Source organism: Camelus dromedarius, chromosome 12 (genome assembly GCF_036321535.1).
Source record: "Camelus dromedarius isolate mCamDro1 chromosome 12, mCamDro1.pat, whole genome shotgun sequence".
In the NCBI taxonomy this organism is placed as follows: domain Eukaryota; kingdom Metazoa; phylum Chordata; class Mammalia; order Artiodactyla; family Camelidae; genus Camelus; species Camelus dromedarius.
In genome coordinates, this window is record NC_087447.1 from 50,403,521 (window position 1) to 50,458,520 (window position 55,000).

At 50.5% G+C, this 55,000-nt stretch overlaps 1 protein-coding gene and 1 long non-coding RNA gene across 2 annotated transcripts in view; both read right to left on the reverse strand.

The window, feature by feature from the left end:
• Positions 1 to 8,041: 8,041 nt before the first annotated feature.
• On the reverse strand, positions 8,042 to 22,586 carry LOC135322676 (uncharacterized). The gene is made up of 4 exons (XR_010383428.1): positions 22,488 to 22,586; positions 20,619 to 20,703; positions 18,624 to 18,856; positions 8,042 to 11,801 (listed from the first exon to the last, which is right to left on the reverse strand). It is a non-coding gene; the product is annotated as an uncharacterized LOC135322676 (long non-coding RNA).
• A 21,055-nt stretch (positions 22,587 to 43,641) lies between these two features.
• LRRC32 (leucine rich repeat containing 32) overlaps positions 43,642 to 55,000 on the reverse strand; it is a 14,366-nt gene continuing 3,007 nt past the window's right edge. The window contains exons 2-3 of the mRNA XM_031460401.2: positions 53,143 to 53,233; positions 43,642 to 48,518 (exon numbers count right to left, since the gene is read on the reverse strand). Coding sequence (XP_031316261.1) covers positions 46,614 to 48,518; positions 53,143 to 53,229 — 1,992 coding nt within the window. The 5' untranslated portion in view covers positions 53,230 to 53,233 and the 3' untranslated portion in view covers positions 43,642 to 46,613. The remainder of the gene's footprint in view (positions 48,519 to 53,142; positions 53,234 to 55,000) is intronic.

Here is a 55,000-nt window from a genome sequence, read left to right on the forward strand (position 1 = left end):
ATGTGACTGGAGGTCCTGCAAGCCCCTTCTTCCCGACACCTCAGTTTTCTCATTTATGAAATGGGCACAATCATTGTACCTGCTTCTTGGTGTTGTTGGGGATTAAAGGACATTATCAATGTATGGCGCCCAGCATAGCACCAGGGTAGTGCTAGTTGTTCAAGGACAGGAAAGAATTAGGGATGTGGGTTTTGGCCATAGCCTCACTCAGCCAGCCTCAAAGGGGAGGCAGGTCCCAAGGGGGCAGGGCCATGGGGGGAAGGAGGCAGTACAGGAGTTCCCTGCAGACCTTGGGCTACAGGTAGCCTGACCTACAGCCCTGCTGACCCATTTTCAGATGAGATGACGGAGATTCATAGAGGTGAAGTGATTCACCCAAGTGTGGCACCAGGGGTTGTCACTGGGGCTGCCTGGCTCCAAAGCCCCCGCTCTTTCTCTCATGGTGCATCGTGAAGTCTAAGTGAGAGCCGTGTATGGGGGATGTGGACTCAAGATAGTTTGAGAAGAAATTTGAGCTAATATGGCCCCTTTCCCACTGGTGGTGTTGAGTATTTGAGATAACATGTCCACAACTGTCCTAAACTGGGTTCCCCAAAGCAGACCCTGAACGAAGGGCTTGGGTCTAGGTAGATTCTTCAGGAGGTGATGCCAGGAAACAGTGTAAGGGACAGAGAAATGAGTCAAGGAAGGGAGAGTGCCTGGGAAATTGCGTCTGATGAACAGGTCTCCGCTGTGGGCACCTGAGCTCTGTCCTGCTGGGCACCCTTTGAGCGGGTGTATACAACACACACCAGAATTTTCAAACAGGGAGCCAAAGGCTGGGGTGTTGGTCTAGCTTCCACCCCTCATGATTGAGGGGTGCCCCAGGAAAGTGGAATCTCTGGCACTTCCCTGTGCAGGCTGAACAAGGCCCCTTGGCACTGGAGGAAGCCCTCGGGTAGAGAAAGAGGAGAGGCTGATGCTGGGCTGATGTGGCAGGGAGTCCACGCAGCCAGCAGGAGGCGCAAGCCTGGAAATTCCCCTTGAGGAAAGCGTTAAAACTCTACAACAACGTTCATGACAGTTTAAAAAAAATACACACACACACACACACACACACACACACACGCAGAAAGAGAAGTAACCTAAATATCCAGCAAAAGGGGACTGGCTTAGTAAATTATGGTGCATTCGCAAGATAGAATATTCTGTAGCCAAAGATGAAGACTGTTGCAACACAGAAAAATATTTGAGAAACAATGTTACCTGAAAAATGGTGCATCGATCAGGGCTCCACCAGAGAAGCAGAAGCAGCAGGAGATACACATATGAGATTTCTTGGTAAGAATTGGCTTGGAAAGCTTGGGGGCTGGTTATGCAAGTTCAAAGGACTCAGAGTCTACGCATACAGTGGCTTTAAGCTGATTCCACTCCAGCCTGAGGCTAGATCCTTCCACAGTCCCTCCTCTTTCACCCCACCTCCCCTATCGGCAGATGTAAGGTGGCTGAGTGGGGGCCACTTTCTCTGCTGTTTTTCTGCCTTGGCCTCAGCATTCATCACCTCTGGGCTCAGCGCCTGACTGACACACAGCAGCCCCCTCCCCCTTACCTCCCGGGGCTGGGTGGGGAGGGCTGTGGTGGGCAACAGGGCCTGAACACATGGATCCCATCAGTGACTTCATTCTGACTGGCCATTGCTAGACTTTCCCTGGCCTAGCAAAGGTCTGGCTGAGGCTGCCCTCACTCCATGTGTGGGGTTTGTATAGCCTCCAGCCCCCTGGGTTGGACCAAAGCAAAGTAGAAAGTGAGTCACACTATGATGAGCTGTGTTACCTTGGGTGAGTCCCTGCCCTCCTGGGCTCTCTGGCCACCCCTAACTCTAACGTGAGAAATGTTTGATTATGCCAGTGTTAACCTCTGTGCATCTTGGGGTCAGTGTCCAGAGCTGAGCTGTCCAAAGCAGGGCTGTGTAGACATGAGGGCTGAGCCAAGTGGCAGGACGAGCCAGGGGCCAGCTTCTCTGGGGTAGGGGCATCAATGCCTGGAGTCTCATCTGCCCCTACTGGCCCCACACCTTATGCCTCAGTCCTGGGCTGAGCCCACCAGACCCAGAGACCCTGCAGGGTCCACCTCTGAGGCATCAGTGCCCAGCCCAGGGTTGGCTCAAAGGGGCTGCTCAGAGAAAAGAGAGAGAAAGCGAGGGAGAGAGGAGGGAGAAGGTAGGGGGTAAAGGAGAGGGACTAGCCGAAAGGATGAGTGAATGAGTGACCCAGTTGGTGGGAGGCGAGGCCTTGTGGTGAGCCATCCACTGCCCATGGAGCCCAGTTCTGCTGCCGGCTCAGAACACAGAGCTGGACAAGCAGGCCCAGCTCTTCCTATAGATGTAGAAACTGAGGTACAGGGAGGGGAGGGAGGATGCATGAGGTTGTATGGAGAACAGAGGCAGGGGCAGGACCCAGGCTCCTGGTCTGGGGCTCTTCCCACCTCCCAAGACTGCCCGCGGAAAAGTGGTTTCCTAGAGCCAAGTGGGAAGGTGACTTCAGTTGCAGGCCCTGAGGTGGGGGAGTGGGGGCTCCGAGGCCCCTGGACCCAAGAGGGAAGCAGAGGGAGGGCAACCTTGGGTGGGTTGTTCAGGGCAGGGACTAGGCTCTGGGAGGCCAGCGGGCAAGGCCAGGGCTGCCCTAGGACCTTGGGCCATGGGCGCCACCTGGACTTGGAGGCTCTGGCCGCTCAGAAATGGCCCTCTTGCCGCCAGTCTCGCCAGCTCTGCAGTCTCTGCCTTGTTCTTTTGCCCCTTGCTGCTCTCTCTCTCTCTCCTCCCCGCTCAACCCTCTTTTCTCCCTTTCAGTCTCTCCTTCCCCTCTGTTGGGTGTCTCCTTGGATTTGGGGCTCTCCTCTGTCTCTGCCCCTGTTTGAGGTCCGTCTCTCCATGCCTTTGTCTCCTCTCCTGCTCTCTGGCCTGTCACTCCATCTGACTCTGCCTCCTGCTGTCCCGGCCACCTCTGTCCCCATCTGCTTTAACTCACTCCATATCTTGCCCTGCTCTGTTTTGGTATCTCCCTCTGTCTCTCTCTGTCACCTCCTGTCTCTGATTTTCTGTCTCTGTATCATGCTCCCTCATTTCAAGCCACCAAAGGCCCCTCTGGCTGCTCTGGGAAGCGCTCCCTCCCCACCCCCCACCGGTCTTGCCCCCCTCTGGTAACGATTACCCTGGCTGGAATGGAATCCCCCGGTGCCCCAGAAAGACCCACAGGCATCACATGGGGACCAGATGGCAACAGATTCTTCAAGAAACTAACTACTTTGGGCAAACTCTCAGGGGCCCCAGGGGAGGCCATGCCAGCCAAAGAGCAAAGACCCATAGGCCTGCAGCTGCCAAACCGTACCGAGATCCTCTTGGGCTGTTCTGCCCACCAGGCCAGGAGGCATAGGGGGTGGTGCCAGGCACCCAAGGCACAGACACCGGAGCAGCCAAAGGCAGAGGAGCAGGGCCCAGCACAAGAAAGGGTGTATTTTACTGAATGTAAATTATGTGTTCGTTAAAAAGTGGACCAAAAAGGCAAATCAGGTCACATCACTCCTCTGCACAAACCTGTCCAGTGGCTCCCAGCTAACTCTTTTCAGTGGTCTGTAAGACCCAATGTCAGTATTTTTCAAACTGTGGGCCATGACCTTTCAGTAGGTTGGGAAGTCAATTTAAGGATTATGACCTGCATTATTTTCTTAGATGAAATAGAATAAAATAAAATGTATAAGAGTGCATACATATAGTAAACGTATGTTTCATGAAGTATTTACTTCAGTGTTATTTTGGGATATGTCTGTTTATATTGGATTGCAATAGAAAATTTATTTCTTACTGTGGATTATAATCAACAAAACAATAAAAGATTCCTCAGAGTAGTCTGCTCCCCAGCCCCATTATCTACTTACTTTATCTCTTCTCTCTCCCCCTTGCTCATTCTTCTGCAGCTTCACTGACTTTCCTGCACCGGTCCTGGCATACTCCTGCCTCAGGGCCTTTGCACTGGCTGTTCTGTTTAGAACATTCCTCCTCTAGATTTCCCACGGTTCCCTCTCTCACTTCTTCCAGATCTTGACTCAAGTGTCAACTTCCAGAGAGAGGCCTTCTCGACCAGGCTGCCGTCCCCTTGCCTCACTTTATTTTCCTCCATTGCACGTATTTCCACCCACTGGAATATTACATATTTATTAGTCTACTTCGTTCCACAAGAATGTCAGTTGGATGAGGACAGGGACTGTGTCTGTTTTACTCACTGTTATACACCCGTGCCTGGAACAGTGCTTGGGACACAGCGGACATTTACTGGATAAATTACCATTGAATAGTTACCGTCCTTGCTCTGATGGACATACAATCTGGTTTAGACGGCCTCTTACAGTTCTCTTTAAGTGGTGAAGCTCCCGGAAGCTGCCTTTATCCCCTCCTGAAAGGCAAGGGGGCATACCTGAAAATTCCTTGAGGCTCATTGATCCGGTGAAACCCAAGCATCCTCTGGAATCTTGATTGCCTCACCAGAATCCCAGCGGGAACTGGCTCCCATGCCAAGTTCCAGAGCGGCTCTGCTGGGATTTCCTATGGTCCTGCTGAGATCCTGGTGGTCTGTGCAGAACCCCTGGGCCCTGCTGAAGTAAACAACGTGGATATTCTGTGGTTGGGATGTTTCATTCCAGTTGACAAGACTTGTGGGCTGAGTGCTCAAGCTAAGACAAAGCAGAGAAACCTGAACCAGATGGATGAGGAGAGGGAAGCCTTCTCGTATGGGAGGCTGACTCCCCACTGCGCCCCATCCCACTGGCAGCAGCCAGAGAAGCCCCCTCAGGAGTCCACACCTGCCCCAGGGCTGACCGGCTTTGTGGGCAAGGGCGGGTGGGTGTGGAGGCCCACACCTCCAGTAGCTCAGGGGTCAGAGCAAGTTCTCCCTACCAGATTGATCTTACTCCCCTGGATGGTGCGTCGTAGGCTGAGAGGGCCCTAGAGATCGAGTCATAGAGCCTCAACGTCTCACAAGCAGAGAAACTGAGGGCCAGACAGGGGAGCAACCCCCTAAAATCACACAGCAAGCTGAGACTAGAACGTGCATCTTCCAACCATCAGTCAGGGGTTTTGAACCAGGCAGAAGTCACAGGGCAGGCAGGCCTGGGGGAGCAGGGGCGGAGAGCACTAAGGCAGAACCACTTCCCCTGAGCCCATCGGAGGGCATCGGAGGACCTCCACCACCATCAAATGCAGGTGGTATTTGAACTCTTAGTAGACTGACTGGATTTCAACTGACAAGGAAGATATTCCTGGGGGAGGGGACGGCGGGAGGCTGGGTTAAGACAGTTTCCGACATGGGGACCTATGAGGAACCTCATGGCTAGTGTCCAGGTTGGGTGTGCAGGGGTGAGGGGTGAGTGGTGGGTCTCAAGGCCTTGTCTTGGCCATCAGCACTTAGCCTTATGCCCAGTGGGAGAATTAGGGATCAAGGACTTAATGCTCGGAAGGGATCAGGGAACACAGGAGGGGGCGACCTGGAAGCCCCTCAGCCCCACCCTACCCTGGTTCTCAGTTCTCTCTTGGCCCTTGCTCCCCTCCCCGACCCAAGGCAGCACTGTCCCTACAGGTGGCCGCCTCTCCGTGCCAAGTGCTAGTGCTATTTTGGGATGCAGAACCTGCCAGTTGAGTGAGGCCTGGGCTCGGGGCCCCACCTCCCGCAGGGATGCTGAAGGTCTGGGAAGCAGGAGCAGGGCCTGGGAAAACAGGCCATCAAAGCTGCCTGGGCAATTCCCTCCGGCCGTGGAGAGGAGAGGGCTGCAGGGTCACAGCGGACAGCTAAATATAGGGACACTCGGAGGTGGAAGTGGTTCCTGCCGGCTGCAGGGGGCCATCCAGTTCCTTCTCCCAGGAGTGGGGAGGCGGCTCTCGGGAACAGGGTTTATGAGACAGCTCTGTGAGCCAGGCCCAGCCTGTGGTGGACTCGGGGGCTTGGAGGACCACAGTCTGGATCTCAGTTAGATCTTCATCTATGTGGGGGTTGTGGCATTGGTTATCCACCACCCCGCAGTCTTATTGGTTTATTCCAACCTTATCTAATGGGATCCTGATCTGGGCTAGGACTTGTGTTTGGACCTCAGGCTCAGAAGTCCCCGCTTAGGAACAGATACTTTCCTGGGGAGCTAAATTTATAAATGGCCAACAATCTGTGGGTAAATAGAATGAGGACTGACGCTAGAACATCATCATCTTCCCCACTAGAATGCGAGCTCCCAGAGGGAGGGATTTTTGTCTGTTTGGTCTGCTGCTATATACCCAGCAGCCCCTAGATCAGTGCCTGGTATACAGTAGGTGCTCAATAAATTGAATAGCTGAATGAATGATTCTGCCCAGTGAATCAAAACAAGCTTTATGGTGGACGGTGGGGGGTGGTGGGGGGCGGAGCTGTGGCTCTTGAAGAAAGGACAGAACTTAAAAAAAATTTTTTTTGACGTGTAGTTGATTTACAATGTTAGTTTCAGGTGTACAGCAAAGTGATTCAGTCATACATATAAATACATATACTTTTTTTCTTTTCAGACTCGTTTACATTTTATGTTATTACAAGAAATTGAACATAGTTCCCTGTGCTATTCAGTAGGTAAGGATAGACTTTTGAGCCAGTCCATCCGGGGTGGGTATAACAGGCAAAAAGATGTGCACTGGGAAGACAAAAATGTGTGATGTACTCAGGATTTTTTTTATGTGGGAGCCAAGGTGGGAAGGAAACTGAAACAGGTCCTGTGGGGCTGTGAACATGGTCAAGGATCCTGTTGTGCAACCAGCAGTGTCCAACATGGTGTGTACAAGGTGACCCATTCAAGTAGACAGAACATTCTAGAACTTTTATTTGCTTTTATTTTTACCTTGAAAAAAAAGGAAGAAAAATCTAAGTGCTACTATATGAAACAAATAGACTGGCATCGGTGCCTTCACGTTGTCCACACCATGGTAGGTAACACATCCCATTGCCCAGGTCTCCTGAGGAAAGTTGTGTGGGGTCCCTGGTGTGGCTTTGGCTGACAATGGTGCCCCCACCTCCCGTGATACCTTCAGTTAACCTGCTACAGGATTCATCCAGACATTCAATTTTATAAAAACAAAGACTTTAAGTCATAGTATCTTTACAAAATATATTATTAACAGAGACCAACAAAGACCAAGGCCACAAAAATCTTTTGTACCATACAGAAATTTGCTGGTTGCCTCATAGCAAAAATAGTTAAAAGAGTTACCACCTTAAAGATGAGTTTTGCCTTTTTCTTTTACAAAAAGACAGATGATCCAAATGTGCTGGCTCTTTCTGTGACAACAAGGGTACGCTCTCCAACAGATGCTAAAATAAATAAATAGATGATAACAGAGGCAAAGATGCTGTTTTAAGATTAAGAAAGTAACCACTTTTGGAAAGAAACTCATACTACAGAGAGAGAACTTTGCAGGATATTTTGGGATGATTTTGTTGCCATAGTGTTTCTCAGAGCATTGTCTGTTGCATCTATGCATTTAAAAGCAGAGAAATAAATTTTTATAACCTATTTTAAAATCTTCTAAGAGTCTCAGTGGGCTTTGAACTCCTTTGTCAAAAATATTTTTAAAATAACACCTTCTGATTAATTTCCAACAACAACTGATTGACATCAGTTAAACTAAATTGCAACAAAAATCTCTGCACAGAATTAAAAAAGACACCATGTGATTCAGTAAGCCCAGCCAGGAACACTCTTCTTCCATGTTGCAGGAACACTCTTCTTCCATAACTCACTCTTTGTGAGTTATGTATAGTTTTCAACTACAAACAGGCATTAAATATAAATGGAGTTTAGTACCAGGTTCTCAAATGAGTGCACCACTTTATTCAACAAAGATTTTATTAAAAAGGAAACACACAATCACAATTTTTAGTAATAATACATTTAGTCAGAGAAAGAAGCTTTTTGAATTCCATTAAATAAATTCCATTAAATAAAAAGAAATAAAGAAATAAAATAAAAAGAAAACAAAACATAAAATAATATGGTTGATTTACTCTCTTATTCTTTTTTCAGTTTCTATTTTTTGGTATGTATTTTATAATTCATTCAATTTGTTTGTACAGTGATTATATATATAATTTACAAATAAATGCACATTTTGGTTAGATCACATGAACTTTGCTTTCACTGATGGGACGGTGAGGTTCATCTGTGGCCAAGAGTGATGGGGAAGCTAGGGAGGGATCCTGGAGGAAAGGGCTGGATGCATTGAGGCCACTTTGGGAACATGAAGCCCAGAGTCTAGCCAGGAGGCTGGGCTGTGATCCAGACTGGGCTCAAGAGAGAGCCTGAGTTGAGTCTGGGGCTGAAGACAGGGTGCAGTAGGGAGGGGAGAATGCCTGTGGTGATGGATGGGATACAGGGGTGAGAAAGCTCCAGAGGCACCCATGCTGCTGCCTGGGACCCTGGTCCAGGTGATGAAGTGACCATGTGGGGTCCCTGCTAGAGAAATCAGAAGACCAAGGCCCTGGGAAAAAGAGAGAGAAGCCAAGGACTCCATTTCCTCTCTGCTCTCCCTGCAGGCTGAGCCAGCCCCAAAGGCCCAGACAGGGCCTCCTCCTGCCTAATTGTCCTGCATAGCCCAGCTAAGCCGGGGGGTGCTGCACCATAAGTGCTATGCCAGCAACCCCAGGTCCCAGGCCACCAGGTCTGGAGGTCGCCCTGGCAACAGGCTCTGTTGTGATGCTACACAGAACCAGGGCGCTGTTAGTCAGAGCCTGCAGGAAGGTCCCCTCTGGCTCTGGAAGGCCTGGCAGGCCAAATCTGGACAGGCCTGGGAGTGTTCCAACAACTAACCATTGTCTGGTCTGGTGCTGGCTGCCCGGCCAGGGAAAGAACAGCTGGCCATAGGGGAGAGCTCGGTCCAGCAGGGATTGGAATTCAAAAATCAGTCTGTCCACTCACACACTGTGCCCAGATAGCAGGAGAATCAGGCCTTACCTTTAATGTGGGGGAGGAGGGGCCCTGTCTATCAAGGGAGATGGGGTATCAGAGGTGTCACCAGCACAGCTAGGAAGCATCCATCCGAATACGCCTCACCCCTGAAGCAGGCCCCTTGGGAGGCTGCTGCACTTATGACGGCGGTGCGGCTGGGATGCTCACACTTCAGGACGCCTGGTGGGGACTGCTTCAGAGCCGCAGGGGAACGGGACTCAGTTCAGACCTGGGCTGGTCTATTCTTTTTTTTTTTCTTTAATTTTATTTTTAATTGAAATATAGTCAGTTTACAATGTTACATCAATTTCCTGTGTGCAGCGTAATATTTCAGTCATACATATACATTCATATATTTGTTTTCATATTCTTTTTCATAATAGGTTACCACAAGATATTGAATATAGTTCCCTGTGCTATACAGTAGAAACTTGTTTATCTTTTTTATACACAGTAGTTAGTATCTGTAAATCTCGAACTCCCAATTTATCCCTTCCCACTGGGCTGGTCTAGTCTAATCCAGCCTGGGCGACACAAGCCGTTTTTTCCTGGACCTCAGTCTCCCCATGGTACGCCGGCAGATTGCCCAGGAGACCTGCCCCCATCTCTCTGCTCAGAGTCCACCTCCCTTATCTGGCCCCTGCAAGACCCCCTCCATCCACACCAAGCTTTGTCCACCCCATTGGGGTCTCACTGCCACCTTACTGTGCCCGCCTAAGGCACGCTGTTCCAGGGCTTTCCAGTTTGCTGCTCCTGCTGCAGGGCCTGTGAGGAAAGCAATGAGAGACCCTGGGCCCAGCGATACCCCCTTAACCCCTCCCAAGACTGGGGGAACCCACTGCATTACTGTCCCCAGGCAGAGCTCTCTTCCCCACTGTGCCCAGTCTCCCTGCCCCCACAACACACACAGACACCCTGGGGGCACAATCACCTAATGACTGGCCTCAGTGGAGCCACTTCCCTCCCCAGTCTCAGTTTCCTTGGCTGTGGAAAGAGGGTAGTGAGAGTGACCTCACAGGGAGGCCAGCCTCAGCTAAGAGAGCGCCCATGCTTCTGATCACATTTAAGGAATTGTTATTTTTATTATTAGCGTGGGCGTCTCTTGTTGGCTTTCTGGGCTGTTTGATGAATAACTCAGGCATGGGTCGAACCTCACTTCCCTTGACCCTCCTGTGGGTCGAGAGGCTGCAGGGGTGGCGGGTGGGAAGCCACGCCCTCCAGGAACCTGCCTGTCAACATGCATGTCAGGAAGCTGTGTCAACAGCACAGCAAACCTGAATCACTCAGCCCTCCCTGTCCCTTGGGAGCTCTGAGAATAGATCCAGGAACTCTTCCCAGAAGCAGCCCAGAGCCCCAGTTGGAACCCGCCTCTGCAGGTGACTCGGAGCCTGTCACCCGAGCTCCCGAAGCATTCTCATCCCCACCGTCCTCGGCATCTTCCCTCTCTGAGTCTCACATCCCAGTTGTAACCATTTTTGTGGGCCCTGTGGTTTCCTGCTGCCCTGCTCTTCTTACTCACAAGCTATTCCCTCTACCTCGACTGCCTTCTTCTTTCTTCAGAGCCACCACCTCCAGGAAGTGTACCCAGGTTTCTCCCCACCCCCAAGGGATCTTTTCCTCAGCACCTTGTAGGTGCCACTTTAAAGGACCCCTGTGGAGCTACAACTCAGCAGGTGCAGCAGGAGCAGGGGCTGGACCCTTCACACACAGTATCTCATCTTCCTCTATTTTACAAATGAGGAAACTGAGGCTTAGCAGGTTGAATAACTTGCACTGGATAACGTGCAGAGCTAGGCTCCAAAGCCAGGTGACCAGCAGTGGGCTGTCAACGCACATTCCTATTTCCTGACCCTGCTTGTCTTCACCAGACAAATGAACGAAATGTCCTGAAGGAAATCTGAGTTTTAAAAAACTAAAATTTAACCCAAAGTGACTCTCCAATCAACCAGTGACTCTCCCAGATGCATTCCTCGAAACTACTAGAATTATAAACCTCTTTTTTACAGTAGAGATTTGATTCCTAAAACAAAACATTCTCAGCAAATTCAAAGGTCTGGAGGGTGGGGATCCGGGAGTCAGTTGTCTCCTCCTTATAAGCCTGGGTCTGCCTCCTCACAGGGACTCCAGGCAACTCCTGTGCGGCCCAGCAGCCCAGCTTCCCTGGCACCACGGACAGTAATGTCGATGTTCATGCCAGGCTAAGGGGTCTTTGCCTCATTTTATGCTCACAACGACCCAGCTGTGTGGCTACCGCGGTCCTCATGTCACGGGTTGGGGGGAGGCTGAAGCACAGAGAGGTTGGCTGTAACCTTGACAGATCGGCCTAGCCCTTACATTCATGTCCATACCTGACCAAGTGGGGGCCTCCCCTCCCTGTATTTCCCAGCCCAGTGCCTCCCACTGTGGCCACGGGACCTCTGCCTAGGGGCAGCATTAGGTCTCTTGCCTGAGGATGTGCTTTGAGAGCCTCTCTGGCAGACACAGAGCTTGGCTGACCCCCAATACCTCCTGGTGTGGTCCTGCCCCTGCAGTAATGTGGACAGTGATGCCCCTTTGGGTACTGGAGGCAGCTAGTGAAGAAAGAGTCCAGACTTGGAGTCAAGAGCCTGGGGTTCGAATCTTTGCTCAGCTGCTTATTTGCTGTGCCATCACTCACCTCCCTAAAGCCTTCGAGGGATTGTCTCCCAGGTGAAATGAGGGTGTGGAGGTGACTTGAGCAGAAGCATAGTGGGCTTCTCTGCAGGTGAGCTGGTTCTGAGATGGGGTGGAGGGACAGGTAGGAAGAAGCTGGGCCAAGAGACCAGGCCATCACGGATCTGCGTTGGGAAGCCAAGTGGGGAGGGAAGGAGAGTAAGAGAGTGGTACGTGCTTGTCTGTGCTCCCGCAACTTCGGGGCACATTGCTCCCCTCCGCGGGTAGAATGAAGGAAGAGCTTTCTCCTTTGGAATGTACCCCTCCACCTCCTCCATGCCGCAGCACACAGACCTCCAGCATTTGGGCTGAATTAAGAGCGTCAGACATCAGCTGCCTCTGAATCACAGGCTGCTCGAGCCTGGGGAGAACACAGGATCACATCCCGGAGGAGGATTTTCACACTGTGTCCGGCAGACTCTGGGGGGTCTCGGGGGGTGCCTAAGAGGAGAGGGGCTCTGGGCCCCACTCTGGCCCCTCAAACAGCAGCTCCCTTTATCTGAGTTACGTATTGGCTTCCTCATATTTCAAGTGAAGAGACAGTTCTGCATCCAAATAGAGAAAGGGAGTAAACCACTAATGTATCCAAGGGTCTGATCTTGGAGTTCTGAAGTCACACAGCCAGACAGCACGAGGGTGGGATTAGAATTCTGTCTCCCAGGCTCATTCACTCATGCACGCAGCCTTTCATTCACTAATTAATTCAACAAGAGGGTATTGAGTGCCCTTCTCTCTGCCCTCCCAGTGCTGACCATGAGATTTCATGGAAGCCAAAATAGACAGGATTCTTATCCTCAAGGAGTTTAAAGTCTAAGGAGATGACACTGATTAATAAGAGCTCATACATTCAACCTTATCACCAGTTGCCCCGTAACTTTACACATATCAACTCTCATGACAACTCTATGAGGTAAGCAAATCTCCTTTTTACAGATGAGGAAACTGAAGTATGGAGAGGTGAAACAATATACCAGGTAGCTAGGAAGTGGCAGATTTGAGATCTGAACCTCAGCTGCCTGACTACAGAGTGTGTGCTCATGACCACTATATTATACAGATAAATATAATGTATAAACTACAGTGATCTCTCTGTGTTTTGTATATATACAGGGAAACTGGCTAAGCTGAGGTTGGGTGGGAAGGGGTGTCGGCAAAGGCTTCTCTCAGGAAGGGATATTTAAGATGAAGGATTACATTAACAGGCAATTGATTTTTGACAATGGTGCCAAGACCACTGCATGAGAGAAAGAATTGTCTTCTTAACAAATGGTGCTGGGACAACTGGATATCCTCATGCAAATGAATTTGGTCCCCTACCTCACACCACACACAAAAATGAACTCAAAATGGATCAAAGACCTAAATGTAAAAACTAAAGCTATAAAACTCGTAGAAGAAAAGATAGTTGTAAATTTTTGTGACCTTGGATTAGGCAGGGATTTCTTGGACACCAAAAGCATAAGCAACTAAAAAAATAATGAGAAACATTGGATATCATCAAAATTAAAAACTTTTATGCTTCAAAGAACATTGTCAAGAATAGGAAAAAATTTTGCAAATCCTATATCTGATAAGGGACTTGTATCTAGAATATGTAAAGAATTCTAACAACTCAATTATAAAAAGACAAATAATCCAACTAAAAATGGGCAAAGGATCTGGATAGACATTTCTCCAAGGAAGATACACAAATGGCCAATAAGCACATCAGAGAAAAGCCACGTCAGATACCACATCACATCCATTACAATGGCTTTACATATAAAATTTACATTTTATATATAATATATACGACAAAAAGACAATAAAAAGCACTGATGAGGATATAGAGGAATGGGAAATTGATGCAGCTTCTGTGGAAAATAGTCTGGCAGTTCCTCAAAAGTTTAAATATAAAGTTACTATGTGATTCAGCATTCTACTCCTAGGAATATATGCAAAAGAAATGAAAACATATGTCCACACAAAAATTAGGACGTGAATGGTCATAGCAGTATTATTCATAACAGCAAAAAAGTGAAACAACCCAAATGTCCGTGAACTGATGAATATATAAGTAAAATGTGGTATCCTCCATGTGGTGCAATATTGTTCAGCAATAAAAGGAATGAAGTATTAATATATGCTACAACAGGGAAGAATCTTGAAAACATTATGCTAAGTGAAAGAAGCCAGTCTCAAAAGACCACATGCTGTATGATTCCACTTATGTAAAATGTCCAGAAGAGGCAAATCCATAGATACAGAAATCAGATTAGTGGTTGCCAATTTTGGGGGAAGGGGGACTAATGACTAATGAGTACAGGGTTTTTGAGGTGGTGGTGGTGGTGGTGGGGTGATGCAAATGTTCCAAATTGGTTGTGGTGATGGTTATCTACATCTGTGGATATACTAAAAACCATTGAATTATATACTTTAAATAGGTGAACTGTATGACACATGAATTATATCTCAATAAAGCTGCTATTTAAAAAGGATGGAAGGATGAAGAGTTATTAACTATGGACATGGAAGTGACTGGGGCTTGGACTATGCCTTCTAGGCTAAGAGAACTGCATGTGCAAAGGCCCTATGGCTGGGAGCCTGGTATGTTAAAGAAAGCAAAGAAAACCGTGTGGCGGGAGCTCATAGGACAGAGGAGGGAGAGAGGAGAGAAGAGGCTGGAGGTCCAGGCAGCCCAGTGCCTTGAGGGCCATGTCAAGGTCTCAGGTTCACATGGAGGCAGAGCTAGGAGGGCGAGGCCCTCACATGCTGCTCCGCAGGCTGCCTTGCCCTTCCCCTCTTCCTGACCTCTCTAGTTACCCTAACCCTAGGATAGGATGTGTGTTCTGGAGAAACTTTGGGAATCATCAGAATCAGAAGTCTCTTAGGAAGCCAGGCTTTGTGGCGGAGCCAAGGTTTAATTCCCAGCTCTGCTGCTTGCTGGGTGACTCTGGGCAGGTTACTTTCTCTCTCCCAGAGCCCCAGTTTCTGCCTTTGAACAGTAACGGCTCGCCAGGCCCTACCTTCACAGGGGCCACTGCGGTGGCAGCTGCGGCGGCGGTGGGGAGGCAGGAGGGGGGCAGGCGTGTGATGACGTCCAGCACTTATAAAGAAAGTTGAAAAACCCAGACGAAGGTCATTATCTATCTGCCGCCAGCTGCCGCCTTTCTGAATTCCAGGGCCCGCTGAGGGCCGCAGCGCTGCCGCACCCCCACCCTGGAATCGATGGGGTTTTATTGAGGAGCTGGCTCTAATCCTGAGATTGGATGGAAAGCCTTCCGGCCTGCAGGCGGCTCCTCCCCAGCTCCAGGGCGCTCAGGGGGGTGAGAGAGTGGGAGAGCTGGGAGCAGACAGGCTGTGTCCGTGTCCTAGGAGCTGACTAACAGAGGGCAGGGGGGCAGGCTGCATGGCCGGTGAAGCAGGGCTGAGCGTGGACTCCTCCGAGAGGAGCAACGTCTGGGGCCTTGGCAGCTGGAATCTGTTTGCCTGCTCTTTGAACAAACACTGAGGCCTTCTGTGCAACGTTAGAGATCATTTCAGCTTAGCCCAGGCTCTGGATTAGAGGAGGCAGCTGAGGCCCAGAGTTGGGGCAGCCTTACATAAAGCCGCACAGTCAATAAGGGGCAGAGGAAAACAAAGACGCTGGGAAAAGTCAGAAAGGCAAGGGGCTTGGAGGTATTCTGGTCCAACCCTCGCACTATACACACAGAGCAGCAGCCCATACAGCTCGGGTCATCTACAGTCATAGGCACAGGCCAGCTGCAGGCAGAGAGATGGGCTGAGGGACCCTCGCTGCCCCTGAGGATTCTGTTGTCCTGACCCCCGAGACTTCCTCTCCGGACCCTCAAGAGGAAGATGCTTTGGGCATCTTCTCAACATCCCACTCCTTGTTCTAGTCACCCCATCCTACATTCCTTTGTAGTGGCTTTTCCCTCCCCCCTCTCCACCCTCTGCCTCCGATTCTGATGCCTGACCTGGAGCCTACATTCCCAGGGTCGGGGCTCAGCCCAGGATCCAGCCACCATACAACTGTGTTTAGGCATCCCAGACAGAACCTTTCACAGGCCCTGGTTCTAATCCCCACCCTCTTGTCTCTGTCAGTGATGGACACCACCGTCCACACAAGTGCCCAAGCCACCCAGAACCCTCAGGTCTCCTGCCTCCCCCTCCTTCCCCTGACAAGCTCTCGTGTTCCAGGGCCATCCCTTCACCTCTGAAATAGACCCTCCCTACCCGCTGCCTTTGCCTGGGGTCAGGCCTCATCTTTACCTGCACCCCCTGTCTTGCATCCTGGTGGCCTCCTGGCTCCCACCCTCTCCCCACTCCAGTCTAATCTCCCCATGGGAGCCAGAGACACCTTTTGGATATGCAGGTCACACCCCTCCCCTCCTCTTTTCCAAACCCTCCCGAGGCTCCCCAGCACCCTCAGGAATAAAACCAAACCAACCTCCTCAGTCTGCGGTTCAGGCCCTTCCTCATGCTCCCCTGGCGAGCCCCCTGCGCTCTGGCCCACCCATGCACGTGACAGCCTCCTGGGCTCCCCATTTCAGGCTTTGGTCCCAGCTCTGCCTGCCCAAGGCTCTTTCCTCCTTCCCCCTCTGGTTTGCCCGGCAAACACCACCCATTCTTCAAGGACCATGACATCTCTCAAAGATTTCCCCACAAGGTGGTCCAGGCCCCTCCCTCACTCTATGCCCCCTCCCCCACTATACTCTGTACAGACCTTGATCTAAGCCCCGCTGACACCCAGCGTACAGCCGCCTGCCCAGCCCAGGAACCCCTCTGCCAGATCATGCTGGGCTCAGGGAAAAGCATGGAAGGCAGGCAGGGAAGGAGGAAAAAGAAGGAATTTATTTAATCCCCAGTACCTTCTCTAAAAATAAGTAAGTAAACCTAATTACCTCCCCCAAATAAAAAAAAATTTTTAAAAGGAAACGAATATTTCAGGTGCCTGCTCAGTGCCTTCCCCCCTAGGAAGGCCTGCATCCCACTGTCACGGCCACACAGGTCCCGTGCTTGCACCTCTGCTGGTGCAGTCACAGTTACTCGCCTTCACACAGAGTCTGGAATGTCAGTGGAGCCCAAGGCCCTGGAAGGGCATTTAGGCCACACTTCATTTGACAGATAGCAAAAATGAGACCCAAGGATGCTGGGTGTCCCTCCACCAGAATGGAGCAGAACCAGGATGTAAACTCTATCCCACCCCAAACCCAGTGCTCTTTCCCTGCTCCCGCTCCCTGATGTTGACACCTCTGGGTGCCATTCACTACACGCAGTTGTGAAGGGGCCTCAATGGGACTGGGAGCTCCCAGCCACAGGCCCCAGCACCACGGGGCTGCAGGCAGCGTAGGAGGGGGGATGGGGTGTGAGGAGGAGGATTGGGACTGACCCTTGTGGGTACCCAGTCTGCATTGACCCTTCCCGTCTCTCCTTGGTTCACCAGCTCAGCCAGGAGGAACTATGATTGGAGCCACACAGCCCTTACCACACTGTCCACGGAGCCAGGCTTCAGCTCAAATCCCCGCATTTGGGCAAACGCTGCCACCTCCCTGTGCCCCAGCTTCCTTGGAAATATTCACCATGTTACACTTTTGGGCTCTGTGTGAATTAAATGATTTCATACATGTACATCACACAAGCTTGTTACTATTGTTATTATGAGTTGTCCATCTTGTCCACTGAAATGGGAGGGCTGCATTTCTGGGTCCCCCTTTACCCCAGCACGCACTCCTGTGCCTGGCCCAGCAGGAATTCAGTGCCCGTCAGTGTGAGCAGGAGAGCCTGGGCAGGCGGCATGTGAAGGCATGTCAGCCTGTGTGCCCTGCTTCTCCTGGTATCTCGGTCACCATGCTGTGCCATTGGCTAGCATGACCTTAACAGAAAGGGCTTCTTGAGTCCCCTCCAAATCCAAGTATGACTTGAAGGGAAAAGAACACACCAAGGGTGTTGGAGCAGAGGCTACCTCAAGCCCAGTATGAGGCTAGTGCTCCTGCCCTGCCCACTGCAGCGTTGCAGGAGGAAATGGGGGATGGGAGAGGGACCCGTCCCCCTTCGCATCTGCTTTTTGTCTTCCAGGGGCTGGTGCAGCAGGCGAGTTTACATTCCCAAGTACCCCAGACGACATAGGCTGATAAGGATGTCTCTGGTTGGGAGCCCCCACAGTAACTTTATCTCTAAATGGGGCCGGGCAAGTCCTGGCTGGGGGAGGGAGGGTGTCCCAGGGCGTCTGAGAAGCTTCAGAGCCTGAGGACGCTCAGCTGTGGCTGAGCCCACCTGGTTATGGTGCAGGCGACCCACACCAGCCTCCCACCCCTGCTCCTGCCTGCTGTGCCCCCAACTCCCTGACCCCATTCACCCACTTCAGGATCCTGCCTGGGCCTGCCCAGCCCCACTCCTGCTCCTCCCTTATCAATCTGGGAGCAACTAGAGGGCAGCACCTCCTGGGACCACCGGGCCTGCGCAGAGCTGGGTTTCTTGAAATTAACGTCCACCAGCTCTCCTGGAGTTCCAAGCTCCCTGGACCCACTTCTCCTCTCTTGACTAAGTCAGAGGTTGAGACCACATCTTTGACGGCTTCCTTTCTCCCCATCCTCACAGCCCAGCACCTACCTAAGAAGCATTCACTACATGCGGGGAACTTTATGTAATTAATCCTCAGACTCTTGAGAGGCATTATCATAATTCCCATTGACACAGAGAGAACTGAGCATCCTAGAGGGTTGGTGACCCACCTGAGGGCACACAACTGGAAGGGACACAGCTGGGCTTTGAGCCAGGGCTGCCCAGCTTGGTTTGGTGGGCTCAGCAGTGGGCAAAGGACTGACTCCAGGTTCTGCCTGCGGAGTGGGAGTGGGACACAGCTTCCCTGTGCCCGGCTGGGGTGAGACAGAGGGCTGCAGGGGAAGGAAGAGGGCTGTTCCTGTTACCTAATGCCATGTGCCCAAAACTTAGTGCTTGAAGCATACCATTTATTTTGTCCTCCTATCTGCATCTGAGCAGGGCTCTGAGGTTCATCTCTGTTCCGCCTGGCATTACCTCGGATGGTTCGCAGTCTGGGGGCAGGAATCACTTGAAGAGTCATCCATGCATATGTCTAGTGGTTGAAGCTGGCCATTGGCCGAGACCTCAGCTGGGGCTGTTGGCCAGAACACCTGTAGTGGCCTCTCTGTGTGGCTTGGGCTTCCTCACAATAGGGTTGCTGGATTCCAGAAAGAGAGAGACAGAGCGACAAACAGACAGGCGGAAGCTGAGTCACCTTTATAGATTTAGCCTGGGAACTTATGTAATGTCACATCTGCCACACTCAGTGGGGCAGTCACCAAGTTCTGCTTAATGTCAAGGGGAGGGGCAAGAGACTCCACTCTGGACGGACAATGGCAAGTTTTCAGTATGTGGACCTGAAAATACCCCTGACGCCACTTTTGGAAAACACACCCTGTCACAGGGACCTCCTCTCCTGCCTCCTTACCACTAGTCTCACTTCCCCAACCTGGCAGGACACTTCCAGAGGCTTAGCTGACACTGCCTCTCTCACCTCGACTTTGGAAGCATGGTTCTCAGTGGGGGGAGCAGGAGAGAGGGCAAATGGCTGTTTACCGAGCACTTACCTGTCCTGGGCACTTCCATGCCTTGTTTAGTTCCATCCCCACCATGACCCTACATAACAGGCAGTGAAGTCCCTGTTCTGTAGGTTAGGAGACTGAGGCTGAGAGAGGTGAAGACTTAGGCCAGAAGGAATCACCAGCGAGGCTGGGATCTGAAGCCAGGTCTGTGTGGCTCCAAAGGGCCTGCTCTTGTCCCTGCATCAGCTGTCCCTGCACCAGGCTCAAGAAAAGGAAGGGGTGATAGGGTGGGTCTTGGCTCAGAACGGCCTGGGTTCTCACTGAAGCTCCTTGACCTTGGGTGGATCAAGGATGACCCTCTGAGCCTCAAATTCCATATCTGTCCAATGGGACATCACAGACTTTACAAAACAAACCAATGAAGTAAAATAATCTCTGTTACCAGCTTGGCACAGCCACTAGCACATCATGGCTGGTACCCAGACCACTCAGCCCTCCCTAGACTGAACCTGCTCATCTATGGGCAGAGCTAGGCTGTCTGGGGAATAAGCTTTTTTGCCACTCACCAAGGGGGAGCCCCGGGCTCCTGTTGGCTATTTTTAAGCTTGTGTGGGCAACCACAGAACCACACGTGGGGGTTACCACCATTTGACCAAGCCTGGAAGAACAGGAAAACACTTCTGATGACAGAGGGTGAGCATCTGAGGTCAGGATGGACGTCAGTTCTTCCCAGCATTGCCAGGCTGACTTCAGACAAAGTCAGAGTCTATTCAAGGTCTCAGCTCCCTAATCTGTAAAATGAGGATACTCGTACGCACAGCAGCCTGCATTCTGGTGCTGCTTACGCGATCTCACGTGATTCTCACTGTGAGGGAGGCTGGGGATGCAGAAGTGGCTCAGATAGAAGAGGGGCAGGAGTGGAACCAGGGCTGGTCCTTTTCACTGCTCTCTGCTTCCAGTCTCCCCCAGCAGCTGGAAACCGTTCACAAGGATTAGCTGAGATTATGGATGTGGGTATGTTTTTTAAACTAGATTCTAAACTGTAAACCAACAGGCTCAGGGACAGCTTAGGCTCAATTCCATGGAGACAGCTCCTCACCTCTCCCCAGCCACAGCCCCAGCCTTTAGCCACAGCCCCAGCCTTTAGCCACAGCCATCTGTTTTCCCTGGATGAGGATCCTTGTAAGATTCTATTTTGCCTCTGTTACCAAATAAAAGACTTTGAAAGCCACTGAGGGGTGGACTGCAGACAGGAGGTGGCAGGGACACTTCCTAGGGCACAGAGCCCCAGGTGTCCTCATCCCTATCAGCAGCCTGGTCCACAGCAATGACCCTGGGGTCTGCCACCCAGTTCTCACAGGAGCCCAAGCCTCAGGCCCATGCCCTTTCCTTACTCACATGGGGCCTCTGACGTTCTTACTTTTCAGGTCCAGGAAACCATGTTCCTGGAAGAGTCACCAGCCATGGTTAGGGCACAGAAGGTCTGTAATTTCCCAGGAGGAAAAGAAAGAAAGCAATAAGGCTGTGTTAGTGAGCGCACGTACCTGCAACCATACATATGCAGACCACACACTGCATACGTACGTGCACAAGTCGGCTTCACACACAAATTCACCTCATTTACACACACGTGCTCACACAGGCACACACAAAACACCTACTCCCACCGGCATCCATACGTACACGTCACGTCTATCCATATTCCCACATTAAGATGAACCTACAGAGTACACACACACCTTACACAAACATGCACACACAGCTCCTACACTCAGATGGATTAACATAAATGCACAAACCTGTATGTATGCGAAAAGCACAAACATGCACAAACAGATGCATACTTACACACATCCAATTGTCATACACTCCCATGGATAAACAGGTACCTAGACTCAACATAATTGCATTGTGAAAGCTTGTAGACAGGTGGATGTTCACACAGACACACCCAGGCCCATACAAACCTGGGTATGCACATCCATTTCATTTACACATATTCATACACAATAACACTAAACACAGATATATGAGCATCTGTATAGACATAACAAAACCACACATCACAGCTGTCCACACGTGCACGTGCAAACACACACACGCACACACACCTTGCATGCACACACACAATCTCATCAGCGCTGCACAGCAGTGTACATGTTGCCTTTTCTGGCACCCTTGTTACTGAGCCATCCTGCAAAGACGCAGAGACGCAAGTACCTAGTTCCACTCCAGCTGAAAACCCCCAACCCCTGGGTGTGTGGGAGGGCGAACCAGACGCCCTCCCTGCAGGGGGTACAGTGGAAAGTATGACCCAAGCTGACTTTTGCAAAGAGCAAAAGTGAGGGTTTTTTCCACCCTGTTACCTCACTCTGCCGTCGGTGACCAGGGCCTCCATTGCTAATCCACCTCCCAGCAGCCCCCTCAACCCTCGAGGACATTCAGATGCAACATCAGAACTCCACATCTTTAGTTAACTCAGCAATTAACTCACCGACATCAGACCCCACTGTGTGCCAGGCGCTGGGCTGGGGGTTAGGGGCAAAGGGAGCAGCTGGAACTGGGCCCTGCCAGCGGGGCTCACAGTCGGGAGGTAGGGTGATGGGTGAGATCAGAGGGAGGCTCGAGATCAAGCCCCTTAAAATGTGTTCACAGGATGACCAGTTTGCCAAGGGAGCAATCTTTCAAATGACTGATACGCTGAATATACCAATTCATCAATTTACTATTAATTGCAGGGTTTTTTTTTTTTTCAGTTCAAAAGTAAACAGCAATTTTATTGGATACATTAGAATTTGTTTTTATCTTGTCTTCACAACAGCATTTTAAAGAATGTTCAGATGGCCAAAGCTCAGGGTCTGGGGTGGTTTAGTTTAATTTTTCAAAACTACTTAATATTTGTAACTGGAGAAGGACTTTCTGGGGACATCCACCAGGAGCAGGGCATTCTGGGAGCTCTGTGGTCTTTGACAGTCTTTCTGGGACCACTTGATCCCCCAGGAGCTGTGTGACCAGTTCCTGGGTTCTTCTCTGGTTTGCCCCGTGATCTTGGCCATGTCCCTTCTCCTCTCCGGGCCTCAGCCTCCTCCTGTACACAGAGCTCATCATCCGGGCTCTGTTGACACTGAATGAGACCCCCGAGCCTCCTGTGAGCTCCGTCTCCCAGCGTGGCCAGGGTTCGGCCCACAGGCACCCGAGAGGATGCTGACTCTGCTGGCGGTGGCCCAGCCCTGCTTGGAAGTCAAAGTTGTAACAGTCAACACTCACCCGTGTTGTGTTGATGCCTCTGTCTGAACCATGACATTTCTGGGTCCTGTTCCCCCCAGCTCTAGGCAGAGGGGCCTAGCGTGCTCTGGGTAGGGGGTGAGCGTGGGGCGGCAGAGGGTGTGGCCCGACTAACTTTCCTTTCCTGGTAACACGCTCGCTAACCTCATTTCCTTTTTTCTGAAGGGAAATGCCATTGACATCACACAACTGGATTTTCAGCGAGACCAGATGAGAGAACTCATGGTCTCCTAGCAGGCAAGAAGGATGCACACATGGGCTGGGTGCAAGTCTGTCCATGGGTGGTTTTGGAGAACCCTTGATCTGAGGCTTCAGAGATGGGGACCCCTGAGCCAAAAAGGGGCAGAGATACACTCTGGGGTTCACACCCAGACAGCAGAGCTGGGGCCAAAACCCAGGCCCCTGCCTCCCAACCAGGGCTTTACATGAAGGGGCCTAACCTGCTCCCCCCACCACCTCACTTTAATAATGGCACCAACATCCACTAACCCAGCCAAGCCGGAAACTGCTCACCAGCAGCTCCTCACTGCAGCTACGCAGCTCCTCCAGTTTGTCCCTAGACCACACCCCAGCTCAGGCCTCCGAGGCTCTCTAGGACTCCTGCCCAGCCTCAGCTCTGGTCTCCCACACACCTATCCAGGCCTCTTCGTGTTACTTGGGGGACACTGATAAAACAGAGCCCACGACGTTACTCCCCAGCCTAATACCTTCTGGGGCTTCCTGGCTAGGCGTTCAAGACCCTCCTTGGTTTTCCCCATCTTCCTCTTAGTCACTCCCCTGATATGCCCCTTCGCCCTCAGTGCAGAGATGACCTGCCATCCCCAAGTTGTGGAACCTTCTTGCACTCACTCATGCTGTTCCCTCTCAGGGAGCTCCTCTCTCTGCATGCATACTTCTGCTTGTCCACTCCTGACGGAGGACAGCGCTCGGGAGGTGCTCTGCCCCCACTGCCACCTTAGAGGGAACTGATCTCCTTAGCTGATGTGTCCAAGTCCTCCTCTCTGCCTCCTTGAGAGCAGCAAAGACATTTCATTGTGGAAAATTTCAAGCATACACAAAAATAGAATAGTACAAAGAACCCCGTGTATCCTCACCAGCTTCAACCCTCCCCCACTCAAAGCCACTCCTGTTTCATTTCTGTCTCTCAGCTCCTCCCCCACTGGATTATTTGGAGCAAATCCAATATATCAAATTATTTTATTGTACATATTGCAGTGTATATTTCTAAAAAAAAAAAGGCATGACCTTCTATCCAAAAAAGGCATATACATCTACCAAACTTCATCAAATTGTGCATCTGAAATATGTGTAGTTTACTGTATAGAAATTATACTACAATAAAGTTGTTTTTTTTAAAAGTTAAAAAAAAAGGCATGACCAGAATACCATGATCATACTTACATTTTCATAATATTTTTATTACTATCAAATATCCAGTAGTGTTTAAATTTCCCCAATTTTCTCATTGATGATCTTTTAAAGTTAGTTTGTTCAAAATCAGGACCAGCAAAGTCCATACCTTTCACCTGTTTGTCGGTGTCTTGCATCTCTTTCAATCTGTAGGCTTCTCTCTCATCTCTGATTTTTTTCTCCCGTTTGTGGACTAAACCAGGTTGTTCAGTGGCAGTTTTCCACATTCTGGGCTTTTCCTACTGTATCCCTGATAGTGTTACTTAACGTATTCTTCAGTCCCCTGCCTTTTCTATAAATTGGTAGTTAGCACTAAAGACTTGATTAACTTCAGAGTCACAGTTTTGTCAAGCATAGTTCATAGGACACGTGTGTATAGTAGTCCCTCGTTATCTGCGGGGCGTCCGTTCCAAGGCCCCCAGTGGATGCCTGACACCTCGGATAGTACCGAGCCCTGTGTATACCATGTTTTCTCCCACATATACACACCTATGATAAGGTTTAATTTATAAATTAGGCCCAGAAAGAGAATACCCGAGGTGCCAGCGTCACTCCTCTTGCACTTTGGGGCCCTTATTAAGCAAACTAAGATTAACTTGAACACAATCACCAGGATACACGCGACAGTCAGTCCGATTACGCAGACGGCTACTGAGTGACAAATGGGCTGGGTGATCCACATCCCAGACAGGATGGAGAGGGATGGTGTGCAATTTCATCATGCTACTTGGAACAGTGCACAATTTAAAGCTCATTAATTGTTTTATTTCTGGAATTTTCCATTTAATATTTTTGGGTCACTGTTGATAGCAAGTAACTGAAACTGGAAAGTGAAACCATGATCGGGGGGCGGGGGGGTGGGGGGGGCTACTGTGCTTTCCTCAAAAGGTATCTAATGTTTCATTGTCTGTGTGTTTGTGCTTTTAAAAGACTTTGATGATTGTTACTTACATCCACTATTTCATTAGAGATCTGCAAAACAAATGATATTTTAATTTTACTTTCCTCTTCATTTATTGGCTGGAATACTTCTATAGAGAGAAACTTCCCTGAGGTACCATCTATTTAGGAAAGGCAGGGTAAATGCTTGATGCTTTCTTCTTGTTTATCAGTTTTCAGAATAATGAGTTGATTCCCTAATATTCTCTAAAGGTGACCAACAAAGGTTTTGTTTGTCTGCTTTGATTTTAGGTTTTTTGTGTCATTGTTATCTCATACTTTTAAAAATCTATTTGATGTGTTTCAGTCTCTTTCAGTTATTATGCTTGTTATCACTCAAATTGTCCCATCTTTGGCCAGTGGGGATCTCTTTAATTGGCTTCTGAGTCCTTCTGACCTGACCCTAAGCAGTGTTTAATAGCTTCCTGATTGTCTAATATGACAAGATGTCCACGTTTTTCCTGTACATTTTCTGCTATTTATCCAACAAGTCCTGGTTCTTTTAGTGAGAAATAGTATTTAGAGATCACAAATCTGAATGCTAGGGGTGCTCAGTGCTATTTGGCTGGTCATTATGTCTAGCCTATTTCTGTATACAGAGCAGGGAAATACTTTTTTCCTTAAGAAAATTCACATCAAGAGTTCATACTGATATTTTAAAATAAAACCTAAGACAATAGGACTTTTACTTAAATCCTTTGATTTTGTATTTAGTGTCTCTTTTCATTAATGCTGAAAATCTTGCTTCCTAAGAACATTAACATGATTACTGAGTCATTTTCCCCTACTTTCTCTCTATATTATAAAAATGTCAGATTAGCAATGCCAGTAGCGTTACAACAATATGATTTGTTTGCAGTTCCTTGCCCTTGGACTACATACCCTACTAGTGATGGGCAGTCAAGTCACCACATTTCTAAAGCACTTGCAATATTTCAACACTGCATGGTGAAGCCATCAACTCAAAACAGAGATTCATTTATTTCATCTTGCTTTTGATTTGGGGGAATTGCTTTTGACTTTTGTTTTGATTTAATTTAATTTTTATGTAAAGCATTTACCTGGTTCCAAACCATTACCTGGTTTAATCTACAAAATGATGTGTATTCAGGAAGTCTACCTTCTACTTCCATTCCCTTTACCTTATTTTCTCCCTCCTCCAATAGATAAAAATTCAAAAAAATTGTATATTTTAACTGATTTTCTTTAAGAAAATATGCATATATATTTTCCCCTGCATTTTTTTTTGATAAGTGACAATGTACTATATACAATTTATTCCATTTCACTTTTTTACTTACCATTGTGCCCTGGAGATTATGTCATCACAGCACCTGGAGAGCCTCCTCCTGCCCTTTTCTAGTTGTAGAGCCATGCACTGTGTGGTCACCTCATCTCTATTGATAAGACATTTGGGTGGTTTCTAGTTTTGGGGTTTTTTTTGTTTGTTTGTTTGTTTACCATTACATATGGTATTTATTCCATCAATAGCTTTATGCATACATCTTGTCTTATTTTTGCCAGTTTATCTTTGGGATAGATTCCTAGAAGTGGGATTTCTAGGTCAAAGGATAAACACACATGTAATTTTTCTAGAAATTGCCAAATCCCCTCCACATAGGGGCCTACACCATTTTGTATTCCCACCACACATTGTAGGAGAGAGCCTGTTTTCCCACAGTCTTGCCAACGGAGTACATTGTCAAACTTTGGGGTTTTGGCCAATCTGATAAATGAGATATGGCATCTTGGCTTAGTTTTAATTGGTATTTCTCTGATTATGAACAAGGTTAACTATCTTCTTATGTCTAGGTTCTGATGGACTTTGGGGACCCTAGTCCCCAGCTGGCACAGATGAGGTCTTTTGGAGAGATTCTTGGAATGAAAGAAGGAAGGAACAGATGAACCAACAAATGAAGAAGTCAAGTTTTGAAGAGGATGGTTGGCATGTCCAATTATTACCAGAGCTGGAACTAGAATTGATCTCCTTTTTTCCCTTTTTCATGTTAGAAATTTTCGGACTATAAAATAAATATGTTTATAGCAGAAAGTTTGTAAAGCACAGGAAAGTATAAGCCAAGGAAAATTTTTAATCTATTTTTTAGCATTTCAATCTATTCCCCCCAATCTTTATGCATTTTTTCCAGTTATGATCACCCTACATACATGGTTTTGTATTCTGTTCTTTTTCACTTAACACTTTTCCATGTTAATAACAACTCTTTGCAAACATAATGTTAATGGCTGTACAGTATTTCACTCTCTGAATACACATTAATATGTTTCAGTTTTCTATCATTGCTAGACTTCTAGATTGTTTCCAGATTTTTGCTATTACAAGTAAATTCTTCCATGTTCATCTTTTTTCACATTCTGAATTTTTCCCTCTTAGGATTAATTCCTGGAAGTGGAGCTCCAAGAATCCCAGCATTGAGTTCCAACTCCGGGGCTTTTTCTTGGCTGTGCTCAGAAGAAATTGTTTGCTAAGCTTTGCCCCTGTGACATCCCATAGCCGCAGGCTAGTGTCTAGTGTCTGTGCTCTGGAGCAGAGACACAGTCACACTCAAGTTAGATCAGAGAATGGGCCAAGCTGGGCGGGACAGAGCCCACTCAGGATGAGGACTCAGAATCTCCTGCCATTCGCCCTTGAGCTCCTTGCCTTCCAAGGACTATCGACAGATAACTTGAACCAACAAGAGGCAACTGCACAGGGACATGGTCAAGCCTGCTAGAGGGTGCAAGATCAAATCTGGTAGACAGCGCAGGCAGGCAGGGAGGCTGAGCAGACGTGGTCTCTGCTTTGGAAGCACTCACCATCCATGGACCAGACAGCTGGGGTCAGACCCTCCCACCCTGAGAAGGGCTCCGTGACAGACTCTAATACAGTACTGCTCACCTACAGAGGGCTCTGGGAAAGCTGCCTGGAAGAGGCATCAATAAAATTTAGCAGTGGGGAATATTGGTTTTACCTGACAGATGAGGTTGGGCTGTGACCAATCCTGAGGGGCCCTGTAAGCCCAGATATGGATCCTGGATCACATCCTATGCAGTGAAGCAGGGGGATGAGGATCAGGTCTGAGATGAGGCCAGTCCCTCTGGCTGCTGTGCAGGGGGCAGGATCACAGATGGGAACTGGACAGATTGTTAAAATGAGACCAACCCCCAGGCAACAGCCCATGAAGCCCAAATCAGAGCAGTGGTCATAGAGATGGAATAGAAGGATAGAGATAAGAAAAAACAGGTATACAGTTAATACTCAAAAAAGAAAAAGTTTTGTCAATGTATGACCTTCCTATAGCCTATGGGAAAGAGTCCTGGATTGAGAGACAAGGTACCTGGGTTCCAGTCCCAGATTCATGTGACCTAGGGCAAGTCTCTTGCTTATATCTGGGCCTCACTTTCTACTTTTTTTGAGGGGGTGGGTAATTAGGTTTATTTATTTATTTTTAATGAGAGTACTGAGGCTTGAACCCAAGACCTCCTGCATGCTAAGCATACACTCTACCACTGAGCTATACCCTCCCCCACTCAATTTCTACTTTTGTACACCAAGGAGGTTGCACTAGGTCATCTCCAACGGCTCTTATGTTCTGAAAACTCTTTGATCCCAAAGCTGCAAAATGACCATGGTCCCTTTAGAAGGGAGGAGGGGAAAAAAAACAGGCTGAGCAGAGGGAGCAGCCAGGGCTGGGGTCTCAGGATCCGGGCTCTCTGTCTCTCTGCCCCATCAATCTTGCAGCGCTAATGTCAGTGGGGTGGCTGGGCCGAAGCCAGAGGCCAGCTGTAGGGAGGGAGGAATGGTCTCTGGCTCAAGGAACAGAGAGGAAAGAATGCAGGGCTTCCAAAAAGCTGTGAACAAGACATCAGCTCTGGCTGGATGCCCGTAGGTTTCGCAACTGTCCTCTGACTTGAATAACAAGAATGAGCCAGTGTGGGGAGGGCAGCTGGTTCCCTCTCTGTGCGTCAGAAACTGCAAGATGATGACAGGTAGTGAAGATGCCTTTGGCGGCAAGTAAGAGAAAACCCTGCCTCTAATGTCTAAATATAACAAGGAAACATATCATCTTGCACCACTGCAAGTCCAGAGTGTGTGGCTCCAGCTCCAGCAGGAGCTTCTGGTTCTATCAAGAACACATGCTTTTTTAATTCTCTCTTGTCCTTAGCTGGTTTTCTTTGTGGCCCAATGATGGCTGGCAATGATAGCAAAGGCTACATATATGCTTCCATGTGAATGTTCAGCAGGAAAATGCAAGAGAAGACTTCTCGCCCAACTCTGGACTGAAGTCCTTTTCTTTGGTTTGAATAGGACAACTTGGATCATGTTTCCAATCAATACCAGTCTCTCAGGGAATTCCATGTGCTGATTGGCTTAGATTAATTAGGATCTAATGTTAAACCTGGAGGTTGGGAGAGTGAGCAGAATTGGGGTCCTGCAAGGAAGGAACAGGCGAGTAGATGCTGGATGGGCAGCCAACACATCTACATGACAATGCACCTCCGGGCGCCATGAGCTCGTCTGATTCCTACCCAGCCTGGGGGTCAGCAGGACAGGTGTCATCTCTAGGTGACCACTGAGGTCACCAAGGCATAGAGGGTGGAGTGGCCTTGCTTGAGTCACACAGTGGGTATGTGGCAGAGCCTGAAGTGAGAAAAATAAATACACAGCAAACAAACAGAGCAGACTTCAATCCTGCCTCCCTCTCCAGCCTAAGCAGGATGCACTCACTGATGCATGAGGCTTCCCAAGAGCTTCGGGATCCAAGGCCAGGGGCGTGGGTTAGAATTCTGACTTTGATCTTCTGTGTCCTCCTCTGTGAGATGGGAGCATGAACCCCACCTTCTCCTCTTGGCATAATTGTTGAGGGGATCAAATGAAATGAAGGACTGATGCTTTATGAATTGTGAAGTGCTTTGGAGCCATCAGCTTTCCTATCTTCTGGTGGAAAAGGGTCATTCCACTGGCCTCTACTGCACTAGAAGACATCAGGACACAGGCAGCCAGAGGGACCGCCAATGAGACAGCCAGACATGGATGCAGTGAGTCACAAATACATAGCTCTAATCCAGCAGTTGTTAGACAAGGAGATCCGTCCAGAGAGGGGGTAACCTGCCCAAGGTCACACAGGACTAGATCCCAGCCCCCTGGCTCCCTGTCCTTCTGCACCAGGCCCCACAGGTCAAGCAAGGTCCGCTGCGCGACCTGAGATGGAAGTGGTGCAGCTGCAACATGGTCCGTGCCTGCCAGCACGTCCCCAAGTTTCTCGGGGGCCATTCTTCAGGGGTTCACTGAGGCGAGGCCACACTTCCCCTCTGGCGGCTTCCTGTTTTGGCCAAACAATAACTCTTGCCGGGACCTGGTGCCAGCTGGCTGCAGCTGTTGCCAAGGCGTTGACTTCTTGCAAGCACAGAGGGGAGATCCTGGCCCCCAGGGGTCTGCTGCTGACCTCCCACAGCAGGAACCTCACGCTCAGATGTGGTCTTTGAGCTCACCGAATTCAGTGACGCCTTCATGCACTGATCACAGGAGCACCTTGTTTGCCAGGTTGCATCTGGGTACCCAGAACACAGAGACACAACAGACGAGAGTTTAGCAATTCTGCAAACGTTTGTCCTCTGCCCATGAGAAGCAGGACATTGTACACAGTATCAGTGATGCAGATGTGAATAAGATGCACCCTGTAGACTCACTGACTGATGCATCTGTGTGTCCTCCCAGTGCCTTGCCAGAGCTCAGAGTTGGCTGTCAGTCATTCACATGCTCATGTGAGTCAGTGCACACAGCTCCTTCCTGACAGAATATCTCAGGGCACATGGGGAAGGGGCACTAAGAGTGTGAGCAAAAATAATAAAGATCAAATGTTTATGGTGACCTTTTTTAGTAGGTGAGAAAATCATGATTTAGACATGTAAAGAGATTCACTTGAGATAGGGAATGGAGCCAGGACTTTGACCCAGGTCTTCAGACTCCAAGGTGCTTCAGAGAGCATCCAATCTAACGTGGAGATTCACAGGATTGGAGAGGCTATGGGAGCGCCCATGTGCACAGCACAGGAAGTAGGGGTGCCTGTTGCTGAATAAAATCTGTCGGGGAGACAAGACAACAGGAGGGAAACACTGGTGCTCTTTCTATGGCTGCCACCTAGCTAGTTGTTGTCACCCTACAGATGAGGACGGTGAAGGGGGAAAAGCCTCCTTGAACATCTGGAAAGCAGTGCAGCTGGCACTTTCACCCAGAATCCCCACTGTGCTGGTCATCCTCCATCTCCCTGTCCTGCTCGGCGTCCTGGGAGGCTGACTTGTGCAAATGCGTCACCTTTCTGTTAGGTTTGGCCAGCGGGAGGCTATGGCAGGATGTCAAGGAGGGAGGAGAGAGAGGTCAAAGCATTCGGTCCCCCAGCTCCTCCTACATGGCCACAGTGCTGGTAGCTCCCCCTCTAATGGCTCCAAGAACCACTAGCTCTGGCGACACCATTGCCACCCAGGAGGGGAACCACTTCTCACCATCACAGGTCCAGGTGCTCCTCACCCTCTGCTGGTTCCCTCACCTGCCCATCTTTGCCCATCCTTGCATTCATCTCTCTTCAGCCCCTCACCTTGAGTTACCCAACTTCCTGCTGGAATCCTACCTGCTTCTCTCCCATCTCCACTGTGGTGCCCAACACGACCCCATACACACCCATCTGAGACAGAACAGTGACTTGGCAAGGTCTGCCTCCCTCTGGGCTTCCTGCATGGTTTCTGGGCTGGTGCTACTGTGGAAACAATGACATGGAGGTTTCCAAGTGCTGGGACGGGGTCCTGCCACATCTCCTATCTCCTGGGACAAGCTGGATCTCCTGGGCTCTGGGCCTAGAAGAAGAGAGTCCTGCTGAGGCCTGAACCCAGGCTTGTCTGCCCCTACTCCCCCTGCTGGGGGTGAGGAAGGTGCTGGAGACCAGGGAGAGAAACAGCAGAGGTTCCTCCGGCTGAGCTGTGGACCGTCAGGAGTCACGCAAGGCAACCTCTCTTGGTTCAGCACCAGAAACAGGCCCAGGAGAGAGGGACACATCGAGGTCACTAGGTGGACGGCTCCTGACTCTGTTTCAAGCCCAGCCTCCTCCCTGAGCACCACATACAGACCTCCACGTGCTCCAGGGACTTTTGTAACCCAAGAGAACCAACACCCAACATGCCCCCTGCCCCCCGACCCCTCCCCCGTGCCCCTCCATCAGGGAAAGGCACCAGAAGCCTGCAGTCGCCTCTGACCATCTCTCTCCACCCTCAGCCCCTGACCTTCTCCAGGTTCTCACGAGTCCAGCAGTTCGACTTTCTAAACTACACTTGACCCAGTCACCTTCTCTCCAGGCCATCACCACCTCCCTGGTCTGGGCCTTGTCATCTATACTCACTTAGGACAATGGGCTCCTCCCTTGTCCCCCTGACCCCAGTCTTGCTCCTGCCAATCCATCCTCCAGTCAGCAGCTGGAGTGGCCTTTCAGAAATATAAATCTAAGCATGTCTCATCCGTGCTTCAGTGGAGCCCAGGTTCTTTAACGTGTGTGATACATCCAGGCCGCCCTCTCCAATTTTGCCTCTAAAGCGAAACCCTATTCTATGGTCCATGATGCAAGAGCTTTGCTGCTGTCTTCATGTGTGACTCTGAGTCCATTTCAGAGGGTCCCCCTTCAAAATGGTTCCTCCTCATTCCCACCAGCACCAGCATTGCTGTTCTGGTTTGGGTCCCTCCAAAAGCAGGATATGACACAAGGCTCTGGTATAAGTAGCTTATAGGGAGGTGATCCCGAGAAGCAGGAGTAAGGAAGTGAGGAGAGTGAGACACGGAAGGAAGAAGAGCCCACGCTTGGGTGTGTTCTATCCTCCTGCGCTGTGGGCGATGGGCTTCCCTCCACCAGGACCCTGGGATGCCCATGGAACACCTCCCAGAATGGTCCACCCACGGGATGGGGAGCTAGGAGTTGATCCTGACTCCTGCCCCATCTGGTGAGGGTCTTTAGACCTTGGGCTGCGCTGCCCGCCCAGAGGGTGGTGCTAAAGAGACTGCAGCCAATGGGGAGACTCACAGCACAAGCTTGGGGTAGGACGCTTGGCTGTGAGAGGTGACTTTTGGCTGAAATCAGAAGTGAGCCAAGGGATGTGACAACGGTTTCTGAGGCAGCTGCACAGAAACTCTCCCTAATTGGTCAGTACACGTGGCTTGTTGGAGCTCAGTGCGCATGAGGTGCCCCAATTTGCTGAAGAGGGGGCTGTGGCCAGAGTACTTCAGAGCAGCTCTGGAAGGAACATAGGCTTTGCTGTCGGACTTCCTGGGTCCAAGCTCCATGTCGGTTGGTATTTGCTGCAGGACTTCTAGCAGGCCACATCACCCTTCAGCCACCATATCCTCAGCCATAAAATAAGGGCAATGATTTCTACCAATCAAAGTGTTTATGAGAATCAAGTGGGCCATCAGATATAAATGCATACAGCAGAGTCCGATGCCAAATACAGCTGGTTACGTCTGCATGTTTCTCCCTCCCCTCGCCAAGCTGCTGCCCTAGATTCTTCCTTACCCAACTTCCTCAGCCAGCAGCACCCTATCTCCTCCATGCTGTGGGTTTAGCCTATGTTACCAGGAGCCTTGGCCTCCTGTAGGGGTGCCAGGTCGGCCTTGTCCTGGCTCTGGGGCCTGCGCATCCACAATCCCCTCCCCCGCCCCTGGGTACAGAGCAGAAGTTGCTTTTGTGGAAACATGGACGAGTCGGCAGTGCACACCACCCAGCAATAACATTTTTCTAAGTCCCCATGAGCTGCTTCTGCCTTCCTTCCAAGCCCCACTTCCGACCCAGCTGCCTTGCCACGGGTAAATTTCGCTTGAGCTAACACCTCCAGTTCTGTTCCTCTAAGCTCATTCCTGCCCTTTGGGCTCTGGGTTCCACTTGTCTGTTATGGGTTGAGTTGTGTTCTTCCCAAATTCCTATGTTGAATTCCTAACCCTCGGTACCTCACAACGTGACCATATTTGGAAATAGGGTCATTACGGATGTTAATTTGTTAAGATGAGATCATAGTGGAGTAGCGTGGGCCCCTATTCCAACGCGATAGGTGTCCAGACATAGGGGGACGTTTGCGCACAGAGACACACACACAGGGAGAACCCCGTGTGAGGACTGGTTTGTGCGGCACAAGCCAGGAGCTACCAGGAAGCCAGCAGACAGGCCTGGAACAGATCTTTCCCTAGCGCCTTCAGAGGGAGCACGGCCTTGCCAACACCTTGATCTTGAGCTTCCAGCCTCCGGAACTGGGAGACAATACATCTCTGCTCTTTTCAGCCACCTGGCTGCGGTACTCTGTTCCGGGGGCCCTAGCTAATACACCACCTAAACGGACAACTTATTTTTTTGCTACAAATATCGTTTTCCTTCCATTCTAATCCCTTTGTCTCTCTGTTTATGTGTTTGTCTTTCTCGACTCCCTGTTGGACTGTGAACCCCTTGGAGGCAAGGCGTGTGTCATTCTCACTGTTGTATCTTCCGGACCCAGCACAGAGTCTGGCCCACAGGAGCCATGCAGTAGAAGTTTTCTGGAGACTTCTTGAAAGAGATGACTTTGGTGCTTGCCCTTGAAGTGTGGTCCTTTAGGACAGACAGTGCCGTCAGGGGAAGGCGTCCAGGGGGCACAGGCACCGAGGCGGGAAGGAAAGGGCAGGGCAGGAGCGAGTGAGCAGCTCGCCGTTGGCTGGGCTGTGGGACCCTGGAAGGAGGCAGAGGCAGGGTGGGACTAGAGGAGGGGAAAGGTGGGCGTCTGGGTTTCAGGGTTTGGGGATGCATGTAGTTGAGAATGGGGCAGTGGAGAGCCACGGATAGGAGAGGGAACAAGAGCAGGGCTCTGGGAATATTATTCAGTGCAGAACAGACTGAAGACAGGGAGTCCCAGTGGGACTGATGACAAAGGCCTGAACCCTCAGGGGCATGAGGATGAAGAGAAGATGAAAGACATTTAGGAGGAAGAAATGTGGGCCTGATGACTGATTTGGAGGTATTTTCCCCTTTGAGGTACCTGCCTCCAAGCTCCTCCTCCTCCTGAAGATGCCAGGCTGAGAATTTCCATGATGTCAGCAGTGACACATAAATCACCCCACCCCTGTCCCCTCTCTGACGCTGTCAGTCTTGGCGAGGGGAGCAAAGGAATGAGCCACCCCCTCCCCAGGCTGCTGAGGTTTCTGGTCCACAATTCAAAACACCAGTTCAAGGAAGCAAGTAACTTTTCACCTTTTTTTTAAATGTCAGGTTTTTTTTTCTTATTGCTCAAGAGTAATATGTTAACTGTATTCAAAAATCTGAAATTACAGTGCCATTAGCTCTTATAAGGTGAAAACTGCATTCAGTAGAAATGACCCTGGATAGTCCCTGAAGTGGAAGGAACTGGGATATTAAAAATTCAAAAGACAAAGATTACATTGTGTAATGACATTTTGACTGTGACCTCTTTTTCCCTGGAGCACCAAAGACCAAAGTCTAGTTCGAAGTGGGTCAAACGGTAGAGTTTGGAGGTGGTGGGTAGCTAGATTAAATGCTTGCTGGGTGTGAGTCCACTGTATGAGTAAGTCAAAGAAGAAAATAAAAATCACCTGAAATCCTCCTCTCACTCTTATTTTTTGGCAAATATCCTCTTTTCAGTCTTTTTCTTTTCCTTCCTGCATATTAAAAGGTAGACTCAGTGGAGTATGAAGTGCCTCTTGACGTGATGACCTGAGAAAGACACAACATCTCTGTGGTATTCTCTCCAAAAGGGCAGAACACAATCTATAAAATGTGCAAAATACCTGAACAGACAACTCACCAAAGAAGATAAACTAATGGTAAACAAGCATATGAAAAGATCACATGTTATTAGGGAATTGCAAGTCAAAACGTCAGTAAGCTACTGCTACACACCTATTTGAATACCCAAAATCCCCAAAGGTGACAGCACCAAATGCTGGCGAGGATGTGGAGCAACAGGAATTCTCATTCACTGCTGGTGGGGATGCAAGATGGTAAAGCTACTTCGGAAGAGAGTCATTGTAAACTGGTGTTACACCCTTATGGGTGTCAGACACCCAAACCCTGCCCTTGCTCTCATGAGGCAAACATTCTTAGAACTGTGTGGAGCCCTCTTTGTGGTCTCCCCACGCTGGTCCCTGTGCTTGGGACACATACCCTCTGGCTGACCACCTGTGCCTGCCCCCTCCACTCCTGCTGAGGGGTCCATCTGTAGGGGCTCCCTGAGGGCAGACTTCTTGAGCAGGGATATTTTGGGATGACTCATGTCCAGCTACCCTGCACTGTGTCCAGTCGGTCCCATAGGAAACATTCTCTCCTTCACTGCCAAGTTCTGGAAGCACAGGCTGCTCCCACAGCAGCCCTCATCCCTACTTTGGGCCACCACCAGGGACAGCTCCCGCTGGCCTCTCATCTTCAGACTTTTCCATGTGAGAAGTGGGCTCGGGCTTTGTGTCCTCTAAGCTCCAGGGAAGCCCCAGTGGCTTGGGTTGAGCCATTTGGGGTGCAGCACAGCACTGCGACAACCCTCTCCATGGAAAGCCTCTGTATCCATCCTCCTCTGGAGGCAGGTGATGGCGTGAGGACCTCATAGTCTCTGTCTGAATCCTGCTGGGTTGTGTCTGGTGCTACTTTGGGGGCTCTGAGGGACAGCAGCAATTCTGAGACAGGGAAGTCCCATTTAACTTCCTATTATGTATAACTAATACATTATTTTAACAAAAATGGTATCTTACACATTCTATAACCTACTTTTTCACTTCACACCATGTTTTGAGCATCTTCACATCAATAAACACACCTCTACATTCACACCATTTAAAATGACTGATCAGCATTCCCTTGTATAGGTATATTGTATCTTACTATATTGAACCCTGATTGTTGGATATTTTAGGTTGTTTCTAATTTTAGATTATTAATAATAACGTTATGATTGGGTCAGTTTAGGTGTGGTTGATGGCACTTTAGCTGCAGGGTCCTCACTTGCTCAGAACTTTTCACATGCCCAGGAGAAGAGTCTGGCAATTTTGTATTCATGATTTTGTCTTGTTTTTGTAAAAAGGGCCCTTTAAATTGTACAAGCTTCAGGTTCCACAAAAGCTGGATGTGCCCTTGGCTCTGATAAACATCCTCACAGTCAATTTTCTTTTGGCTACATCTTTATTTCCTTAGGATAAACTAGAAACAGAATTGCTGGGTTAAAGCAGATGCACATTTTTAAGATTCTTGAAACACGTTGTCAAATAGCCCTCCAGAAAAAGTGATCTAATTTACATCCCAACCCTGCCCTGGATGAGAATACCCAAGACTGTGGTGGTTTCTATGGGATTGTGTTTCCCTGTTATTGTGGCTCAGTTGTAGCTGCCATTAGCACCTTCTCCCAAAAGCAGGGGTCTTGACCTGAGATCCATGGGCCACAAGGGTAGAATTCTTGGGGCTGTGAACTTGGATAAGAAAAAATTACATCTTTATTTTCACCATTAGCCTCTAGCTGAAATGTAACAGCTTTTTCCATCATGAATGTAGGCCACCAATCCCTGTGGCATTACCAGTCCCTGTAACCCCAGCAGTCCCACCACCAACAGAAATCACGGATGTTTTTATGTCTTGTTACAGTTGTTGCAGATCTTGAAAAATACTGTTCATGCTTAACAGTGCTTCAAAATTATGGTAATTATCAGACCTGCCACTAGGTCTTGTTATTTAAAATGTGTCAGTAAAGAAAACATGAATTACTCAATTACAAATATTTTTTGATATTTTGAAAAATGCATCCAGGAGAATTGATTTCCTTTGTAACCATGTGTATTTTTCATTTTATGAATTTAAAAACCTTATTCTGAGAAGGGGTCCAGAAGCTTATCAGACTGCCAAAGGGTTCATGCAAGGTCAAAAGGTTCAATCAAGGTCAGAACCCTTTCTATAGGGGACTCTTGATTCACATGTCCTTGAAACTTGTGCATGATACAAAAGAAAGGAATTAAACTTTGATGATCGCTGCCTGGAGCCAGGCTCTATGTAAGGGTGGCCTCCTGACTTTGAGGAGCTCAGTCTGGGTGGGAGATGCAATTTCACAACTCCTGCCACTCACTGTCCTGTGGGGTGGGGGCCAAGGTTCTCAGATTTTTCCAGGATTTTAAGAAAATCAGAAGTCCAGATTTTCACATGTTCTGATATAAAACAACTTTTTCAATTTTTAAATGTTGGCAACCAATCCAGATTTTTATAAATCACTGTGTGGGCCAAATAAAGCATGTCTGAGGGCTAAATCTGGCCCACAGGCCACCAGTTTACAACCTTTGCTCCAGGAGAAGAACAGAATTCTAGTTAGGGTGGAACAAATTTATTCTGTGGAACAAAGCAGCAGGGATTCTGAGCCTCCCACCACTCTGCTTCTGCAAACCAGAGAGACAGGGAATTGGAGCTCAGGTCTTGGGAAGAGAAGACATGAGAGAAGAAGCCTGGTGGTGGGCAGTGGAGGGGTGGGGCATGGGGATGTGGGGAGGCCCTGCAACCTGGCTGTAGGCTAGTTGGAGGCCTGGCTGGAGGCAGATGCTACCATGGTGAGGCCATCAAGGGAGCTATGGGAACAATGAGGACAATTAAATGGTTGTTTACCCAGAAAACCCAAGAGCCTCTAACAGAGAAATAAAAACCAAAAACAAATGCAAAAACAAAACAAACTTCCCCCAAAAATCCTATTTGAATTAAGAAAAATTGATGAGGTTATTAGATACAAGATAAATATACAAAAACTAATTATATATTTTGAAAATAAACACATAAAAATGAAAATAGAAAAACTATTCCATTTATAATCTTGACAAAAAGTCCAAAATACTTAGGATAGATTGAACAAGAAAACCATAAGGCCCATATTAAGAAAGCTATGCAACTTTGTAGAAGAACTGAACACAAGATCTGAAAAAATGAGAAGACATACCATGCTCCTGGATGGGAAGACTTAATATCGTAGCTGTGTCAAAACTCCCCAGGTCAGTCCCAAACAGAGTGAAATGTTTAAATGGAAGAGTAAATGCCTGAAAATAGCCCCAAAGTTATAGAAAATAATAACAGTGCAAAAGGATTTGCTTTGTTTGCATCAAACTCCAAAAGCGATCAATGGAGTATTAGTATAGAAGTGAGAAATAAATCAGTGAAATATACAGAACAAAAAATCCAGAAATGGATACCAAATATATGCCAGAAGTTAGTATTCGACAGAGTGAACTTTTGATTATTTTGTAAATGATGCTGGCACAACTAAAGTCCATCTGGAAGAAAATAAAATATTTCATCTACATAATAAGTTTAGATTATTTAAAGATTTAAATGTTAAAAAGAAAACAAGGGGGAAAAGAAGAAATTTTAGGAGACTTATATGAGCAATCCAAGTGAAACAATCAAACTGAGAAGCTATGAAGGAAAATTGAGGCCTTGAAAAGCATTGTAGAAGATATATAACCAGAGTCAACAGACTGATGAGAGATTTGTAAAACATCAATTATAAAAATGCTAGGTAAAGTTAAAAACTGCATGCATAATGAGGCTTAATAAATTGACAAGGAAATGATAACGCAACGGGAAAATGGGCATAGGATGAAAATGGGCAATTCATGAAAGAGTCAATCCAAACAGCCAACAAACAAAGGAAAAGCTGCTCAGATTCAGCAGTAGGGAAATGCATTTTAAAGTAACAATGCGAGACCACTTTATATCTGCTGCTACTACTTGCTTTTCTGGCAGAAAGTATAGGAATAGATTACCTCATAAGTTGTTTGTGGAACTACGATAAATTATTGCCTTTTTGAAAAGTGAGCTTTATTAAAATTACGTTTTTAATATATATGTATATATTTATCCACTGATGTAGCATCTCACTGGTAAGTTCTTATGTGACAGAAATACAACTCCCAGAGACTCTGGGCATATGAACAAGGATGATTTTGTAGCATGTTTACAGTTGCAAGAAAAGATGATGAACTGAATGTCCACCAATTGGTGAATGGCTGAATAAATTATGGATATTCACACTATGGAATATTATGTACAGTCAAAAATGAGTCAGAGCTACCTCTGTTTGGTGGGGTTTCTTTGAAGTATTGTTGAATAAGAAAAAGCAAGATGCAGGAAAATGTATGGTCCCATTTTTATAAAACAATGATACATGCAGAAGTGTATTTGCATATAATTTAAATGTGTTTGTCGATGATTATTACTTGATTATGGAGAAAACATACAGAAGGTTAGGCAGGAGGATGTTAATGTTTCCTAGGGTGAGAGAGGAGAATTGGTGCAAGCTGATGTGGGTGGCACAGGAATGACGGAGGGAGCCAAGCCCATCCAACCCTTCTTCCCCCAAATTTTAAAGCAGGGGCCTTTGGAACTGGACTCTCTTACCTGTAGCCTAGCCAGCCTCCCACCCCCACAATGGGGCTTGACTCCTGGGACCACTCCCTTGGCATTCCTCCCACCACCCCATATGTGATCTTCCTTGTTTTCCTCCATAATTCCAGAATGGGACAGCCAAGGCACTGAAGGAGAGGAAAGGCCTGGAGGGTCCCAGTGGAGGGAGACCTTTCAGTGCATGAAAATGGACCTTCGGGTCTCAAGTATAGATCCTGCTCTCCCCAGGCATTTAGGCAAATTCATGGGAGTGAGGGGAAGAGGCTAGAAGTCATACTAATTCACTTCCATCAACCTAAGTCCTTCAGTCTCAGCTTGCAGATTCCATCCTCAGAGACGACTTCTCTAAGTCTGCCCATTTCAATTACATCTCCCTATTATTTCCTGTCATAGTACTCATCACAATTTGCCATCTTGTTTTTGTGCGTGTGTATATGTGTGTGTGTGTGTGTGTGTTTAATGCCTATTTTCCCCCCGCGCCCCCGCCCCCCAAAAGTCAGCACCACAAGAGGAGGGAGCTTGTAAGTATAGCACCTAGCATGGTATGTCGCAGGGACTTAAGAAATACCAGTTGAATTCAACAATTTACTACTTACTCTCTTTTTCATTGACTCACTCTTTTCTTCATTCCTTGATTCATTTCTTCCCTTATTCATTCCAGAAACATGTGCTATTGGCCAATGACTTTTCCCCTGATCTGAGTCTTCTACTTTCTAGGGTGGCTTTTGGGGGGAGACATGGTGGTGGGAACATGATTGCAGAATTCCGGGAATGCATCCACAACTTGGGAGAGCTGGTGAGTCCGAAGCTCTCCAGGGAAGGAGGGAAGTTTCCAGAAGGCTAGAGAGTCAGAGAGGAAGGTGCTGAAGGATCAGAGAGGATGAAGTTGGGAGCAATAGGATGGAGGCTGGGCATAGGAAGACTCCTCTCTGCCCTCCTCCCTACCCCCATCCCCGCCCCTACAAGGCCCGCATCTTCCCACTGCCCAGCTTTTGCTCCGGCTGTTTGCTCTGCCTGGAAGAGGCTCTCCCCATGCTGAAATCCTACCCTTCCTTGCAGGGCCAGCCCAGATGTCCTCGAAGTCTCCCCTCACTCCTCCAGCTGGAAGGGCCGCTCCCTGCTGCAAACAAACTCCCAGAGCACAACGTCTGGACCTCCCTCGTGGTGCTGACCACTTCCTGCTTGCTCTGCGGTGCCTCCACCCAATAGGCATAGGCTCTGTCTGCCAGTTCCAAGGGATCCCATGGGGTCCAGGACCCAGCACCCCCAGATGCCCAAACCACTCTGGCTTAATGTGAACAGCACTGTGTGTTTGGCAGTGGGGGAGTGATTATGATCCCATTTTATGGATGGGGAAATGGAGGCACAGACAAGCGGTGCGACTTGCCCTTGCCCTTGCCCCCAGAGCAAAGCAGCAGCATGGCCTAGACCCAGCCCTGCCTTTCTGGCCCCAGAGGCAGGGCTCTTTCCAGGGCAGCTTGCTGGGAGGTGGGAGTAGGGTGGGGTGGGGTGGGAGCTGGGTCCTGAGAACCAGCAGACCAGAGAGATTTGGAGTTCGGACGGCCAAGTTCAGGGAAAGCACAGCTGGGGAGGAGCCAAGGTATTTATTATGCTTGGTCTCCGGCTCCAAACAGAGCTGATGGATGGAGCTGCTCCAGTTCCTATAAACAGCTCGAGCCTCCCTCCCCTCCACCCCTGTGTTCTCAGCACCACAGCCCCAACTGCTCCCAGTGAGAAGGGGGTGGGGGATAGATGATCAAGGGAGGGAGGGAGAGAAGAAGAGAAGAGTGTGTGGTGGGGGGGCAGGGAGGGGATGCAGAAGATAAGCCAGGGTTCTAGAGGCAAGAGGAACTGAAGGGAAGAGAGTGGTGATAATGAGGGTCTGCCTGAGAAGTCTGCCACCCACTCTTGGTCTTACTGCTGATCTTAATCCCACAAGCACTTAGGTCCTGGAGGGCAGGGCCATCCATTCAGGAAACCGTTTATGAACTTGCCTCTGTGTTGGCTCACGGGCCTGGGAGACAGAAAGTGCTCCCGCCCTGGAGGCCCATCAGGCAGACATCCTGATGTTGTGGCCCAGGGCTGCCAGCAGCTGGAGGACAAAAATCAGGGCAGTCCTCCCAGAGGAGGTGATGTGGGCAGGGCTTAAAAAGGAGTGTGGCTGGTGGGTCAGGATGGGTGAGATATTCCAAGTGGAGGAGGTGGGAGAGAGCCTGGAGTTGGGAGGGTCAGGAGGCAGTGATGCCTAATGGTTAAGAGCCCTGACTCCAGAGAGGAGTGGGGCAAACCTAGTTCAGGTCTTGGCTCTGGCACTTTACAGCTGTGGGAACTGAAGTCTCAGTTTCTCTAAAATGAGGATGATAATAACAGAAAGCCCTTCAAAGAGTATCAGAATTATATCTGACCATGTACATCAAGTGCTCAGTGCAGGGCCTACCCAGAAAGTGCTCAGTAATGGTCAGCTCTGAATAAGAAGTGGGAGGCGGTCAGAGAGAGGTGCAGATGGAGGGCCATGGGGACCCGGACTTGCAGGGCCTTGTGAGCTGCCAAATGACAGGGGCACAGAAAGAGGATGGTGGATCCTGGGCCCGGTGGGGGGGGGGGGGTGCTAGCACAGGGGACTGAGAGGGTGAAGTGCTGGTGTGCCGTGGGTGCTGGCTTCCTCCCCTCCTGCCCGGCCCGGCTCCTGCTGGGCCCTGTGGCTCATGGAGCACCATGACAGCTCACTGAACCCAGTGAGCCAGGGACCCAGGCACTGCCGTCTGTCTGTGCTAGAGGGTGGGCGAGGGCCTCTTCCCCCCCTGGAACTTGCCGGATGCTCGGATGACCCAGATGGCAGCTGTGTCTACATTGGGCTAAAAACAGGAATTTCTGCCTTGCTGGGGGTCTTGGCCAAGTGAGTAAACGCCCCTGTTTGCCAGGAAAAGGGGTCAGGGTGGGCTCCCGGCTGGGTCGGAGGCCCGCAGAACCCCGGGCTGAGCTCAGCCCATACTACTGCCTTGCCTTAGGCCTTCACAGAGCACCTACTGTGTGCCAAGGCATTGAGTCACATACCCTGTGGCCCGCCAGCCCCATCCATGAAATAGGCATTTAAAATTTAGCTGGGAGCAGGAACCTGGTGGTGAGAGGTCACAGCCCAGAGGAGAAGCTGGGCTGGAGAAATCTCCAGGATACTTGGGGGCTGCGGAGGCGGAGCTGGAACTCCTGGGAGAGGAGTTTGGCACGTGCAAAGGGGGCAGTGTCTGTGTGTCAGGCAGCTGAGAAGGGGAGATGGCGCCACATAAGCACCAGCACAAGGGGTTGCAAAGTTGGGGTTAGGGGGTGGGGGGGCCGGGGAGGGCCACTCCCCGCCTTCTAGACTCTTCCTCAGAGCCCCTCGCCTGTCTCCCACCCCCACCCCCGGTGAAGTGGCTCTTGGTCCCTCCCTCAGACCCCACAGCCTACACCCTCACCCTCCAACTCCCTTCCAGGAATCAAGAACGTTCTTCTTCTGGCCCCTCCTGGTTTTTCAAAGTTCAACCTTGAACTGCAGCCTGGCTGCTCGCTCTCAATTCTCCAGCCCCTGGAGACCTTCAGCCCTCTATCTGGGGAGGCTGCTGGGTGTCAGGGTAGCAGGGGCTGGACGTTCAGGAGGGACTGGGGCTGGAGACAGAGATGTGGGCATCGTCAGAGCAATGGGGTGGTGACAGCAACGAGGGTTATGACATTCCTGAGGGAAGGGTCCTAGTGATCACCAGAGGCCTTGAGGAGGGTAAGCACACAGTGGAGCCTGAAAAGGAGTGGGCTGAGAGGAAGGCATCCAGGGTCCCTCCAGCAAGGGAGGGAGAGACAGCACTGCCTCTGAGATGGGACAGAGCGGGGAGCATAGAGAAAAGTGTGAGGACAGAGCTGCAGAGGAGGGAAGGGCGAGAACATGTTCCTGCTGGAAGCCACCATTTTCTCAGTGGTGGGTGGGGAGCAGGGTTTGTTGAGTGTGAGGGGACAGAGGTGTGCCATCTCCCACACAACAGTCCTCAGCCTGTATCCCCAGGGGTTTGCTTCAAAGACTGGAAGGGAAGCAGAGGAGAGCAGGGTTCAAGTGAATGCAATGATGCCTATTACCGGCAGCAAGGAGGAGGCTGGCTGGCTGCGTTGTTTCTCCAAAATTATTTTTTAATACATTCATGTGGGTTATATAAAGAGCTGATCCCGAGGCCTGGGCTGTGGCCTGGCTCCTGGGAGGTGACAGCAGCATTGTGTAGTGTTTTCAAAGATCAGGCATGAAGGCACCCACATCTTGCCCTCCAGGCCTGAGGAAGAGTGTTTGTGTACAGTGAGCACCTGTGGTCACGATCCCAAACAGGACTGACCCACCCAGCTGCCCCACACGCCACCAGGGCCCCCGGCTGGGGCCAGGCCACCAGGTTCTAGCCCTGACTGTGCCATTGACTCCCTGAGTCCTTGACCCTCTCAGGGCCTCAGTTTTCTCATCTGTCAAATGGGGTGGGGAGATGGGCATTTTTATCATTTCACACTTTACCGAGCACCATTGAGAGCCTGACTGTGAGCCAAGCACAGGTAAGAGGGTGAAGACAGCACACACGGTCCCAGGCTGATCCCACAGCTCCTTTCTTCCCGGACAGCCCATGATTCTCTGGCTATGAGAGACAGGGCATTATATCTTGATGGGATTTTTTACCCATTTTTCTAGGAGAAAAAAATCCCTACATGATGAGGACCGCAAAGAGAGTTTGGAACCAGTGTTATCTTGTGATATGACAGCTGAGACAGAAGGGAACCACTCAGTTCCAGCCTCCATTCCCCACCTCCATTCCCCACCTCCACCTGTCCTGCCCCCCCATCCCACCATGAGGCCCGAACCCACCTTTTTTCCCAAGCTCCGATGCTGACTTGTGCAGCTCTGAGCAAGTCCCATTCTCTCCTTAAGTCCCACTTTCTCTATATGTGCCATGGGAGGTTGGACTCAATGGTCTCAAACTCCAGGCTGTGCTCAATGGAGGGAGAGGGAAGGAAGGAATGCAAGAGAGAGAAGGGAAAAAGGAGAGTCCACCCAGTCTGCAAAGGAGGGAATAAAGGAAACTGAGGCAGAGAAGGAGGAGAGGTCTGCGGCTGCCCGTCTTCCCTCCGCCCACCTAGGAGAGCGGAGAGAGAGGAGCGGGTGGGCAGGCACAGCCCAGGAAGTTCCCAGGCCCCGTTCTGGCCATGTGGGATCACTTCCTGCCCACCCAACAGCCTGCAGTCCCTGCAGTGGCCAAGCTCATGCCCTGGACTCAAGAGGGTGTGAGTCTGAACCTCAGTTCTGGGATTTCTTAGCTGAGGGGGGTGGTCCCTGGAGGGAGACTTTTGGAGCCTCTTCTGAAAGTGGAATAAATACCAATCTCAGAGGGTTGTCATAAAGAGGCAGACACAGGCTTGGGTTTGTTACTGCTGCCAAGCCTGGAGCAAAATAGAACCAGATACCTAAGGTTCTAACTCCTGGCTCACCAGCCACGATGGTGCTGGGATGAAATCGGGGGCCTGGGCAGGGAGTGAGGGGCTAGGGCAGTATCTGGGCCAGTGTGTGCAACACGGGAGTGCCAGTTAGGGGAAGAGCCTGTCCAGAGCAAGAAAGGGAATGGTTCAGCCCTGGGCTGGCACCCAGGGAGACAGCCTCTTCACCAGGCCCTGCTGGAGCCAGCACAGCCCGCCTAATAGCGCTGGATGCAAGACGTACTCCAGTGGCTCCAGTTCTCTTCCGGTCACAAGCTCTTTATGTTCCAGAGAAGCTGAAAGTCATTATCAGAAGCTGTGACAAATAGTCTGCTTGGAAATGTCTCAGACAAATCCTCTCAGTTTAGCCCCTCCCTTGCCCTGACCGGGCTGGGGCAGGACCATCCACACTCAGTCAGCTTTGGCTGCAGGGCTTTGGAGCCCAGGCTTCCACACTCTGTGCGGTCACGGCACATTCGGTGACCACCTCCCCACCCAGACCAAGAGATGCTGAGGGCAGGGATGTGTCTTATTTCCTGGCATCCCCAGTGCCCAGGGCAGGGGCAGAACAAAACAGATGCCTGGTGAAGATTTGTGGATCCATGGGTCAACCTCACACTCCTAAAACTGCACAACTTCCGGCTTCCACAGCTGCACCACACGTGCAGCCGGGGAAGCAGGTTGCCTATCGGTACAGCAGGGTGCAGGAAAAGAAACCCTGGGCTGGGAGTTAGACACCAGGGTTCTCAGACCCTGGCTCAAACGTGTGACCTTGGATCAGTCCCCACCCCTCTCTGTGCCTCCGGCTCCCCCATGACCTAAAAGGGCCTCCCGGCTAAGCTGGTCTGCAGCCCCAGCCTCCCTAGGCTTTGTACTGTTGGTTGAACTTCTGCCGGCGGACACAGCAGCAGGTGGCCAGCGTGGCGAGAAGGATGGCAGACACCACTGCGAAGGTGAGGATGATGATGAGGTTGACGTTCTTGAGCCCCCCCTTCTCACAGTCCTCGGGACGCACGTGGCTCAGGGACACCTTCTCCTGGGAGCCAAAGCGGCAGATCAGGTCCTGGGTGGCGTCCACGTCCACACGGCCCTGGTGCAGCTGGGCTGCCAGCCAGCCGTTGCCACAGCAGCTGAGTGGATTGCCCTGCAAGTAGAGGCGCCGGAGGCTGGTCTCCAGGCCGCCCATGGCACTGCCTGGCAGGAGGCTAAAGCTGTTGTTCCTCAGGTCCAGCACCTCCAGGGACACGGCCTGCGTCCAGGCAGGCAGGCGGCTCAGGCGGTTCTCGGCCAGATTGAGCCGCTTGAGGCAACTGAAGCAGGGCAGGTCCACCTGCAGGACTGCCAGCCCATTGCCCTGCAGGGCCAGAACCTCCAAGGAGCCCTCCAGGCCCGCCAAGGCCCCCATGGCCACATCCAGCCCGGGGTTGGCAGAGAGGTCCAGCTCAGTAAGTGGCGTGTGGAGGAAGGCCCCTGCCCGGAGTGTCTCCATCTCGTTGTCCACCAGGTTCAGTATGCGGAGGGAGGAGAGGCCAGAGAAGGCCACACAGCCCAAGGGTCCGGGCTCACCTGGCCCCCCACAGGGGCTGAGCCGGTTCCCCTGCAGGTTGAGCCTCTGTAGGCTGGCCAGGCTGGCGAAGGTATACGCAGGCAGGTCCCGCAGGGCGTTGTCCTGTAGGAGAAGTGTCCGCAGAGAACCCAGGGCCCTGGTGCCCAGCTCCAGTGTCTCCAGCGCATTGTGGCTGACGTCCAGGAGCACCAGGCAGGGCAGGGAGCCCGTGTGCCGGGCCTCAAAGGCCCGCAAGCAGTTTCGGCTGAGGTTCAGGAAGCGCAGGGAGGTCAGGTGCTCAAGAAAGCCCTCAGGGACAAGCTCAATCTCATTGTGGCTCAAATCCAGATTAAGGAGCTGGGAGAGGGGCTGGGTGCTGGCGTTTCGGCTGGGGCTGGAGAATGGTAAGGCCGACCAGCCCTCGGAAGGAGCTTGGATGCTCTCGCCGCTGGGGGGCGGCTCCGCAGGCAGCCGGATGAGGTTGTTGGACACATTCAGGTAAATGAGTCTCGGGAGTGCGGCCAGGTCGGGGAAGTAGAGCAGTTTGTTCTCCCGCAAGTCGAGCCAGGCCAGCTGGTACTCAGCCTGGGGCTCCTGGGCCGTCTGAAAGGCCTCGATACTGTTGCAGCTCAGGTCAAGTACCTGCAGCTGCTGGAGGCTGAAGTCGGAGATGCAGGTGAGGGAGTTCCTGGAGAGATTGAGGTGCACCAGGTGGGGCAGGGCCTCGAAGGCGCCGTCCTCGATGTCCATCAGCACGTTGCTGTGAAGGTCCAGCCGCTCGAGCGCGGGCGTGCCCCAGAAGGTGTGGCGGGCCAGGCGTGTCAGGCTGTTCTCCGCCAGCGAGAGGGTGCGCAGGGCGGGTGCCTCCCCCAGCAGTCGCTCCACCAGGCCGCTGTACAAGCTGTTCCCAGACAGGTCCAGGGATGTCACATGCGGCAGGGAACCCAGACCTGCAGTGCTCAGTGCGGTGCCCACCGCCAGGCGGTTGTGGGCCAGGTTGAGGTGCTCCAGGTGGGGCAGGACCTGGAAGACCCCCGGCTGGAGGAAGCTGATCTCGTTGGCACTCAGGTCCAGGTGACGAAGCACCGTGTAGAAGCCCAGGGGTGAGGCCAGGATGCTCCGCAACTGGTTCCCAGATAGGTCTAGGACCTCGATGTCCCGAGGAAGCACTGAGGGGACCTGGAGCAGGCCAAGGCCCTGGCACAAGACCTCCTTGTCCACCTGGGGCCGGGGGAAGGGGGTAGAACAGCGGACATTAGTGGGTGCAGTAGGAGGTGGAACCAGACACGTGTCTTGAGGAAGGATAACTTCAGCCCCCACCAGGCCTGGAGAGGCCTCTCCTTTGTGCCCCAGCATGCTCGACGTTCCTCCATCCAGCGTGATCACCCCATGTTGGGGTGACCCCTACCCTGCTCTTGGTCCTGACTGTGGTACCCAGTACAGTGCTGGCAACAGGGAGGGACTCAAGGAAGCTTTGATGGGTGGACAGACAGACAGATGACAACAGAAAAAACAAATGAACTAACAAAATACTCTGTACTGATGATTATCTCATTTTACAGGAAACTAAGCCATGTATCACCTAGAGTGACCCAGAGCCAGTGAGCAGCAGGGCCCAGCTGGGACCCAGGCCTCCTGGTTCCCAATTCCGAGTTCCTTTCATGGATGCAGAGAATTAAATTTACCTAGCTGGTGTCAGACTGGAAACCGCTTTAGGAAAAATGTTTCCAAGAGGGAAAAATGCTATTTGCACTCCAGTCCTCAGTTTTAATTTTGGCCTCCAACCCTCAGATCTCATTCAAGCCCTTACTCTATGGGGCAGAGCTCTGGGTCCCAGAGCCTGCCTTCCTCACTGATGCTCCCCAGATGTGACCTCCTTTCTGCTGCTGCTACCCACCCCCACCACTGTCAGTGGCTTCACCTCCTGTGGCCCAGTCCCAGTGGGCCCCTGGAGATGGGGGAGGAGGAGGGAGCGGAGAAAAAGATGACCAGAGTCCCTACACACTTTCTTTGATGACAAGACTGATTTTACTGTGTGAGCCCAGTCACTGTACAAGTCACTTTACGGCTCTGGATTCAGAAAGTAACTCAGCTCTCCCCAGTGCCCATTCAGCATTTCACATTTTATTTAGCATTTTCAGACCCATGGTCTCACTGGATCTTCACAGCAGCCTGCCCATCGAATATGATCATCCCTATTTAAGAAACCCACATTCAGAGAGGGTAGGGAAGGCCCCAGGATCACCCACCTGGTGAGGAGCAGAGCTGGCTTTTGAACCCCAGTCTTTTAATAATCAAAGGCCCGGCTCTTGTCCCTCTACCACATGTGCCTTCAGGGGCCAGAATTCTTTCCATGCAAATGCAGTCTCCCGCTGCCTTTTCCGGCACAGCAGGAACCTCAGCCTTTCCCAGGGTCTGACTTCCATAACCACCCAGCTCAGGCCCACTCCTGCCCTGGCATCTCTGTCTCCACTGACCCCTTCTGACTCAACCACCAGCCAAATGCCTGGCAACTGCTCAAAAACTCCACTCTGACCATGCTGCCCTCAGCTTAAACCCTTTCAGGGAGAAGTCCAGGACCCTCAGCAGAGCTGAAGACTATTTGCAGCCTCTGCTGACCTGTCCCCCCTCCTCCCAACCCACTCCAGCCCAGCCACACAGAGTGACCACACCTGAACACTGCTCACTGTGCCCTCCCACACCACCTCTGGGCCTCCTCCTTGCTGTTCCCTGTGCTGGTTATGCCCTTCCCAACCAGTTCAGCATGGTGAACTCTGTGCTGAGCTCTAAGGTCTCCTCCAGCTGGGACACTTCCCTGATTGCCGGGCAGGTCAGGGCCCCCTCTGGGCTCTCACAGCCCCTGTGCTTCTTCTCTCATAGCTTTAGCCCCCTGAATTGTGACTGTCTGTGTGGGGACCTGCTAGACAGTGAGCTCAGGGCAAACAAGGATGGGATTGACTGAGTGGATGCCTCAGACCCTGCCCACAAAAAGAGCTCCATATATTTTTTTAATGAATGAGAGTCACAGACATCATCAACTTAGTAAAGGTCTGAGGGACTGGCCTAGTCACCCTTCTGAAAGAAAAGCAAAGCCCTAATTCAGACTAGAGTCAAAGACTGTGAGAGCAAAAAGGGTCCCGCCCACCTACCTCCCAGATGGAGAGCCAGAGCCTGAAGACAGTAATGAGCCACACAAGGTCACAGGGAGTCAGTGGCTGACTGACAGGGCAGAACACCAGTCCGGGTGTTCTCTGCCTGGCTTAGCTCTTGGCTTCCTCCCAAGAGCCCCAAGGTAAGGAGGAGGGAGGAGCCTACTGCCCTCCATCAGGCATGCGTGACTCTTCCAACTCCACGCAGCGCAGTGACTGGCCCTACTCAGAGGCCCGGGGATACCCCTGCAGTTGGGCACCTGTGCAAATTGGAATCCTACCCCGGCCATCTTTGCCACACCTGCCTGACCCCTTGCCCCTTCCTCCCTCACAACCTCTCTGCCAGATAGGGCCACTGGGCATAGCATCTCCATTCATATCCTCAGCTCCCTGGACTCTCCTGATTAAATGAAAGGAGCACAATGATGGTCACTACGTGGGGAGCACCAGCTCAAGTCAGGCTTGTGCCGTGGGCACAGATCCCTTGCCTCATTGAATCTTTCTGAGCATTATATACCCCACGGTACCCTCTAAGGAAACTTGAGGATCGGGGGTGGCCACCCCAAATCAGATGGTCAGAAGCTCAAAGCTACAATTGTGAATGCCTTTCCCTATTGGTGCTGGCCGAGTTCTGACCACCAGGCTCTCAGCTGCTCAAATGCCCAGGCTGATTCCTTCCACCCAGTAAATAATGCCAGCCACCATTTCCTGAGCATCTACTGTGTTGTGGGGGGTGTCTTATCCCCCATTCAAGTCCACACCCCGTTTCACCTCTGGATACTCAAAGGCTCCCTGGGGCACCAGGCACCAGCCCTCAACAGCTGAGCCAGGACACTAAGCTGACAAAGCCCAGGGCCTTGTCTTGCTTCCTGCCCAGGGCCCAGGACCCCTGTCACCGAGGCTCAGAGGGGGCTGCTGTGAGGCAGGGCTGCAACATCCAGTCTAGGAAGGAGCCTGAAGGCCAAGGCAGCTCTCAGAACCCCATTTGTAGGGCACCCACTGCTCCCTGAGCTCCGAGACCCCAGCATGAATGACTTATGTGGGGAGGGGTCTTGGGGGCATCAGCCCTCAGCCAAGTTCAGCGCTTCTCCTGTGGACCCCCTACCCAGCCTCTCTGGGATGCCAGGGTGCCACTGCTCAGCTTTTGTTTTGTTTTGTTTTAGGAGGGAAGAGGACTTTCCACCAACACCATTTGACCACCTGAACATAGAAGGGAAGCAGGGTAGGAAGGGTCGCTGGCAGTGGAGAACATGAGCCTGGGAGAGCGGGGCTCGAATCCTGCCTCTGTTACTTCCTATCAGTATGGCCCTTGTGGGTCACATCTCTTCCCTCAGTCTCACTTTCCTCAGATGAAAAGAGTAGTTCTGGGGAGATAAGACAAGAGAAACCACTTAGCCTGATGCAGGCCCCTTGTGAGCCCTCAGCACGTGGCAATTTCTTTTTACTATTTTGAAAAGCATCACAACTGCTTCCACAGAAGTTCAGAAAGTGGGCTCCTGCCTGTTATCTCATTTGCCCCACATCCAAAGCTCACCCAGTTCCGCCTGCCTGTTATGGCCCAAGCCCTTCACCTCTCTGAGCTTGTCGCCCCAGGTAGAACGTGGGGTTGCACTTGGTGACATCCGAGGCCTTTTCTGCCTGTTATCCTGGGTTCTGGGACTCTCAGAAGGGCTCTGAGGAGCAAGAAGTGAGTTGGCAACAGCAGGACACTGGAAACCGCAGGGAAGGGCTGCAGCGCCCTGGGTACCAGCACATTCAGCCTCCAAAAGCAGATGCCCATCCTGTGTCATGAGTTTCCAGTCCCAGGTCCAAGTGGGGCTGCTGGAGGGCCCGTCCCTTCCCTAGCTAGTGCTCTTGCCTTGACCTCAGTGACTGCCCAGCTTTACAAGTGGATCTAGGTGGTCCATTTTCTCTGGACCCCACAAGGTCACAGTAACCTCACAGCTAGTCTTCCTGACTCCAGGCAGGAAAAATGAACAAAGTGAATCAAATGTGGTCATTGCCCTTGAGAAACTCTTGGTCTGGGAGCTGAGACAGACGTGGATCCATTCACCAACTACCCCATGTACTCAATGTTGAGATGGAGGGAAACTTAGGGCTGTGGGAACCCAGAAAAGGGAGCAAACAGAACTAGGTCAGCCTGGGAGGGGTCAGGAAAGGCTTCTTGGAAGAGGCAGCATTTGACCTGGGTAGTAATAAGTAAGAGGCATCACGGCAGGCATGTGGCAGACAGGCCCAAGTTAAGGAGCCCAGTTAGGGAAGGGGATTTGTCCTCAGGAGGGACCCAGTACAGAATACCCTTTCCCAGCTGCCCCTCTCCCCACCAAATTCCCAACACATACACATATACTTCATCACCCAGCTGGATCCACCGCCATGTAGGGGCAACTTGAGGGAATAGAGTCCAGTACTGGCCCTAGTTGAATGGCCTTGGACAAGTTACCTAACTTCTCCAAGCCTCAGTTTCCAATTCTATAAGGTAGGAATAATGGTACTTACCTGGCAGGGTTAATAGTAAACAAGGCACTTAAACATACTAGTAGGTACTCATCAAATGCAAGGTTTAAAGGCATTAAATGCATTCCCTTTCCTCTCCTGACCCCTCTGGCTTCTGGCTTCTGAGGCGGGGCAGTAGGACACCCTAGGGTTTGGGGAAACAGACAGGGAGATCTCCCTGCCTGGGCAAAGCTCCTTACCTTCTTACAGGGTACCTTGTCTCTGTGTTGGGAGGTAGCCAGGCCCAGGGTCAGCACGGCCAGGAGCAGCAGGATCTGGTGGCTCATGGCTCTGCAGAGGGCAGGAGGGAAGGGGAACACTAAGACCGCAGGCTCCTTCCCACCACTGGCCCCCACCACTCCCTCCTGTCTGCACCTGCCCACGGGGAACCTATACCACAGCTATAGTTGCACCAAAGGTGCCCTGAATGGGGAATCTTGTGAAGTGGGTGGGAAATGGGGCTGCAGCCCATCCCAAAGGGACCACCAGTGCCAGGCCAAGGAGCTAGACCATTACCCTGGACAAGAGTTTTGTCAGATTTGGGTTTCAGAAGACCCACCTAGTGGAAGACAGCCGGGAGGGGTTAGAGGGAGCAGAGGGACCCTAAGGGATGCCCTTGGCTAATCTCAGGGCTGGGGTGAGGTGGGGGAGCTAGACCTCCGACTCCATTTCTACCCAGGGCACAAGCAGGTCCCCCATCCTAGCTCTTCAACCCCCAAGTGGAATTTCTAAATCCCCCACCCCACAGCAGACTTTTATTTTGCCCTTTTTTCTTTTGATTTTCTGATTCTCAAGTCCTTGCCATTGTTTGAAGGCTGGGCCTGGAGCCTTGACAGGAAGCCCCACCGGAGGCCTGCCCTGCCCCCAGCACTGTGGCCGTGGACTTCCCCAGGAACAGGCTGCCATGCCCTTAACTTTCACTGAAGCCACCGCCCGCGCAGTGGGACACCCAGGCCTGCTGGGCCAGACCTTCTGTCAATGAGCAGCCGGGGTGAGGTTGAGGGGGACCACAAAGCTCTCAGCAGGGCCATATTCTACTGCTGCTAGGGGCTCATTCACTGAGAACCTGGGCCAAGTGCTAGGAATACACAGCTCAATATATCATTTCATTCATTCACACCTCTACTGAATGCCTCCTGAGATCTGTTTCTGTGCTGGGAACTGGGGACAAAAATAAAGGCATAGAAGTGACCAGAATACATACAGAACATTAAAAAGGAGAGACACATAAAGCCATCCAAGATCACTGTACTCAGAGTCACCCACACTGGACTGCTTCCTCTATCTCCCCCACTTACCTGCTATGTGACTTTGTACAAGTCACTTCACCTCTCTGAGCCCCAGTTTCCTTTTCTGAGGTTAATGCCAACCTTGTCAAGTTTTGTTAAAGATCAAATGAGACATTCTATGAAAGTACCACTTGCCCTCATGATGCATCAGGCCCTCTTCTCAACACTTTATATGTATCAACTCATTTAATCCTTACAATAACCCAACAATCTGAGTCCATGATTACCATTCCCATTTTGCAGATAGGAAAACTGTGGCTCAGAGAAATCAAATAAGATGCCAAAGGTCACACAGCTAACAAGTGGCAGGCCCCAAAAGTCTGACTCCTAGGTCTCTGCCATTAATCTCTACACTATAAGATCTCCTGCAGGTGCTCAATAAATAAGCACTAAATTGTGACTCTGAGGGATGTTTTAGAAGAGGCATTTATAGGTCCTTTAAGGACTGAGTCTTCACTGTTAGAACCCATAAGTATCCTTGCTATGAATTTTAAACAAAGGTGGGTACTCTGAGGTCTTTCCTTGCAAAAAGGCCCCCCCAGGGGTGTCTTTCAAGCCCTGTCCCCTGGGTTCCCCCTGGGGCCGTGGGCCCTGCTGCACAGCTGTTCTCTTCTCACCTACGTTACAGGTTGGACTTTCACAGGAAATTTTGTTCTGCTGTTTAAAAAGCAGAACTTCACCACCCTTTTGAATGCTAGTGTACTCAGAATTGAGTGGAAACTCCTCAGTGGGGCCTTTGAGTCCCTTGGAAAGTGCACCCTGCCCGGCC